Source organism: Pinus tabuliformis, chromosome 3_1 (genome assembly GCF_031772625.1).
Source record: "Pinus tabuliformis cultivar Carrire ecotype Pingquan chromosome 3_1, CPIR1, whole genome shotgun sequence".
Lineage (NCBI taxonomy): Eukaryota > Viridiplantae > Streptophyta > Pinopsida > Pinales > Pinaceae > Pinus > Pinus tabuliformis.
This window is the reverse complement of record NC_142301.1, coordinates 500,148,756-500,220,844: the sequence shown is the minus strand read 5'-3', so window position 1 is coordinate 500,220,844 and position 72,089 is coordinate 500,148,756. Positions and strand designations below refer to the sequence as shown.

Sequence of the window (72,089 nt, the reverse complement as noted above, 5' to 3'; positions counted from 1 at the left end):
GTTCATATATAGGGAGGATTTGTGTATCCTGGTCTTTATGTTCCTTCCCTATGTCTGCTTCTTCATCCTTAAACAAGGATGCTACTGTGATCTTGTTTGTAGCCTCAGTATCTGATGAAGACATGGCTACTTCTTTAGGAAATAATGCAGGAAATCTGTCTATAGATTTCACAGGGTCATGAATTCTTATGCTTCTTCTTTTTACAAGAAAGGAGTTTGGAACTGGTTTCTTAATTTTAGACAGACTTATATTTTCAACTTTGCCAGTTAAACCAGATATGATTTGTTTAGTTGTGTCTAAATGACCAACTAACTTTTCTTCTACTCCTATTTTGTTCAATGACTCTCTGGCATAAGAACAAATCATGCTAGTTTCAAACTGCACATTGTTCAAACATTAATTTACATCATTTAATGATACTTGGAGAGTATCAATTTGTTCCCTGACTCCTATTAATTTTTCAACATTCATTTCCAAGTCTTTTACTGCAGTGTTTTTCCAGTTAAGATGTTCACTAGCTTTCTGAATTCTTCCATCAATGCCCAAGGCATTGTCATCTTTCTGGACTAAAGGGATGGCTTTGGCTACATTTGTGTTTTCTCCTATGAAAAATCCTTTGTAAGGAGGAAAGGTCGTAGCGGTCTCAATTTTTGATCCATCAAGTGCAATCCAAGCATGCTTGCTTGCTGAGGTGCTAGTTGAACAGAAAAAGACATTCAAGGGAGCAATATTATCTTTCCATGAATAAAAAGATATCCAAGTATTACAGATATCCTTCCACTGTAGATACAACTTGTTCCTCTTCATCTTTTTGTAAACATAATTCTTTGTATGAATTAGCCCAGCTTGTAAATTATTTTTTTTTAGAAGTCAAATGCCCAAATTGTCAAGAATTTGTTAATATGCTTAATCTGGTTGAGTCTAACCTCCATTCAAATCATAACCCAAGAACTAGAATTGCTCCTCCTACTACATTTGTAAATTCATGCCCAAATTTTCCCAAATAAACAAACAAGTAAAGTAAGAAGGAAGAAGACCAATTGTGTGTATGAAATGCGGTTCTCATGCTCATAGCACAGAACACTGCACGAATGTCACAATGAGAGAAATTGCTCAGCAACACCAAATAAATGAATCTTCTTACGATTCATTTAGTTCTTCAACTAAGAAGAACTCCATGCTCAGATGGGGCAATATTCAGATTCTATTTCTTCAGATTGTTTGTGTTCTGATTCTAAAGAATGTGCATGTCATGTCCAATATAATTCTGACTCTAAATATTTCAGTGATTCAAGCGAAGAACACATGGAATAGCCTAAGACCCATAAGGAAAAAGTCCTTATGGCCACAACAGAAGAAGAAGAAGAGCTAAAAATCCTGTCACAAATCCGTGCCATGGAGGATGGAGAAATGAAAAACCGCTTGAGAGAAGCTTTTATGGGTCAGCTAAAAGCAAAAGCTTCAAACAGTCCAGGTAAGAAATCTCTCTTTGTTGATGCATCATATGAAAAGAATACAAAATCATTCCAAAGGCATCAGCAGAAGCCTGTAAGAGTAAGATCTTTTACTGTAGGAGAAGTGAGCAGAGAGATTCATAATCTCAAAACCGAAATTTCTGCACTAAAAGCTCAAGTTGTAGAAATTCAGAAAGGAAAACAGATGGCAAAAGAAGACAATGATAATATGTTAGGGTCCCACCCTAACCCCCTTATTTATGTCATGGGATCACGTCATAGTCAAGACTCAATAAAGCCCATATTAATATTTTTAAGTGGTTAACCCGCAATTAATGACGGGACCACAGTTAGTTGCAAATGGGCCGTAGTATTAGATAGATGGTATTAATAAAACCCACGGTATTGGCCCGTGGTATTGAATGAATGAGTCATATATAAAGGATAGAGACTCCCTGCGAGGAGTATCGTGTCTTATTTTGTAATCGAGCTCTTCTCTATTGGAGGTTGCCCCCCGAAGAGGCAAGTGAACATTACTCTCTGAATAATAAAATCATTGCTATTCTGTGTTCTGGGTATCTTTTCTTCACATATTCTGTATTGGGTATCATTTTGCAGGTTAAGTGCATAAAAAGTGGTATCAGAGCACTTTCCAGGGCTGGTGGGATCGCCAATTCTTAGCAAAAAAAAATTGGCTAGAGACGTGTTCCGGCGTCTTTAAACCACGGGATCTGTCGTCGAGCACATAAACCTGTGGATTTGGGGAGGCATGCACGCAGGAAATACAAGAGGTGGTCACGTCTGTTGGACTCCCTTGTAACCCCTGCGGGTACCCCTTCGAGTAGTAGCGCATTAGACAAAACCGCGCATGGACTGTTTTCCACGTACCCTCTGGGTATATCGGAAGCCCCTAGGCTCCCTTGAAACCTCGCCATAGATAAACCATCGGCCATCTTGTGGCTACAGTACACCAAGAACAGCACTCGGAGAGATTACTCGCCCGTACGATAGGGTAGTCGGGTTGTACGGCTAAGGGTACGGTCGATCCTCCTTAGTTAGAGCCCTGAAACATTGGGCCGAGTACTACTACCAGACCCTTATGTATATTGCGATCTGTAGCACCTGACACTCCTCAAGACCATAGTTCCCTTTTCTCTCTGGGGATCGCACATCATCTATTCCATATCCGCTGGTGCAAAGGGGTGCAGAAGCAGCCGACATCAGTCCTACAGTCTTGAGTTCGCAGAGCAGTCATTCTGATATATTAGAGCCAGCCGATCCACAGCAGCAGTCTATTCCGCCGCCCAGAGCTATCCGATCCACCATTCAAATCTCTCAGATCCACCAGATCGGAGTTGTTGTGAAGGGTTCCTATACCGCGGTATAATTTTCGTAGGACGTTTGGCCGCATTGACATTTTGAGGATTTCGCGACTGCAATATTGATCAAGAATGAGTAAAACTCCGTTAGGAGTTTTCAAAATCAGGACGACGAGCTGAGCACGGTGGTACCATTCAATTATTAGTGAAAAATTTTAGGCGGTCCCAATTTTTCATCAGGTTGGTGTATGGTAGAAACTAGAGCTCAAGCAATGGCCAACGAAAGATTGGACAAACTTGACGAATCCATCCAATCCATCAATAAGCATCTTACTGGACTATCTCTCCAGGTCCAGCAATTAATCCTGAAGGGCAAGGAGCCAGCCCACGAGGAGGCGTATAATGACAATGAATACAATGAGGGTGAGTCTAGCCACTCTCCTCACGTCTGGCACACCCACCCACCACCCAGTCAGTGACCTCCCAAGTTGGATATGCATAAATTTGATGGTTCTCACCCGTCCGCATGGATAGCACAAATGGAGCAGTATTTCAAACTGAATCATATCTTAGATGATGCGACTAAGCTTATGTTGGGGAGCATGTACTTGGACAATGAACGGTCGCAATGGTGGGAATGGCATCAACGTTGCAATGGACCTTTTAAGACATGGACCCAATTTAATAAAGCTCTTCGAGACTGCTTTGAACAGGAGGACTCTTTTTTGGGTCGTCTTACTAAGCTCCGACAGACAGGTACTGTGGATGAATATATTACAGCTTTTGAAGCCTTAGCCTTCTGCACTTGGGGTCTCTCAAATGATTTCTACACGGAATGTTTTATCAGTGGTCTTAAAGAAGCCATCAAAGCTCAAGTCTTACTGCACCACCCTCCCACTTGGAAAGAGGCTTGCAAGGTAGCCCGTAACGTGGAACGTGCATTAGCAGCCCAATACAATCGCCCAAATTTCCCCACTAAAGGTCGTCTCCCACAGGCTCACAACACGACTCAAACACTTAAGGTCCAAAAGGTGTCACCTGCGAAAATGGCTGAAAGAAGGAAGCAAGGACTATGTTATTACTATGAAGAAAAATACTCCCCATGTCATAAATGCAAGGAGCCCAAATATTTTCAAATAGATGCCACTGACTACAGCTCAACAGAGGAAGATCCACCACTTGAGGAACATGAGGCGCTAGAAGAAGACAACCCAAAGGAGAATGCCTCTGACGAACCAGTTATTTCGCTGCATGCGTTGGCAGGGATTTCTTCCCCTCAAACTCTCAAAATCAGGAGTTTTCTTAAACATCGCCCAGTAGTAGTCTTGATTGATAGTGGAAGTACCCATAATTTCATCCATCAAAAAATCGCAGAAGCAGTGCATTGTTTTGTACGAGCAGTTTCTAACTTCCAAGTCCAAATTGCGGATGGAGGCACAACGAAATGTGAAGGCCGCTGTGAAAATGTCAAACTTCAAATGGGGGATTATCAGTTGAAAACCCACATGTTTTCCATACACATGGGGGTTGCGCCATTGTCCTCGGCGTTGAATGGCTCTGCACGCTTGGGCCAATCACAATGGATTTTCAGGAGTTATATATGAGTTTTAAGCAGAACAACTACACACATACCCTCCGTGGACTCCAAGCGGGAGCCCCCTCTATCATCAGCTCGCATCGGATGGAAAAATTGTTAAAAAAGGGCAATCATGGAGTGGTAGCTCAATTTAATGCCATCCAGGTCGTCGAAACCAAGTCTCTGCCAATTCATCCTGGGATGCAACAGATTTTAAATAACCATCTGCCGGTCTTTGACAAGCCTCATGAGCTTCCACCCTCGCGAGGGGAACATGATCATAGAATCACCTTGGTTCCAGGGGCCCAACCCCCAAATGTGCGGCCATACAGATATCTGTTCACCCAAAAGAATGAAATAGAAAAAATCATCAAGGAACTTTTGGAAGCAGGTGCCATTCGTCCTAGCATTAGTCCTTATTCATCCCCAGTGGTCATGGTGCTCAAGAAATATGGGGAGTGGCGGATGTGTCCCGACTTCAGGGCCCTCAATAAGTTGACAGTCAAAGATAAATTTCCCATTTCGGTGGTTGACGATTTTCTAGACGAACTCAATGAGGCTCAATTATTCACTAAGCTGGATCTTCGCTCAGGCTACCACCAAATTCGCATGAAGGAAGTCGACATTCCCAAGACTGCTTTCCAAACTCATGAAGGCCATTATGAGTTCCTGGTCATGCCATTTGGTCTTTGTAATGCCCCCTCTACTTTCCAGAGCCTTATCAATCACATTCTCAAACCATATCTCAGGAAATTTGTCCTTGTCTTCTTTGATGACATCCTCATCTATAGTGGCACTTGGGCTGCACATCTTCAGCATGTAGATCTACTCTTACACCTGCTCCGCAAGCATAAATTATTTGTCAAGATTTCCAAGTGTTCGTTTGGCATGGAAGAAGTTGAGTATTTGGGCCACATTGTGGGGCGTGAAGGTGTCAAGGTGGACCCCCAAAATATCCAGGCAATGCAAGAATGGCCTCAACCTAAGACTTTGAAGAGATTGAGAGGATTTTTGGGTCTCACAGGTTATTATCGTAAATTTGTCCGCAACTATGGCCGCATAGCGAAGCCCCTCACTCAACTCCTAAAGAAAAATTCCTTCTTCTGGAATGAGGAAGCACAACAGGCATTTACCGCTCTCAAAAACGCCATGTGTTCCACTCCAGTCTTAGCACTACCTGACTTCACCAAATCCTTTGTCATTGAATGTGATGCTTCGGGGACCGGTATTGGGGCGATCTTAATGCAGGAAGGGCGACCTTTGGCCTTCACAAGCCAACAACTAAGTGGGAGGAATCTGGGCCAATCTACCTATGAAAAAGAAATGATGGCCATCTTACATGCCGTCGAGACCTGGCGACCTTACTTATTGGGGCGACGTTTCCAAATCTGCACAGATCATCACAGTCTTAAATATTTTTTGGAGCAACGCCTATCCTCCCCACAACAAAATAAATGGCTCGCCAAAATGCTGGGATATGATTATGAGATCATTTACAAGAAAGGGAAAGACAATAGTGTAGCAGATGCATTATCTCGCCAATTTGAGGAAGAAAGTACTCTGCTAGCAATTTCCCTCCCCATTCCAGAATGGATTGAAGAGGCTCGCAAGGAATGGTTTTCACACCCGGGTTATCCCAACTCATTTCTCAATTGCAGGTAGATCCAAATTTCACCAAGGGCTACTCGTGGCAGGATGATATTCTTCGCTACAGGGACAGAGTCGTAATATCCCCAACATCCACCCTCAAAGGTCGCATTTTGGCAGAATTGCACTCATCGCCCATTATAAGACATTCGGGCTTTCAGAAGACGTATGCTCGCACCAGAAGATCATTTTTTTGGACAGTTATGAAAAAGGAAATCCTTACTTTTGTAGCAAAATGCGATGTCTGTCAACGCCACAAAGGGGAAATAGTCAACACACCAGGCACATTACAACCATTGCCCATTCCGACATCCATTTGGACGGAAGTTTCTATGGATTTCATTACAGGTCTTCCAAAGTCCGGGAACAAGTCAGTCATCATGGTGGTTGTGGACCGACTATCGAAGTATGCTCATTTCTGCGCACTACCCCACCCATTTACACCAACTTTGGTTGCTCAATGTTTCATGGATCAAATTTTCAAATTGCATGGCATGCCCACTTCTATTGTGTTCGATCGCGACCCGATCTTCACCAGTAATTTTTGGCAGGAACTCTTCAGGATACAAGGCACTCAACTAAAACTCAGTACTTCCTATCATCCGCAAACGGATGGTCAAAATTAAGCCGTCAACAAATGTCTAGAAACCTACCTTAGGTGTTTCACTTCAGAAAAGCAACACCTTTGGGTACAGTGGTTACCTCTAGCTGAATGGTGGTATAACACCAACTATCATGCCACCACCAAAATGACTCCCTATGAAGCAGTATATGGTCAAATTCCACTTTCCCCTACTTATCTCAAGGGGTGCTCCAAAGTACAAGCAGTGGATCAACTCCTACAACACCGCGCAACCATGCTCACCCATCTGAGAGAGAATCTTCATCAAGCTCAAAACCGCATGAAGAAATAGGTAGACCAGCATCGCTCAGAGCGCCAATTTGAAGAAGGGGATTAGGTATTTTTGAGGCTGCAACCATATAAGCAAACATCACTCAAATACAAGGGTTGTCAGAAGCTATCTCCAAAATTGTACGGACCATACCAAATACTTCAGCGTATTGGAGAAGTGGCTTACAAGTTGGCTTTGCCACCTACTGCAAAAATCCATCCAGTTTTCCATGTATCGCGCCTCAAGAAAGTGATCGGGAACAATTGCCGAGTTCAAACCAGTCTACCTGAATTGGACGAAGAAGGGTCAATCTGGCTTCAACCTGAACAGGTTCTAGACACAAGAGACAAAAAACTACGCGACCGCATGATTAAGGAAGTCATCGTCAAATGGAAAGACACCTCTCTGGAAGATGCAACTTGGGAACCAGTCACTATTCTTCAGCAGTTTCCGCAGCTTCAGCCTTGAGGACAAGGCTAGTCTTAAGGGGGAGGGCATGTTAGGGTCCCACCCTAATCCCCTTATTTATGTCATGGGATCACGTCATAGTCAAGAGTCAATAAAGCCCATATTAATATTTGTAAGTGGTTAACCCGCAATTAATGACGGGACCACAGTTAGTTGCAAATGGGTCGTAGTATTAGATAGATGGTATTAATAAAACCCACGGTATTGGCCCGTGGTATTGCATGTATGAGTCATATATAAAGGATAGAGACTCCCTGCGAGGAGTATCGTGTCTTATTTTGTAATCGAGCTCTGCTCTATTGGAGGTTGCCCCCTCGAAGAGGCAAGTGAACATTACTCTCTGAATAATAAAATCATTGCTATTCTGTGTTCTGGGTATCTTTTCTTCGCATATTTTGTATTGGGTATCATTTTGCAGGTTAAGAGCATAACATAATAAGCCATGGTATACTGCTTCTCATAGCAGTAATAAAGAAGTACAAATTGCTGAAGGTATGAAGGATCCAAATTTTGGATTCAGAGACATGAGATTGTTAACCATCTTGTACCAACAACACCATGTTCTGATAAATATCTGCATAAAAGGGCAAATGTTTGAAATGATTTCTCTTATTGATTCTGGAGGAGATATTAACATTTTGAATATGAAAAATATTCCAGCAGAATATTGGGTGACTGCAAAAAGAGAAGTGGTAGGATTGGGTAACAAAAAGCTTAGATACGAAGTACCCAAAGCATCTATTTGTTTTGAAAGCCACTGTATTTATATGAAGTTTGCAATAGCTGATATTCCAGTAGAATGCATTCTTGGTAATATCTTTCTTGCAGAAGTAGAACCTCATGGGTCACTTAGACTCAAAGGAGGTAAAGCTGGATATTTTATTTCTGTCCCCACCTCAAAAGGGACAAGAAAGAAAATTGAACTCCCATATATATCTAATCCTAGAATTTCTACAATGGTACACACTGTACAAGATCTAGATAGAGCCGAAGCTAGACTATCATAATTAAAGGATCTGAAATGTACGCTGAGAATAGAAGAACAACTTACGTTGCCTCGGATCCAGAACAAAATTGGAGATTTAAAGAAAATAATAGAAGAAGAATGTTGCTCTGAAGAACCTAACGCCTTTTGGCATAGGAAGCAGCACACAGTGGAGCTCCCTTACAAGGAAGGATACACTGGCAAGCCTTGTAAAATCAAAACCATCCTGATGAACACAGAGTACCAAGATCTTTGCCAAAAAGAGATTCAACAGCTCCTCAGTAGAAGATTGATCAGAGAATCCAACAGTCCTTGGAACTGTTACAGGTTCTATGTCAACAAAAGAGATGAACAGATTAGAGGCATTCCCAGATTAGTCATAAACTATAAGCCTCTAAATTCAGTCTTGGCTGATGACAGCTATCCAATCCCACACAAAGGAGACTTGATCAGAAGGATAGCAGGTGCCAAGATATTTTCTAAATTCGACCTGAAAGTAGGATTTTGGCAAGTGGCCATTGCTAAGAAAGATAAGTTTAAAATTGCCTTCAGCATACCAGCGGGACATTATGAATGGAATGTCATGCCTTTTGGAATCAAGAATGCTCCATCAAAGTTTAAAAGGTAATGGATGACATTTTCAAGCCATATTTTGATTGGCGGATTGTATATATTGATGATGTATTAATATTTCCTAAGACTATTCAGGAACATTTGAAACATGTAAATATTTTTAAGAATTTGGTTAAGCACAATGGTTTAGTTCTTAGCAAGAAGAAGATAGAGGTATTTCAAACCACTATCAAATTTTTGGGCCATACGATCTGTAATGGGCAGATTTCTCTGCAAAAGCATGCATTGGAGTTTGAAAACAAGTTTCCAGATGTTATCACAGATAAGAACCAACTGCAAAGGTTCTTAGGTTGCCTTAATTACGTCAACAATTTTTATGAAGATTGCGCCAGTGACAGAAAAATCTTAAATAAGAGGCTGACGAAGAATCCTCCTGAATGGATAGAATTCCATACAAAAGAAGTCAAAGACATCAAGGCCAAGGTAAAATCCTTGGCCCATTCTGTATGTCGCTGATGATCTTGCATACAAAATAGTTGAATCTGATGCAAGTAATATTGAATGGGGTGGTATTCTAAAGGAAAAGGTTGTAAAAGAAGAGCAATTTGTTCAATTTGCCTCAGGAGTATGGAATCCAGCCGAACTGAACTACTCCACCATAGAGAAAGAAGTCAAGGCAGCATGGAACTGCATCAATAAAGTTGATTTTTATCTTATTAATAAACCTTTTCTTCTAAGAACTGATGCATCTGTTCTGCAGAAGGTGTTAACAAAAGACATCAAGAAGGCCGGAGAAGAAAAGTTTTCGAGATGGCAGGCTTTATTTGCAAACTTTTACTTTCAAGTAGAGCAAATCAAAGGAAAAGACAATAATTTCCCTCATTTTCTTAGCAGAGAATACATTGAAACAAAAGATCATGTCATGATGATCATCACAGAATGTGACCAGCACCAGAAACAAGAAGTCTTGAGAACCTTGCCTGAGGACCAAGACTGGGAAACCTACAAAAGAAACTGGAAACCCACGTGGCAGCTCTGAAATACGAAGGTGCTAGATGCCAATTTGCAGCGACACACTGACCTCCAACACTTTGTTCCAGAAAGAAAAGTATACCCTAAAGGAGGAAAGTGGATTCATGATATGATATATGATAAAGCAAGACGAGATGGTGACCTTGCAAGATAGGCTTTGGAACAAAATTTTCACGACATTGCCACTATTTGGTGCCATGGTGGATGCAGCACAGGAATGTATGAAAGGTATGTCTGCATATACAGGACAAGAGATCTCTGGAATGAACCAGGCCATGTTAGAACCCAGCCAGCTGCCAGATGGCCAAGAAATGATCCCAAAATCACATTTCTAGATACAGTGTATAACTTTGCAGACTACAAACAAATTTGGTGGGAATTTCTCAACCTCGACGACAAGATCGAAACCTACTACACCAGACTTAGGTTCAGTGCCATCTGTCATTTTCAAGGATATCAACAATATAAATGGTTTAGAGACTGGTGAACTGATTATGGAATAAACAGAACTGCCATGGACCCTATAGAATATGAAAAATATTGCAAAAATCTTTGCAAACCATGTATTGAGCAATGTAATACAGACTGTAATCACCCTGTTTATAACACTGTTAAACAAATGACTAAAGGTAAATGGTCAACTTACAAGTCCTCCCATATAATAATTACCTTGAAGAATATATGAGAGAACACATGGAATGGCTTGTATTAACCAAAGTCCAGTACCAGATTGTGCTTGAGAAGCCCATGATTGTCCGCGGGATTTACACAAAAGCCTGGGACACAATGTAGTATAAAAGGGATAGATTCCCTGATCTTACTTTTTTGATGTAAATAATACGGACCAGTCATAAGGGCTTAATTGTGACCAGATTTCTCGTGGGCTTTGTTGTACCAAAGTATCCACAATGTAAATGAAATATAATTTTCTCGTGGGCTTTTACGAAAAAGCATCCACTTTGTTTTGTCGGCATGAATAATTTTCTCGTGGGCTTTGAAAGAAAGCATCCACTTTGTTATCTTCCATAGGATTTGCTTTTCTAGACATAATCTACTATCAGATTTGCCCTGGCATTACCCGAAAGCAACTATTCCTTTCCTTAGATGGGAATTTTTGTGCGGACGTCGCCTTAGCACTATCCGAAAAGTAATGATTCTATCCACCGTTTACGGATCGCCTAAAATAATGTTTGTCCCCTCTCATTCCTATATAATGAGGGTAAGGCTCATTGATGAGGCATTCGAGTTTAGATTGAGTCTAGAGTTTTGTGTGTTTGAGTCAAGTGCCTCTCCTGCTCTGCATCTGCGGACATTCTGTCTGATCTGCTTGCATCACGAGAAGAACTTAAGTCCTTAGGTGATTTGGGAGCCTGCGCATCAGTGTGCTCGGCACTGGTGAGAACCTAAAGTGATCGAATCATATAGAGAGTCGACCAGTCTGTATATGTGTCGAAGTCTGATTCTGAGGCAGAGTCTATCCTTCGCCAGGTAGCCTCTGGTATTGCTTGTTCCATGTGAACAACGTAAAGCCTGGTAAATGCGAAGATAGTCAATCTCTGTAAGGAAATCTCTCTGTAAGAATTCTTCTATAAACAAAGTCATATCCATTCTGAAATAAAATGAGTACACCATTCTGTATCTGAATACATCGTCTGTGCATTAATATTGTCTGTTGTGGTAGTAGTTGTCTTTGTGCCTTCATCTGAAGTTTGTAGGAAGTTCGCAGGAAGTTCGCCAAAGGAACGAAGGGACGCCAAGGCCGTTGTTAGGGGAGGAAGCCGTTGTTGAGGCCATAAGAGCATGAAAATTCTGAGTAGGTTCACCACTGGTTCACCAGGAGTCGGTTATCAAAGTCATTCGAAGAGATGCAACAAGTAGCAAGCAGGAGCCCCTGCTTAAAATTGGTATTAGAGCCAGTAACATCTGGTTCTTGAGGTTGGTATTCAAAAACTAAAATACTCATTTAAGAATGGAATCTTTCAGAAAGTTTGTTTCTTTCCGAGAACTTGAAGAGAGGGATTCACATGCTGAGGAAAACCCATTAAGGGAAATGTTTGCTAGTAGCTCCAGTAGAGTTTTAAATTCTGCTGAACTTTTTTATGAAGAATCCCAGCCATCAGCCCAATGGGAACTGCCCCAGATAGCTCCCTGAGAAGTATATAGTGACCTTTCTACTTTTCATTTGATTGTAGCCACTAGAATAAGCATTAAAGAGTCTGTAAGCCAGGTCCAGGAGAATTCAGATAATATACAGACTATATCTCTGTTAAAAACCAAAGAACCACAGGCAGAGGCAAAGAGGCTAAAGACAAATTATTTGCATTTAGGATGTATCCGAGTAGGGATCAATGCCTTAACCCATAAAGGCTTAAATACTTTTGTGCTTGCTACTGTAAGAGATATGACGCACAATAAATATAAAGATTCCATAATAGGTGGGATTGTTGCTCCATTATCCGATGGCCCAGTCTACTTTGACTGTTACCCCAATTTCTCTATGTATACCTTTGACGAAACCATAGATCAGATTCTGCAATTACAGATCCAAACAACTAGTTTTGATATGAAGAAAAAGAGAAATAATATAGCCATCCAGACCAAGGGTTGTTTCTGTCACACCAATACCCTTTGGCCAGCCATCTGCTATACACCCAGCAGAGACTCAAAGTCAAGTATAGTTGTCCTCATTGATGCAAAGAATCAGAAAAATGAGCATCAGACCATTCGATGGAAAGACTTGACATTTTTAGAACACTGGATTGTAAATAATCCTAAGCCTCTCATTCCTAAGGCTATTACCTCCGCTAATATTACAGAAAATTTGTCTTCTGCAATTATTTCATTTCCAGAAGATCTACTATTGACCGGAGAAGAATAGATTTACCTGTAAGCAATCCAAGTATTACAGAGATCCTTCCACTGTAGATACAGCTTGTTCCTCTTCATCTTTTTGTAAACATAATTCTTTGTATGAATTAGCCTAGCTCGTAAATTATTCCTCTTTAGAAGTCAAATGCCTAGATTGTTAAGAATTTGTTAACCTGCTTACTCTGGTTGAGTCTAACCTCCATTCAAAATCATAACCCCAGAACTATAATCGCTCCTCCTACTACATTTGTAAATTCATGCCCAAATCCCAAATGCACAGATATTCCTTTCCCACATGAATCAGATCTGGATCATGTGCTCATGATGCATGAACTTACCACTCTCGAAGGAGAAGATATAAAGCTGACAGAGATGATGTGATTAATGAGACCAGCCAAACCCAGATATGGTTTGGGATACCTTGAGCAGGCAAATCGCCTGATTCCAGCTTGCAGATTTCACCCTGTTCTTTCTGACTGTAAAAAGCCCGCAGTAATGGAAATGCATAAGTTCTTTTCACTTATGGATGGATGCTTGAAATCCGAGATTAGTGCCCAATGGATGAAAGTGATGCTAAATTGGGATTTGTAACCTAATCCTGAAGCAGATGAATTCGATCAGAACTATACTCCTGCAGAGAAGAAAGAGTTTGTTGAGCGATTTCTTTGATTGTGACATTCGGGCAGTGTTCTATGCTATGAGCATGAGAACCGCATTTCATACACACAATTGGTCTTCTTCCTTCTAGCTTTACTTGTTTGTTTCTTTGGGAAAAGACTTGGGACTTCTTTCCCCTGTTTAGTTTTGATTCTTCACCCTTTGGACATCGGGAGGAAGTATGTCTAGTTTTCCCACATAGCCAACAAGTAATTTTATTCCATCTGTCTTGTTTATAAGTATGCAGATGGATATCAGAAGGATTGTAATAATGAGTTTTGGAAACATATTTATAATACCCTCTTTTTGTTCCAGAGGCTTGACCACGCCTTGACTTTGAATATCTATCTTTGGGCTTTGGATAATTTCTTTGGTTTTTGTAGAAAGTTTCTTTAAACTCTTTTTTTCCTTTTTTCTTAGCCTTCCTTTTCATTACCAAAGGATCATCCAATGTTAATCCATATTTGCTGCATATGGATTTTCTGTAAGGCAGTGTGGAAAGCTTTTCCAAAGACTTATTTACCTTTGAACTAGTGCATACTCTGACCAATGTCCTTGTAATGAGAGAATAAATCTCTCCCCATGTGTATGACTCAAAAGGTAATTGAAAGACTTCCTCCATTTTAATATAATCAACAAATTTAGATGGCAAAGCTGCAAGATATACCTGTTTCCATAACATGTTCTTTGAGTCCTTGACTTCATATATTCTCTGCATCCAATCTCTATGGAAGTCATCATATTGAGACATTTTGTGGCACTTTAAATTCATCAGAATGACTTCATTTTTATTAGAGATTTCTGTTTCACTACCACACCAATGTTCCAAGATCATTGATGTAAGTGCTCCTATCATGTTGCTGATAATTGTGCCATCAAGATTATGAATCACATCTCCTTTCTCATCTTTTAGCACTTTTGCTTCCATTGTTTCTATGAGTTTTGGAGATGAATCTATCTCCCACCACCTGAGGAGTGTCACTGTAAAACACTGAATAATTGTCCTGCAATCATCAATTTCAGATTTCTCTCGACAACAAGTACACCGTTTCTGAACATGTTCAGCTCCTTCTGCAGATTCTATTCAACACAAAAAGTAAGGTTTTCAAGTTATCGTTTCAGCGTATTTAGCCACAAACTTCTTCTCTGATGTTTAATTTCTGATCCTGTCAAAGGCATGTGTTCTGGTGTAACCTTGGGTTCCATTCCGCTAAAACAGCTGTTTGCTTGTGCAGTTGCCTCTCCATCAGACACAACAGCAGGTCTCGTAGGACAAGGAGGTTGCACCTCCACATCTGGATAGGCAGCTTTGAACCTTGCTGTCAATCCTTCAACAACTAATCTCACCCCATTTAATTGGTTACCAAGTGACATCCACCCTGCATGAATGTTATGCATCCGCGCAAACAGTTCAAGTTTTCGGGTACGAGGACATCTGTGTCAATGTTACGGTTCACTTCTGGGTCACCCTTAATACCAACAAGACAATGCTCTTTACTGTGATTCAACTAGTGGCCTGTTCTCCCTATTCTAATAATTCGCTGAAGCTGATTAGTATTCACTTAGATAAGCTCTTAAATACGTCGATAACACCATAGTTCCAGACATTCTCGTCCAAGTTCCATTGCACGTCCAGTGACCCAAAGGACAATGAGGCCATCAGTCTGCAGAGTCGGCACATTCAAATTCCTCATCTCATCATCAGCCATTGTTCCATATGGCAATTCCATGTGAATATCCCAGGGCGGGTCTGCCATAATAACACCAAACTGACCCAATATATCCATTCCAAAATTGCGTATATCACAATTGATCGATTGTGGCTCCCCAAGCTCAATTTCTGAGCAATATTCTGCACGTAAAGGTTTTGGTGGTGGAAGGCCAACCATCCCTGGCATAGGTAGATCAGGAATTGGATCCAGCTCATAGTGCACATATTTGCATATCTTCATATGCCGGCAATTGTCCAGAAAAGAACAATCACCCAGGCTAATATCAGTATGTAAAGCAATTATTCGCTTGAAGCGAACCTTCTCACATGCAATATAGGAGCATCTTTGACGGCGGCAATCTTCTTTTGTTAAAGCTTTACAGTACTCTTTCAACTAGGTACCTCATTTTGTTTTAAACTTTGCAGCAAGAGCAGTTTCTCTTGCAGTAGGACGGTGAATTAGATCATAAAGTTCTTCACTTGTCTTGGATTTCTGCAACTCGCTAAATGATTTTTTCTTAAGCAATGCTTCAATATCTTTCATGTCATCTTCCTCTGTCCTTGGTTTGGAAGATATGGGAGGTGGAACTAGACTAGGAGATGGTCCTATTGGCGGCCTTTGCATAGCAGGATGACCATTAAATCCCATCCCCTGTCCAGGAACACCACCAGGTCCAGGCATTCCCATAAAACCTATGGGTCTATGGACAGCTCTCGGACCCATCATTTGTGGAGGTTTGCTTCCTGGAAACATTGGAGGTCCTGCCAATGGCATTGTTGGGTATTTTTAAATGGACAAATACCAAAACCAAAATAAAATTCCACACAGAGACAATGCTCTGTTTACTCTGTCCAGAATCTTATGCAGAGAACCTCTTAAAATTTAACTCAGAAGACAGCATTACACAGTCACAAAGCATTTCTATTAATTAAAAAAAAACTGATACATATTTCACCCTCTGTGCAAAGAGGGAATTACAAAAAAAAACTACTCTGCTTCTCTCACAGATTTTCCACTGCTGTGGATATTACATAAAACAGTTTTTCAAAACATTCCTATGTTTTTCATTTGCAGATAAACATTACAGCACTGCTGTGCCTCCAAAAGAAAATGCACCCACTCGTGCGTAGCCTCTCCACTCACAACATAAAAAAACTTTCACACACGGGCACGACACAATGTTTTATATAAAACATACATACAAAAAAAAACTCTAAACTACCACACGTAGTCTATTTACTACATCATAAAAAATATATAATATGCCCATGACTATATTAAAGGCATTTGACGTATGCCCATAACATATTAAAAGCCTTACCAAAAAAAACTACGAACAAACATTAAATTCATTAACTCCACTACGGCGGTCAACGAAAAAGTCATTCACTCCACGTAAAAATTGATTTGACCCAGGCCCGTATGCAGCTTCGGAGATCGACGGCTGAAAACACGCAAGGAGATCGGATGGCTGGAGTGGATATCGGAAGACAGTTTAATGCTGGGCTTTACCTCCCGATATGTCAGAGTCGCTTACGTCAGGCGAGAGCCACGTGCCTGCACCAAAACGCATCGGAGGCCAATATACGGAAACTGCTTTTCGTTTGATAGCGGTGCGATATCCCTTGGCGGTTTTATGGTTTCGTTCGGTGGTTTTGGGCTGCGTACGTAGGCAGCGTTGAAATTACGATTTCAACACTCCCCTTTAATTTCAACAGCTGGGCATTCGGTCATACCGAGACACTTCCTCAAAAATTCAAAGCTTTTCTGATCAAGTGGCTTTGTCAAGATGTCCGCAACCTGTTCTTGAGTCCTGCAATGTTCCAAGACAATTTCTCCATTGTTCACCAATTCTCTGATGTAGTGAAACCTTGTATCAATGTGTTTCGTTCTCTTATGAAACACTGAATTCTTTGACAATGCAATAGCTGAGCTATTGTCACAAAAGATCGCTGTCGCTTTTGCCTGCTCTTGGCCTAAGCTTCTCAACATTCTTCTCATCCACACTGCTTGACACGCTGCTGCTGTAGCTGCCACATATTCAGCCTCTGCTGTAGACAATGCTACAATGGACTGCTTCTTAGAAGCCCATGAGATGGCGCCTGAACCCATATTAAAAACATAACCGGAAGTACTCTTCCGATCATCTACACTTCCAGCCCAATCGCTATCTGTGTATCCAACCAAATCTGAATGTTCTGACGCATGATATAAAATTCCAAACATTTTAGTGCCTTTGACATACCTCAAAATTCTCTTTGCTGCCTGCCAATGTGCCTCCTTTGGCCTCTCCATAAACCTCGAAATCAAACTAACAGCATACATTAAATCAGGCCTAGTTGCTGTTAAATACATAAGGCTGCCCACAATGCTTTTATACAAGCTAGGATCAAAATCCTTGCTGCTGTCCTCTCTGCTGAGTTTTAATCCCATCACTGTGGGAGTGATTGCTGCCTTGCATTCTTCCATCTTAAATCTGCCCAAAACTTGATTTACATATCTTGCTTGAGATATAAAAATTCCTTTTTCATTTTGATCTACTTCTATGCCTAAGAAGTATCTCAACAAACCCATGTCAGTCATTTCAAATTCATCCTTCATGACTGATTTAAAATTCTCAATAAGATAAATATCATTTCCAGTGAAAATAACATCATCTACATACAAGACAACAATTAAAATTTTACCATCCTTTTCCTTGATGTAGACTGTGGGTTCTCCTTCACACTTGTCGAATTCATTATCCAATAGATATGAATATATCCTGCTGTACCATGCTCTTGGCGCTTGCTTCAGCCCATAAAGAGCTTTCTTCAATTTGCACACTTTGTGCTCTTCACCTTTCTTCTCATATTCGAGAGGCTGTTCCACATAGACCTCTTCCATTAACACTCCATTTAGGAATGCTGATTTCACATCCATTTGGTAGACTTTCCATTTGTTTTGTGCTGCTATGGACAGCACTGCTCTCACGGTTTCCATTCTTGCAACCGGTACGAAAGTCTCCTCATAATCTCTCCCATACTGCTGCTTGTAGCCTTTGACAACCAACCTTGCTTTATGCCTTTCTATCTTGCCTTCAGCATTGCTCTTGGTCTTATAGACCCATTTCACACCAATGACTTCTTTGCTTTTGGTAACTCAACCAAATCCCATGTTTTGTTTCTCTCTATGGCATTCATCTCCTCATCCATAGCTTCTATCCATTTCCTATCTTTAATTGCTTCTTCGAAATGAATAGGATCATCAACATGACAATACAAGGCAAATAAGGAATTCATTCCTTCATCATAAATATCACTTAGATTTCTAAATTTCTTACCTCTTTCACTTGGTGTGCAAGTGCTTGAAGATGCACTTGAATTTCCTCCTTGTGGTGTGCTTGGAGAAGCACTCTCATTGATCCTCAATGGTGTACCTTGCTGTCCTTGTGTTGTCCTCAATGGTGTCCCTTGCTGTCCTTGTGTTGGCGCTGCTGTTTGGGGATGTATTTCAGCCACCTCCTCATCATCTTCATCATGAGACAAACAGTTTTTGACATTCACTGTTTTCTCTATGCTTCCATCCCAAGCTTCCTCTTCAATGAATTGAACATCCCTGCTGACAAAGAACTTCTTGGTAGATGGAATGTACAGCCTGTAGGCTTTGGATTCATCACTGTATCCAATGAAGATGCATTTCTCCCCTTTGCTGTCCAACTTCCTCCTTAGCTGATCTGGTATGTGTGCATAGGCCACACACCCAAAAACTCTCATGTGGGTGACTCCTTGCTTTCTCCCACTCCATGCCTCTTCTGGCACCTTGTTCATGACTGCTTTTGTAGGACACTTGTTCAATATATAAACTGCACAATGTACAGCTTCAGCCCAATACTCATTTGGCAAATGCTTTGCCTTCAGCATGCTCCTCGCCATATCCATGATGGTTATGTTCTTCCTTTCAGCAACTCCATTTTGCTGTGGGGTGTACCGAGTTGTAAACTGTTTATGAATTCCATTTTCTCTACAAAATCTTAGGAATTCCTTGGAGATATACTCACCTCCTCTATCAGTTCTCAATACTTTTATGTGCAGCCCACTTTGGTTCTCCACAAGTGCTTTGAAATTTTGGAATTTCTCAAAGACTTCACTTTTGTTCTTGAGGAAATATATCCAAGTCTTTCTTGTAAAATCATCAATGAATGTCAAGAAATATAGGCTGCCTGCTAATGATGGAGCTTGCATTGGTCCACACAAATCTGAGTGGATAATCTCTAAGGGTGTCTTTGCCCTTATGCTTTTCCCTGATGGAAAACTTTCTCTGTGTTGTTTTCCCAAAATGCAGCCTTCACATAGGCTGTCCGGTTTCTCTATCAATGGTAATCCCTTTACCATTCCTTTTCTGCTCAATAAGTTTAGACCTCCAAAATTTAGATGCCCGAATCTCAAGTGCCATAACCAGTTCTCATCCTTTGGCACGCTTTGGAAGGCCTCTTGGGTGACTGCTGCCATTTCCCTTTTGTTCTTCATGTCTGCCCTGATCCGGAGAGGGAACATCCTGTTCCTTGTCATCTTCACTTCAGCAATGCATCTTTTGCTGGGTGGTATGTCCATGATGGTGCACACATCATTTTCAAAGTAAACATTGTAACCCTTTTGGATAAGCTGTCCAACACTCAATAGGTTACATCTCATTCCGGGGACATAGTAGACATCTGCTATGGTTTTCCCTTCTCCTTTCTTTGTAAATATTTTTACCTCCCCTTTTCCCATAACAGACACTTTACTATCAGTTCCTAGTGTGACCTCTGATTTCAAATTCTGATTTAAGGCTGAAAAGAGGGCTATATTCCCTGTCATATGGTTGCTGCAACCTGAGTCTAAAAACCATATGTCCTCACTATGTGTTTCAGCCATGTTACAAGCTAACAGGACATTTTCTTGACTGTTGTTTTCTCTTGTAACATTTGCATTTTGTCTGTTGTTCATATCATGTTGTTTCTTTCTACAATCACTAGCATAATGTCCATACTTTTTGCAATAATAGCATTGAACATTAGATTTATCATACCTTTGTCCTTGAGCCTGATACTGATCTCTTTGTTGGCTGCTGCCTTGACCTTGGTTCTGATTTGGATTGCTGCCTCTTCCTTGTGCATTTGATGGGCTGTTCCTTCCACCTCTGTTCTGGCTTCTGCCTCTTCCTCTTCGGTTTCCTCTTCCTTGACCTCTTCCTCTTCCAAAGGACATCTGGGTCTTGAAGGCTTGCTCAAGAGATGAGTTTTCATTCCTACTCAACCTCTGCTCATGTGTTATCAGTGATGCATGTAGCTCATCAACTGAATAGTTTGAGAGATCCTTTGTCTCTTCAATGGTGGTGACTATGGCATCAAACCTTGAGGGTAAGACCCTCAATATTTTCTCCACTATTCTTCTATCTTCAATTGTTTCTCCATGAGTTCTTATTTGTGTGATTACACCAATCACATGAGTGAAGAATGATTCAATGTTGTCTCACTCTTTCATGTTCAAGTTTTCAAAATCCTTTCGCAGCAATTGTAGCTTTGCTGTCTTCACTCTCTCCATGCCTTGATAGGCTGTCTTCAGGGTTTGCCATGCTTCATTTGATGTTTTAGCTGCTGCTATCCTTGGAAATATACTCTGATCTACTGCTAGATGCAACAATAAAATGGCCTTTGCATCCTTCCTCCTATTGCTCTTCAGCTGATCTCTCTCTCCCTGAGTTAGTGCATTGAACTCATTTTCATCTGCTACTTCTTCAAAACCTTCTTCAACTATTTCCCATAAATCTTGAGAGGCAAACAGGGCTCTCATAGTTATTGACCAGTAGTCATAGTTCTTCCCATTAAACTGTGGGAGCTGGGTGTTAAACAAACCCATACCAGTGCTTGTGCTGGCCATTCCTTGACTGTGTATTTAAAACAAATCACTGCTTCTTCAGCAACACAAAAAAAACCTTGACAAATACCTGAATCCTTTGTTGTCTGAGTCTTTTGTCTGCCTGAGAAGTTTTGCTGCAGCAACAACCTTCTCCCTTCAGCTTCTTTAACTTCTTTAAAGAGCCTGGTCCTGCTTTGATACCACTGTTGGGTATTTTTAAATGGACAAATACCAAAACCAAAATAAAATTCCACACAGAGACAATGCTCTGTTTACTCTATCCAGAATCTTATGCAGAGAACCTCTTAAAATTTAACTCAGAAGACAGCATTACACAGTCACAAAGCATTTCTATTAATTAAAAAAAAACTGATACATATTTCACCCTCTGTGCAAAGAGGGAATTACAAAAAAAAACTACTCTGCTTCTCTCACAGATTTTCCACTGCTGTGGATATTACATAAAACAGTTTTTCAAAACATTCCTATGTTTTTCATTTGCAGATAAACATTACAGCACTGCTGTGCCTCCAAAAGAAAATGCACCCACTCGTGCGTAGCCTCTCCACTCACAACATAAAAAAACTTTCACACACGGACACGACACAATGTTTTATATAAAACATACATACAAAAAAAAACTCTAAACTACCACACGTAGTCTATTTACTACATCATAAAAAATATATAATATGCCCATGACTATATTAAAGGCATTTGACGTACATATTAAAAGCCTTACCAAAAAAACTACGAACAAACATTAAATTCATTAACTCCACTACGGCGGTCAACGAAAAAGTCATTCACTCGGCGTAAAAATTGATTTGACCCAGGCCCGTATGCAGCTTCGGAGATCGACGGCTGACAACACGCAAGGAGATCGGACGACTGAAGTGGATATCGGAAGACAGTTTAATGCTGGGCTTTACCTCCCGATATGTGAGAGTCGCTTAGGTCAGGCGAGAGCCACGTGCCTGCACCAAAACGCATCGGAGGCCAATATACGGAAACTGCTTTTCGTTTGATAGCGGTGCGATATCCCTTAGCGGTTTTATGGTTTCGTTCGGTGGTTTTGGGCTGCGTAAGTAGGCAGCGTTGAAATTACGATTTCAACAGGCATGCGATGAACACCTTGCGGATGAGGTCCACTGGATCCAGCCCACATATCTGGCCTCGGAATGCCGGAGTTCATACCAGCTGGGGCTCTACTTAAATCCTTTCCACCAGCAGTTCCCATTACTGGAACAACAGCCATTCCATTTAAATTATCTGTATTTTAAGTATTTAGTTGCTGTGCTGTTTCAGGAAGCACCTTTGCCAATCGGGTTCTGTCAATATTTAGTACCATTATCCTATTTTTACCACTCACTGCAAATTCTTCCAAGTCTACACCTGCATTTTCATCTGCAAATGCTTTCAACGCCATTTCTACAGCTGCAATAGCCCCCACTTCTCCCCCAAGTTCAACGAGAGTGTTCTTATCTGCAGGTGTGCAGTAACCATTTTCCAATTTCCTAAGAATCGCAGCAGAATCAAAGGGCGGAAAACGCGTGCGATCCGGACAGCGATCGAGCAAAACATGAGCAACCATAACTTTGACAGTACCAAGAGCCTTAGGATGAGATCCATTGGCATCATACTCGTGTTTGTCATCCAACCGAAGCAGACGAGACCTAATATCTGCTTCCTCGCTACCATTTACATTGTCCATTCTTGGAACACCATTTCTGTCTTCGGAATTCAAGACGCCACCTGTTGCACCCACACCACTGCATGAACCACCACCATGATGGCGCTTATGTGGCCTTACCGTTCTATTCGGATATGCCCCATTGAATGCAGAAATTACGCTCATAGAAAAGTCCAGAGAGCTCCCAAGGTAGGTGCAACCTTGTCAAGCGTGTATATAAGCTCATCCTGCACAATACGCGTAGCCTTAATGCGATCCACCAACTTCTGCCTTTTCTCCTTGAAGTAGATCAATTCGTCATCTCCCTCAATGTGCATATCTACTTTCCTTTGAATTAGAGACGGGACAGAAATGTACCAAACCAATTTTCCTCTGAATTAGCGACGGGAAAGAAAGGTACCCTATCAATTTTCTTTGAATCAGTTACAGTATAGATTTATTTTAAATACTCATCGAACGATATTTATTTTAAATATAGAATTAATATGATGAATCTATTTTTTTTATGAATAGATTTTTTTTTTTATGAATAGATTTTTCTTTTTTTCTTTTTTTTTCAGATTGATATGAGCAAAATTTCAATTTTGATGATAGAGTGACTATTTATTTTAAATAAGGATTTAATATGATAAAGCCACATATTTTTTAATGAAATGATACTATTTAATTTATTTATTTTTGGGAGCAGAAGTTCAACTTTAATGATAAACTGACATAGTTACACATCATATTGAACTGTAGAATAAACCTATGGGTTCAAACACATCATATCCCAAAACTGCTTGCCAAACTCAAATCATACCAAAAACCAAAAAACATATTAAACTCCTAAAAAAGATATTACAAATTTTAATATACAACCTTGTAATTCTTTTCAAAAAAAATATATATATATATATATATATATATATATATATAAATAAAACATGGTAATTCTTTAAAAAAAAAATAATGAATTTGTATGTCTTAAATTTTAATAATATTAACTTTCCGTAAATCACCGAGTCTTCAAATTTATTAACAATAAATTTAAAACAAATCAGTTCTTAAATTATCCATTACAAAATTGATATAAACTTGACAATATTTAAATAGATTTCCACTGGGGAGTGTGTATAGCTTAATTGAACTGTTAGATGTGAGGGTGGGATCGTGCGATCCCATTTCACAGTTTAATCATAAACACTTTGAAATGAATGTAAATTCATAGTTGTTAAATGTGATTAGTTCAATTTCATTTTCACGTGTTGAGTTGAACTATTAGATGTGATAGTGTAACCTTACTTATCATGTGTTATTGAATTAAGTTGTTATATATAACATTTGCATTTTAGTTAAATTTTATATTAAAATGTAAATTTTATACATTTTGAAATGAATGCGAAATTATAAAAATGTTTAGTCGTTAGATGTTAAATCTAGAATGAAAATTTTCAATCTTCTGGAGGCTATTGAGTTGAAGTTATCACATAAAACATGTTTTTAAGATGCAAATTGAAATTAGTGAAACTCTAAAAGATGTTGCTTCAACCATATATCTAGTGTTTAATTACATTTCATAAAAAACTTCATTCAATAATATTTATATATGTGTTGTATGCTTAGTGACACTCTATACTTTCATATTCCAAAAGCTTATATATGTGTTGTATGCTTAGTGACACTCTATACTTTCATATTCCAAAAGCTTAAAGGATTATTAAATGTGCATCCACGTAACTTCTTCAAAACAATGTCATATTATATGGGTTACTCAAAACTGCTTGGAAAATTCCATCCGCACTGGACATGCCAATTGCCACTATTTTTGGTAACTGAAACTTCAAATTTCAAAATATTATCTTTGCTGGACATCGTACAATTATTTTTTGCACTCCTATCATAAGCATATCCGTACAATAGTTTTATGCTTGCCTGACAAGTTCAACACCCATAGTATTTAGTAAACCTTTATTTGTCAACACCCATAGTATTTAGTAAACCTTTATTTAAACGTGGGATAGACATATTATGAAACTGCAACATATAACAAAAGAAAATCTCTCTCTTGAATTCAGTATATAGGTTAAATAAAAACGTTTCACGACTCGACCCCTGGTTTTGCCTTTACCTCAATGAAATGTGTCCTTTCCCTTAGTGTTTGGCTTTTTAACACAAGATTTTAGGGCAATTTATTTATTTATTCTCGACAGCAGGTGCAAAAATAGATGGAGACTGTTCATAGTTTCTCGGAGCCTCCGGAAACCACCCAAAAGAAACAACACAAGCAGTTTCCGGATATGACAAGGAAGAGTTCAGGAATTTACTGTGGCCGGAGGAATTTCAGAAACTATAGAATAATCCTGTTGGACATAAAAAGCTGAAAAATAATCTAAAAACGCCATAATCCTTTTGGACATACAAAGCTGAAAAATAGTCTAAAAAATCATTTATATAATACGTACTATATATCGAGTAAGTGTTTAACACAGGTTCGTACTAAATTCCAGAAAGTGATTACTACATAAAAATCTTAAAATACATTTTATCATAACCTTTTGCATTTTGGACCTACAGATTTCACTGACAACAAGTACACCATTTCTGAACATGTTCAGCTGCTTCTGTAGATTCTATTCAATATAATTGCCCAGAGACATATTAAAAAGTTCTTGGTCGGATCAACACAAAAAGTAAGGTTTTCAAGTTATCGTTTCAGCGTCTTTAGCCACAAACTTCTCCTCTGATGCATAATTTTCCGATCCTGTGATAGGCATGTGTTCAGGTGTAACCTTGGGTTCCATTCCGCTAAAACGGCTGTTTGCTTGTGCAGTTGACTCTCCATCAGACACAGGAGCAGGTCTCGTAGGAGGGGGCTGCACCTCCACATCTGGATAGGCAGCTTTGAACCTTGCTCTCAATCCTTCATCAAGTAATCTCACCCCATTTAATTGGTTACCAAGTGACATCCACCCTGCATGAATGTTATGCATCCGTGCAAACAGTTCAAGTTTTCGGGTACGAGGACTTATCCTTTCTAGCATCGCATACATTTCATCTGGTTTTCGGCTTGTCGCTCGAACTTCAGAAACAAGGACATCTGTGTCAATGTTACGGTTCACTTCTGGATCACCCTTAATACCAACAAGACAATGTTCTTTACTGTGATTCAACCAGTGGCCTGTTCTCCCTGTTCTAATAATTCGCTGAAGTTGATTAGTCTTCACCCAGATAAGGTCTTCAATGCGACGATAACCCCATAGTTCCAGACATTCTCGTCCAAGTTCCATTGCACGTCCAGTAACCCAAAGGAAAATGAGACCATCAGTCTGCAGAGTTGGCACATTCAAATTCCTCATCTCATCATCAGCCATTGTTTCATATGGCAATTCCATGTGAATATCCCAGGGTGGGTCTGCCATAATAACACCAAACTGACCCAAAATATCCATTCTGAAATTGCGTATATCACAATTGATCCATTGTGGCTCCCCAAGCTCAATTTCTGAGCAATATTCTGCACGTAAAGGTTTTGGTGGTGCAAGGCCAACCATCCCTGGCATTGGTAGATCAGGAATTGGATCCAGCTCATAGTGCACATATTTGCATGTCTTCAAATACCGACAAGTGTCCAGATAAGTACAATCACCCAGGCTAATATCAGTATGAGAAGCAATTATTCGCCTGAAGTGAACCTTCTCACATGCAATATAGGAGCATCTTTGACGTCGGCAATCTTCTTTTGTTAAAGCTTTACAATACTCTTTCAACTGGGTACCTCCTTTTGTTTTAAACTTTGCAGCACGAGCAGTTTCTCTTGCAGTAGGACGATGAATTAGATTATAAAGTTCTTCACTTGTCGTGGATTTCTGCAACTCCTTAAATGATTTTTTCTTAAGCAATGTTTCAATATCTTTGATGTCATCTTCCTCTGTCCTTGGTTTGGAAGATAGAGGAGGTGGAACTAGACCAGGAGATGGTCCTATTGGCGGCCTTTGCATAGCAGGATGACCATTAAATCCCATCCCCTGTCCAGGACCACCACCAGGTCCAGGCATTCCCATAAAACCCGTGGGTCTATCGACAGCTCTCGGGCCCATCATCTGTGGACGTTTGCTTCCTGGAAACTTTGGAGGTCTTGCCATTGGCATGCGATGAACACCTTTCGGATGAGGTCCACTGGATCCAGCCCACATATCTGGCCTCGGAATGCCGGAGTTCATACCAGCTGGGGCTCTACTTAAATCCATTCCACCAGCAGTTCCCATTACTGGAACAGCACCCATTCCATTTAAATTATCTGTATTTTTAGTATTTAGTTGCTGTGCTGTTTCAGGAAGCACCTTTGCCAATCGGGTTCGGTCAATATTCAGTACCATTATCCTATTTTTACCACTCACTGCATATTCTTCCAAGTCTACACCTGCATTTTCATCTGCAAATGCTTTCAACGCCATTTCTACAGCTGCAATAGCTCCGACTTCTCCCCCAAGTTCAACGAGAGTGTTCTTATGTGCAGGTGTGCAGTAACCATTTTCCAATTTCCTAAGAATCGCAGCAGAATCAATGGGCGGAAAACATGTGCGATCCGCACAGCGATCGAGCAAAACATCAGCAACCATAACTTTCACAGTACTAAGAGCGTTGAGATGAGATCCAGTGGCATCATACTCGTGTTTGTCATCCAACCGAAGCAGACGAGACCTAATGTCTGCTTCTTCGCTACCATTTACATAGTCCATTCTTGAAACATCGTTTCTGTCTTCGGAATTCAAGACGCCACCTGTTGCACCCACACCACTGCCTGAACCACCACCATGATGGCGCTTATGTGGCCTTACCGTTGTATTCGGATCTGCTTCATTGAATGCAGAAATTACGCTGATAGAAAGGTCCAGAGAGCTCCCAAAGTTAGGTACAACCTTTTCAACCGTGTATATAAGCTCATCCTGGGCAATACGCGTAGCCTTAATGCGATCCACCAACTTCTGCCTTTTCTCCTTGATGTAGACCAATTCGTCGTCTCCCTCAGTGTGCATATCTACTTTCCTTTGAATTAGCGACGGGAAAGAAAGGTACCAAATCAATTTTCTTTGAATGAGTTACAGTATAGATCTTATCATGTTATATGAGCAGAGATATTATCATGTTATATGAGCTGAGATATCTATTTTAAATAGGCATTTAACGTGATGAACCTACATATTTTTTAAGAATCGATATTATTTAATTTTTTTTTTGATAGATTTGAATAAAATTTCAACTTTGATAATAGACTAATTATTTATTTTAAATATAGATTTAATATGATAAGGTTATATATATTTTTTACAAATTGATATTATTTAATTTATTTATTTTTACACTAATATAAACAATATTTCAATTTTAATGATACTCTGACATAATTACACATCATATTGAGTTATAAAATAAATCTATTGATTCAAACACAACATCATTTGCAATTGCTGGCAGAAGGCAAATCATACCAAAAACCAAAAAAACAAGTTAAACTCCCAAACCCTAGAAAGCATATTAAACATCTCAGCTAAATATATATGATATACAACATTGTAATTCTTTTTAAAAATTACCCAAAAAAATAGAATCTTTATATCTTAAATTTTAATAATATTAAAATTCCGTAAATCACTCACTCTTCAAATTTATTAACAATAAATCTAAAACAAATAAGTTTTTAAATTATCCATTACAAAATTTATATAAACCTGACAATATTTAAATAGATTTCCACTACGGAGTGTGTATAGCTTAATTGAACTGTTAGATATGAGGGTGGCATCGTGCGAACCTATTTTTTAAAAAAAAAAAGTTTCATGATTTATATTAAAAGTATATAAAAATCCAGATATAAGTGAAGGCATAAGGTTTTTAATGCAAATTATACAGAAATTTGATACTATTTGGAATCAGCATTGCATGGATCTCTGAGATAAACAAAAAAAATGAGTGCATGGCACTACAGAATCTTCAAAAGGAAGGAACCATCAAAATCAAGATATTAACAGTCTGAATTTAACCAAAAATGTCTCCAAGGATAAAGACATAAAATGCCAAGACAGAAATTAATCCAAGGAAGGCAGATATCCCAAGATTTTAATCAAAATGAAGTCAAGAGACAGACTGGAATTCTAGAAAATATGATCGTTCCTCCACTTCCAAAAGAACCAGCAAGTGATGATAAAAAGAGAACCTCAAGAGAGAAGTTGCACACTCCACCAGAAAAAGGCATCCTTTGATGGCCATGAATCTGGTAATGACCGACTACCAGCTTGGAAACTTAAACCAGGTGAATAAGATCTACCAGGGGAGCTAGGCTCAAATCTTCTCTTACTGCCTGGATCTGGTCCCGAAGATGAAGACAAAAATGACCCTGAGATGCCAATTTCACGATGTATAAAACTGCGCACCCTTGAAGTTACCTGAACCAGAGCTGCCCGCGCTGCCCTTATGTCGCCCCCATTTCATAGTTTAATCTTAACCACTTTGAAATGAATGTAAATTTATAGTTGTTAAATGTGACTAGTTCAATCTCATTTTGAGGTGTTGAGTTGAATTATTAGATGGGAGAGTGTAACCTTGATTATGCGTTATTGAATTAAGTGGTTATATATAATATTTGTACTTTAGTTACAATTCTATTTTAGAGTGTAAACTTTACATACTTTGAAATAAATGTGAAATTATAAAAATGCTTAGTTGTTAGATGTGAAATCTCATTTTTGAAAGTGAAAATCTTCAATTTTTTTTGGAGGTGATTTAGTTGAAGTTATTACGTAAAACATGTTTCTAAGATACCACTTGAAATTAGTGAAAAATCTAAAGGATGTTGCTTCAACCATATATCTAGGGTTTTATTACTTTCCATAAAAAAACATCGTTCAATAATATTTAGATCTATTAAAAAGTCAAACACTAAGTCATTTTGAGGTGTTGAGTTGAATTATTAGATGTGAGACTGTAACTTTATTTATATTCTTTGGGTGGGACTATTAGCATTCCATCAGGCATTGACCGGGTATTAGTTCTTTGGTTGACCATAAATTTCGAGTGTTTAAACAATTTTAACCAAAGTTTATCGCTGGCCATTTGGCTTCAAAAAAGTTTTAACCAAACTTTAGATTTCACCCTCCTAAGTTTTTTCTTCCCCGTACTTAGACTCTTAAGCTAGATGTTCTAGTTTATAGGTAGGCTGGATGTTCTGGTTTATAGGTATGCTCGGGCATGTTATCCATCTGTCACTATGCACACTGGATGCATGAACACTTGGCTCAGAGTATTTTACCTTCGGTACGGGTGATTACAAACTGTAAGTTCCATTGTGGGTTTGCTCTACACGTATTATTTCCTCATCATTTCTATATTGGTGGGCTGGTCTACTTTATAGTTTCCACATAATGGCTACCTTTGAGAGCGCACGGCGTTGGTCCAAATAACTTCGAAGGCTTAGGTAATATAATAACCTCTGACAGAATTTTCTTGTAAAAATTCCGAGTTTGGCAGGAGTTAACCTTTTCTAAATGTCTCGCTTCCTATTTCTGTATTTCTGTTCAGAACTCCAAGAGGTTTCTGTGTAGCTCCTCAAATTTTCAAGTATAGAAGTACCTTTTTTTTTCTGCTCTCGTATCTCATTTAATAGCTTCAGTTTCTTAAAAACCCTAGGTAATAGTTTGGTAATTCCTTAAATTGAAGGTAAGATAGCTATTCCGTCGTCACAACCGTGTTGGTTAACAGTTTTTCGATTGCTATTATTCTAGGTGCTTCGATTATTAATTTTTTTTTCGCCTATGTTGTCTTTCAGAGTCTTCGCTTGAACAAACTGATGGTGGGAATCGAGGTATGGATTCTTAACCCTACACGCACACAAAAAAATCGCCAAAAAGGAATTTCTATGGTCACTCAACCCTTATTACCCTTATTTCCTATAATCTTACAACTTATTTTTTATTTTATTAAATTTTAATTTAATTTTGTTTACAAACTGTCAAAAACTTGCAACGAGAGTTTTCTTCCTATCTAGAACATAACTGAAAGTCTTATTTCCGCCTCATATGCATAGGGTATAATTTTGTCTCTCCTCTCCCTTGTTGTGCTCAAGTTCATTTGAGGGATTTTCTCTTAAATTTGATTTTAATGTCTCCCTTCCTGTGCATGACAGGATTTTCCCCTGTAATTCCATCAAGGATATCACAGGTAATTTATAACTATATTAAAATCTTTTCTTTTATCCTTGTCTCATCAGATTTATACAATTATCTCGTCTTTTAATTCTTTTCTTTCAATTGTTCTCTCAGGTACTCACTATATACCATATCAAGAGTGAATGATATCAATTTGGCAAGCTATACCGAGGTTCTCTTAACTTAGACGTCTCTTTTTACTCCTCCTTGTAGGGAAACTCAAAGTCAATTTAAGTTTTCTCTCTAAGAGATGCAAATAAGGTTTTGTACGCTAATAAAATTGTTTGGCTCGGTCGTTGACCTCATTCCATGTATGCAGAATTAATAGCTCTATATTTTCAACCTTTTGGTATTACTTGGTTTAGGTTTTCAAGGTTACATATAGCCCTTTCAATCTTGCTCAATCCATTTGTTGTTAGGTAATTTGCAGGTGCAATGTACCTGCAGACCCCGGGAGGGACTACCGCCACCGGCAGTGGCTCCTTGTTAATTAAGTTGTTATATATAATATTTGCATTTTAGTTGCTAAGTCATTTTGAGGTGTTGAGTTGAATTATTAGATGTGAGACTCCAACTTTATTTGATTGTGTTATTAATTAAGTTGTTATGTATAATATTTTCACTTTAGTTACAATTTCATTTCAGAATGTAAACTTTACACACTTTGAAATGAATGTGAAATTATAAAAATGTTTAGTTGTTAGATGTCAAATCTCAACTTTATTTGAAAGTGAAAATCTTCAATTTTTTGGAGGCAATTAGTTGAAGTTATTATATAAAACATGTTTTTAAGATACAACTTGAAATTAGTGAAAAATGTTGCTTCAACCATATATCTAGGGTTTTATTACTTTCCATAAAATACTTCATTCAATAATTAATTATATATATATATATATATATATATATATATATATGGTGTATGCTTAGTGACACTATGATGTACTTATTGTTGTAGGCTATGCTCTCATATTCCAAAAGTCTAAGGGATTATTAAATGTGCATGCACGTAACTTCTTCAAAACGTATATATATATATATATATATATATATATATATATATATATATATATATATATATATATATATATATATATATATATATATATGGTGTATGCTTAGTGACACTATGATGTACTTATTGTTGTAGGCTATGCTCTCATATTCCAAAAGTCTAAGGGATTATTAAATGTGCATGCACGTAACTTCTTCAAAACGATGTCATATTATATGGGTTACTCAAAACTGCGTGGAAAATTCCATCTGTGTTGGACATGCCAATTTCCATTATTTTTGGTAACTGAAACTTCAAATTTCAAAATATTATCCTTGCTCGACATCGTACAATTAATTTTTACACTCCTGTCATAACCATATCCGTACAATAATTTTATGCTTGCCTGACAAGTTCAACACCCATAGTATTTAGTCAACCCTTATTCAAAGGATATGTTTGGATCAATGATAACACTTTACCCTAATCGTTAAATGAAGTTATTGGAAGCCAAAATCAAATAGAGATTCATAACTTCTTGGGCTTTGCTAACTTCTACTAAACATTCGTGTTGGGGTTCTCTTATATTGCCTGGCCCTTATGTTGAGTGACCAAGGGAGTAGCAAAAACAATTTTTTTGTCTGAGTCACAATAGAAGGCATTCAATGATTTGAAACACCGCCTTTGCTCTACACTAGTCCTCCTGCAACAGCGATACGATATTGAGATAGATTCCTTTGACTATGTTATTGGTGTATAAAGCTCGCATAGGAGGTTATTCTCCTCATTGTACATGAACAGTGTTAGGCACTACAATATGTAATGAGTTGATTAGAAGCTAACAGTTATAGATTGCATTAAAATTCAAATTCAAAAATAAAGATTAAGTTAAGAAAACATGAAACAAAAATCTATTTAATCACATTGGCTTGAAATGGAAAGCACACCTACTTGAATTATGAACACTTTGGACTAGCCGTTTACTAAGACTTATCACACAAGCCAAAGTCCTCTACGCAATCATGTTCAAAAATATCGAGTACACACTTGCTTGGAAATGACATTGATCAAGAGGGTTTTAATCCAAGGGATTGATTAATTCACTAGGCCTTCCTTTCTACTGAAGGTAAGTGGACACTCTGGTAGTCTTTTATTCAATATCATATATTTGATATAGTACTAATTGAAAAGATGAGAATATGCTATGACCTTTTCCATATGTGAGAGTGAAAATGGGTGGTCACTCATAATATTCTACTCATCCTCTTAATTAGTATGTTCCCAAACCATTGATCTAATCTAAGGAAAGAAAGGAATGAATACAAGGAACTACGTTGCTTGTTAGCCCAGAGCTAAGTAAAAATGTTGTCTAGATGGTTGTAGCCTTCTTCACCAAGAAAAGTGGTGAATGGCACTTCCAGTACCTTGCTCAACTTTTCCAAATAGATTGCTCTTAAAAAAACCAATTATCTTATGATAAATAAGACTCATAACCACACATAAGTCTATAAAACATAACCAACAATATATTCTAATGATGCAATGTTTGAATGAAATAGTAATATATTAGTGAAAGTGGTTGCTATGATATGCTCGTGACATATAACTATTATATCTAGTGAAATGTAGCTATGATATCCAATGAGCTCACACTTAGAAAAACTGATATAAATAAACCAATTAAAACAACATTAAAATTACTAAAAGGTAAATGATATAACCATTTTTTTTTTTAAACAATGAGTTAAGAACTAGTTTATAAACATGAATATACAACAAACTAGGAAGCTAGTTTATAGATAACTTGGCACATGAGTTTGCAAAATATAATCTAAGCATATGAACAAGAGAAATATGACAATAAACTAAATTAAAAGAAAATATATACCTAAATTATCCATAGCAATGAAATATAATGCACTAGCTTGAGTGATGGTGGCCCCTCTATAACTCAACAAACACACTTAACTTCTACCAGTGATTGAAACTCAAAGGCACTCCATGAATTTATTAAAATAGACTAAAAACATGTCTAAAAACAAATTTTAAGCTGTCAAGTCAAAATTCGAAGTATCAACAATATAAACATGTTTTGGCAAGCAATGTTTGCTTTCCTTTATAGGCAAAAAGATAACCCACTGCCCAAAAATCTTCCTTGCTACTAATTACAACCTATTTTGAAGATAAAATATGATCAATTTGACATTCTTGAGTGCTCAAATCATGGATTGGATCTCAAAAAATTAGATTTGTTATGATTTGCAAACTTGTGTCACATTTTTCCTGTTGGAGTGTCCATATTAACTTGATACTTTGGGGATATTTTGAGTCAAGCGAATGAGAATATCACCATCTTAGGACATCAATAAACAAAACCCATGTTTTAGAATTTACCCAATCCTATTGTGAGTACCATAACGAAGGATGATTTATGAATTCTACTCAAATATGAAAAAATATGTTGTAATGTAATTATTTACATAAAAATTCAAAAATTAAAATTACCATTAAAATACTTTTGGAAATTGATTACATTGGGAAAAAATGAGAAAATGTCCTCATAAATGACTGAGAGAGGTGTTCCTAAGGCCAAACAAGACATAAAATCATAACAAATTTATATCAAAATGGAGGACTGACACATAACATACCTCCAAAAAAGTGGTTGGGATCGTTATTTTAAATGGCTTACTAGTCATTATGGTTTTTCTTTGAAACATTATGATATTTCTTACAAAAACACGTTGTAATGTGGAGAATGGGCTTTGAAACTAAGAGATGATTCTACTAACAAGCCAAAGTTATATTACTATTTGCTCTATTTCAAATTTGTTGCTTTGTCTCTTTTCTAAAAAAACTTTTTCTTTTATTCTCTTTCTTCCTTCCATATATTTGTGTAGGTTTCACAAAATTTGGTCCACTTTCTCTCATTTATTTGATAATTTGGTGATGCTCCTTATTGGGCATCATTCCTTGCTGATGTGAGGCCAAAATTTGGTTTCATATATCTTATTTTTCCTTTACCCACTCATCAAATTTATCCACTTTTGTGTCCTTATCTTCCACTTTTTTCCACTTAGTATGAGTGGTCACATATTACAAGCAATGTGTGTAGACAATATATTTGTATTTGTATATATGTATTGATATGTAAATAGTTGATAGAATGAATGTTGACTTTTTTACAATGAAGGCCTAGGCTTAAATATAGTTTTGGGTGCATTTTCACGAGGTGCCATGATCTTTAATCATGCCCATCTACATAACTAATATTTAATTATAGTTATTTTATTTTTTTATACATAACATTGTCTTCTCTTCAAAATAAATTCTTTGTACCCAAAGCATAGGTAACGAGGAATGTCGTTGACGAAAATATTCTATCTCCTAAGAAACAACTTCTTTCGATAGGCTCTTCCACTTATAATGTACTCTTTAATGACTCGGGATTGTAATTGATTTTCTCTAGTGAAAATGATATCTTTTGGTTATAATACAACCTCTCCCTCATAATCCAATGTATGAATTGTTGTTTGTGCTATTTGATGTTTCGGCTACACCATTTTTAGACAAGAAACATGAAAATTGTTATGGATGCAACTTTTTCAGGTAATTAGCCTAACCTACTTGATTAATTTTCTTGAAAACTTGATATGACCCATAGAATTTAAGGGATAGCTTATTTTTTCCCTATTATTTCAATGATCACTCTTTGTAAGGTCGAAGCTTCGCATATACCCAATCTCCTTCAATTAATTTTATTTTTGACCTACATTGGTCAACTTGCTCATTCTTGTGGTTTTTTGTGATATTTAGGTTTTCCTTTAGTGTTTGAACAAATTTTTGGTTCTCCTCCAATTGATCCTTTACTTTAGGATTTTTATATCATTTCTAGCTAACACCTTCCATTTACGGGGTGCATAACTATAGAGATCTTGAAATGACATCATTTTTGCTGAAGTGAGATAAGTAGAATTGTACCACCATTTTGGTAGATTAACCATTTGAACCATTTTATTTACTTATTTATTACAAAACAATGAAGATGCACTTCCAAACATTTATTGACAATTTCAATTTGGCCATTTGTTTTGGAGGTGGCATGTTAAGCACCAGCTGAGTGATGCCCCAATTTGTTTGAAGAACTCCTTCCATAATTTCCCTTTAAATTTGTAAATATTTTTGCAAAATATTTCTACAATTTATTTTTCTTATTCTTATTCTGATCTCTTTACACCCCTGAAGTGTGCCTATTTAGTGAATCAGTGTTTCACCCAACTATTTTATCCTTAGTGAATCAGTGTATCACCCAACTATTTTATCCTTCCCATTCAAAATGGGTAGCCCATATGAAGTCCATCGATATTTCAACCCATTTATGGTTTGGAATATGTAAGGTATAGAGAAATCTTGACATCATAATAATTTCATTTTTTGTTTTTCTAGAATTGATCACAATCTGATTCCTGTATTCAACACTTCCTCTTTTTTTCGAGCGATTATGGTAAAGATTCTTTCTCAAACTAACACAAACATCTATATATTTGGCTCTGTGCATACATGTGTGCATTAATTATCCACGAACTCATGTACAATGAAAGCATGCTGGATTTACGTAAGTTTTAGCTAGGACAGTGGGGAATGCCATGAAAATTTATCATATTTCATCTCTATTAGTGTTACGTAGGGAAAAGACCAATTTGCAAGACGTGTTCAGCTTGAGATCTCTATTTAAAAATTGTTCCCAATGATCAAAACCATACAGAAATAATAATAAACCCATGTAAATTTTCTGACTGACCAACGCTTTAGAAGAAAAGAAATGGCAATGCCTTTGCCCAGAAGTTTTTTTTTTATAGTTATATGCCTTATCCGTATGCCCTAATTTTTGCGCAAATATATGCCTCCATATACATATGTGAAAAATACACAGGTATGGAAATTACCGGTTCCCTTTCATTCTGCGCAGGTTTGGGACTTTGAAATGCAACCTATTTCTCATATTCCACGGTTAAGACCTGTTCATCTTTTGAATCGATCCTTTTTCACTGATATGTTACTTCGTGACGGTTCGTCAAAATCTATCTCTCAAAGCCCACCCGTCATGGAAAAAAACCCAGTTAAAAACTGTCAGGCCAGGTAACTCTAGAATAGGCAGAAGAAAAACTGATCGATTATTTCATTAGATAACTATCATTTATATATATAAAATGAGACGAATCAGTTCATCTTCTTGATGACTATTCAGATTCCAATTTACCCAACCATTGAAGATTATGTGTGAACATTACCAATAGCACTCAGGATGGGATCATAATAAAAAACTGCATTTTCAATTGGGTTAAAAACACAACATCATATCGCAGGCCTGCTCGCCAAAACCCAAATCATACCAAAAACCACAAAGCATATTAAACTCCCAAACCCCAAACCCCAGAAGGCATATTAAACATCCAAGCAAAATATGTATAAGATATACAACATTGCAATTCTTTTCAAAAAATTATAAAAAAAAGAATTTTTATATCTTAAATTAATATTGACTTTTCTTAAATCACAAATCCAAAACAAATAATTTTTTAGATTATCCATTACAGAATTTATATAAACTTGACAAAATTTATTTTAAATAGGTGAGTATACTTATTCAGAGGTAGCTTAATTGAACGGTTACATGTGAGGGTGCGACCCCATTTCATAGTATAATCTTAAAAAAGTTTCACTGAATGTAAATTCATAGTTGTTAAAAAAATTTCCCCTAATGTAAATTCATAGTTGTTAAATGTGACTGGTTCAATCTCATTTCAATGAGGTGTTGAGTTGAATTATTAGGTCATCTCATTTCAATGAGGTATTGAGTTGAATTGAATTGAGTTGTTATATATAATATTTTCACTTTAGTTGTAATTTCATTTTAGAGTGCAAACTTTAAACACCTTGAAATGAATGCAAAATTATAAAAGTGTATGCAAAAATATAAAAGTGTTTAGTTGTCAGATGTCAAAGCTCAATTTTATTTGAGTGAAAATTTTCGATCTTTTCAAGGTGATTTAGTTGAAGTTATTAAATAAAACATGTTTTTAAGATACAACTTGAAATTAGTGAAAAAAAGGATGTTGCTTCAACCATATATCTAGGGTTTTATTACTTTCCATAAAAAACCTCATTCAATAGTTGATCTAGATTCAAATAGGAATGCAACAAATTACAGAGATAACCATAAACACAGAGATGCAATGGAAATAATACTTCATTTCATTAATGTAAAATACTGAAATATGTTTACAAACAACAATGGAAATAAACCAGCTAGGGCAATGGTATCTTATCTCTTAGAAGAAATGTGGCGGCTACATGCCTATGAACTGTGTTACAATAAAGCTTGAAGGCCTATTTATTGTTGAGAAACAATGAAAACCCCTAAACATCTAAAAACCTAACCCTAGAAGATGAAACGCCAAATTGTGGGCTCTGTTTGGGTAAATTGGTACATCAACTTCCTGAGGTTGTAACTTTGACATATGATCTCTGTTTGATGCGCACAATATCTCGTTAGAAAGATCTATCCAAGAACTACGAATTTGGGAAGAGCAACATTGGTTCATATTGCTCATAGTTTTCCAAAAAAACATCATTTAGGGCCTCAAAACAACTCCGGAAGTTCAGGACCCGAAAAACTGCTAAAAATAGTAAACTGTGCTACAATTAAGGAAACTGAAAAGCTAAAAGTAAGAATGGTGGGGGTCCAAGTGGACTTGGTAGGTGGCCACCAATATCCACCTAGATCATTCCTCCCCCCTTAGGAAGCAATGGTCCCCATTGCGTTGAGTTCCTCCATGAGATGTGGAAACTTATGCCGAATTTGGTCCCTAGTGGGCCACTTTCCCTCGTGAAGGAGTTGGTCTGCTTTGACAACTTGATACAGTTGGATATTCTACTGGCAAGTATGCTTGATCTATGTGTCCATGATCTGATCAGTTGTAGCTTGTTCCATGCAATCTGGATTTACTCTGTGGGTGTGAGTTGTTCTACAATGTCGGATGTGTCTAGTAATGGTGGAAACTATGGTCGAAGGTGGACCACATTGAACACTGGGTGCAGGACAAGGAATGGGAGAATGTTGAGCTCAAATGCATTGTCTCCCACAGCCTTGGTAATGGTGTAAGGACCATATCAGAGTGGCCTGAGTTTTTGATAGGCTCCAGTAAGGCATTCATTTTTCAAATGCAACCAGACTTTGTCCCCACCTGAAACTTGTGTGGCACCCGATGTTGATCATGTCGCTGCTTGTACTTGGCATTTGATTTCTCCATAATGTCATGGACCTGCTGGCGAATATGTTGGATGTGCTCAATAAAGATGTTTGCCTTATCTGTTTTGGACTGAACATGAGCTGAATCTGCATGAGTAGCTACAAATGGCATGGCCACATCAATGAGACATAGTGGTTGGAATCCCAAGCCCACTTGAAAAGGGACGTGGCCAGTTGAGCTGTGGATAGCTCGGTTGTAGCTGTTTTGAACATAGGGGAGGCTGTCGTCCCATGTGCGTGGATGCTTTGAGTTGTACATGCGTAGAATGTGTACGATCATCCTGTTGATAACCTATGTCTGGCCATCAGTTTGAGGATGGAAGGCTGTGGACTTAGTGAGTTTGGTGTCCAACATCGACCAGAGACTAGACCAAAATGTACTAAGGAACCTGCTGTCCTAATCTGAGATGATAGATTGTGGGATCCCAAAGTGTACCCACACTCATTCAAAGAAGAGTTTAACAGTGGCTTCTGCTATGATATTCTTCTTGCAAGTCGCCATAATGGCCATCTTTGAGAACCCTTCGATGACCACAAAAACACAGTCGTTTCCATGCTTAGTGGAAGGAAGGCTTGACATGTAATCCATGGAGATGGATTCCCAAGGTTGACTAGGGGTAGGTAGCAAGGTATAGAGGCTTTGCTTCTTTATGGTCAGTTTGGAAATGGCGCAGGCAGTGCATTATTTGATGTACTTCTCGACATCCTATCGAAGATTCAGCCAATAGAAATACTTCTACAGTAATACCACCGTTTTCTCGACCCTGAAATGCCCAACAACCCCACTGTAGTGTGCTTCCCAAATCATCTTGGCACGCTCGCTTGAAGGAACACAAAGGTGACCCAAGTGGCATAACAAGGCATCCTGAAGGTGAAAATCTGGAACATGCTGACCCTCCAAGAGTGTCTGGTATGTGTGGCTGAATTTTGGGTCCCTGGAATATGTCATCCATTAGCCTCATGAAGGTTGTAGGAGCATTCGTCAATCCGAAAGGTATAACCAACCATTCGAAAAGGCCCTCCTTGGATTTGAAGGCAGTCTTCCACACATTGGAGGGTTCGATTGGTACCTGGCGATATACTGACTTCAAATCGTTCTTGTTGAAATATTTTGTCCCCTTCAGTTGGTCTAGGAGGTCATCAATCCGTGGGATCGGGTACCTATTACAGATAGTGATCTTGTTCAGCGCCCAATAGTCAATACATAGTCTCCAAGTCCCATCCTTCTTCTGTACCAACACGATCGGGCTCCCACAGGGTGATGAAATCGAACAGATGTGACCTTTCTACAACATATCTTGAATCTGCCTCTTGATTTCATCGTTCTCCAAAATGGAGCACCGATAGATTGGTCCATTAGGTAGCGGTGCACCTGGGGTTAGATCGATGGAGTGCTTGACCTGACAGTGTAGAGTAACCCCTACGGGGGAGGTGAATATGTTCTCGTACTCCTCCACGACCTTGTCCATCTGTAGCTGTCATGCGAAGGGGCCCTGTCTAGAGGTCATGGCCACTGTCTTCTTCTTTCCTTGAGGGCGTATTATTAGGAAAACAAACTTCTCGGTTTTGGAAATGAGCTTACTGCATTTTTTTACAGTAACCAAAGAGATGGTGGTAGGCGGTGCTACCTCCGGTATCCTGTACAACTTATTTCCCAAAGTAACAATAACAACACGGGCCCTTGATTCATATACAACATGTCGCTTCCACAAGTATGGTTGTCCTAATAATACATCACAAACTTCAATGAGAGCAATGTCACACAATACCTCATCCGTGAAGGGTTTGATGTTGTATGGAAGGCAACACTGCTGGCTCACGCGAAGATCCCGTCCTTGGTGAAGCCACCTGATGGTGTATGGTTGTAGATGTGTTGTGGTCAGTAAGCCTAACCGCTTCGTGACCTCTGCCGAAATGAGGTTCTTTTGGCTCCCGCTATTGACAATGAACTGTAGTGGGGAGCCCTTTACCCACATCTGGGAGTGGAAGAGACGCTCCTCCTCCTCTGGATCTTTGTGGTGGAAATGGTGGCGTTGGGCTCCGCATCGATAATCGGCTTCCCTTTCTCATTCCCCTTGTTAGGTTCTGACTCAGAATCAGAACATGCATCTGATTCTGAAACCTTTATCCCGTCCAGTAGTGACTGCTTAGCCCGACACTCACTTGTGTTGTGAGTGGAGCTCTTATGGAACTCACACCACTTTCCCGTGTCCTTTTTCGGCTTCACGGCGTTGTTATTTGCTTGCACCTTTGGTGGGTTGTCTTTGGCTACCCTGCCTTGGCTTTGTCCTTTGTTCTACAGTTTGGGGGCACTTTTCCCTTGCTCTGGATTCACAGATCCAAAGTCTCGCTTCTTTTGTTTAAAATTTTGCTTAACCTTGACGGAATATCGGTATGCCATGCCGAGTGAGGGATGTTCAGGAATTCTATTTCTCCCTGGATGTACTTGTGCAAACAGCCGCGGTATTTTAGCAGCAAATGCTGCTCTGAATCCTTGATACCCAAATTTGTGCGAAGGGTATGGAAAATATTGGTAAAATCTGGCACACCTTGGTCCCATCCTTGCTGCAACATCGTCCACTTTATGTATTGATCCTCATAGCTTCCGACAGGGTAGTACTGCTCCTTGATGGCATCTTGGAATGAATCCCAAGTGGGTGCGGCTGAAAATAGTGAGCTTTTACTTTCATCCTTATACTCGCAGTAGGTTTCCCACTAGTCCTTGACGTGGGGGGCTAGTTTGAGAAGAGTGAAAATAATATTTTCTCGACTGGAAAAATAATGAATAGAAAAATAACCCTCTAACAGATTTAACCGTTTATCGACAGCATTTGCATCTATCAAACCCTTGAATATGGGGATTTCAAAATTAACTTGTACCTTAAACGGTGTGGCATTTTTAGAGTAGCTGTTGGAAGCCGATGCGTCGCCCCTGGGTATTCGCTGAAGGATCTAGGAAAATCTGTCCATCATCATGTTATTTTGTGGCTTGAGGGCTTCTTCGAGTAAGATTTTGATAGGATCTCCTGCCCCCTCGTCTTTCTTTTCATCCGCCATGGGAGGCCATTCGGATTTACGAGGATGGTCTTGCAAAGGTTCAACCAGTTCAAGCCCTAACTCCTTATATCCCGACCTCGTTGGGGACATGCAAAGAAAAACAGAGAAAAAGCAGACCGCTCTGATACCACTAATCTAGATTTAAACAGGAATGCAACAAATTACAGAGATAAGCTTAAACACAGAGATGTAGCGTAAATAACACTTCATTTCATTAATATAAAATACTAAAATATGCTTACAAATAGCAATGGAAATAAACCAGCTAGGGCGATGGTAGCTTATCTCTGAGAAGAGATGTGGCGGCTACATGCCTCTGAAGTGTGTTACAATAAGGCTCAAAGGCCTATTTATTGTTGAGAAACAATGGAAAACCCTAAACATCCAAAAACATAACCCTAGAAGATGAAACACCAAACTGTGGACCCCGTTTGGTTAAATTGGTACATCAAATTCCCGGGGTTGTAACTTTGGCATACGCTTTTCGTTTGACGAGCATAATATCTCATTAGAAATATCTATCCGAGAACTATAACTTTAGGAAGAGCAACATCGGTCCATGGACCCATGTTGCTCCCAATTTTCCCAAAAAACGTCGTTTAGGGCCTCAAAATGGCTCCGGAAATTTAGGACCCAAAAAACTACCAAAAATAGTAAAGTGTGCTACGATTAAGGAAACTGAAAAGCTGAAAGAAACAATGGTGGGGGTCCAAGTGGACTTGGCAGGTGGCCACCAATATCCACCTGGATTAATAGTATATATATGCAAGTGTATGCTCAGTGATACTATGATGTGCTTATTGTTGTTGGATATACTCTCATATTCCAAAAGTGTAAGTGATTATTAAATGTGCATGTGTGTAACTTCTTCGAAACGATGTCATATTATATGGGTTACTCAAAACCGCTTGGAAAATTGCATTGCCATATGAACTCGTTTAAATAAAAAATTTACCACTTACAAAATTTCATTATCATTTGAATTCATTTAAATAAAAATATTGCAAAGATATTGGATAGACTTTCAACATGAGGAATCCCACTCTTGACTTTTTAAACTTTGAAATTATATTGCACATTATGGTAGGAATTTCAAAATTTAACGGTTGTCCATTTTTTATGATTTTAACCAACTATTTAGAATGGCATGGAAAATTTTAATTGTATTTGATGGAAAATCACCCTTGTGAGCGACAATTCTCCAATCAAATTTCATACTGGACATGCCAATTTCCATTACTTTGGTAACTGAAACTTCAAATTTCAAAATATTATCCCTAGTGGATATCGTACAATTTTGTTTTGCACCCTTGTCATAGCCATCTTCGTATAGTAATTTTATGCTTGCCTGAAAAGTTTAACATCCATAGTATTTAGTAAACCCTTATTCAAAGCATAAGTTCAGATCAAAGATAACACTTTACCCTAATCGTTAAATGAAGTTATTAGAAGCCAAACTCAATTAGAGATTCATAACTTCTTGGGATTTGCTAACTTCTACTAAAGATTCATGGTGGGGTTCTCTTATATTGCTCAACCCTTGTGTTGAGTGACCAAGGGAGGAGCAAAATATTTTTTCTTTTGGTCTAAGTTACAATAGAAGGCATTCAATGATTTGAAACATCACCTTTGCTCTACACTAGTCCTCTTGCAATAACCATCTGATATTGAGATAGATTCCTTTGATTATGTTATTGGTGTAGTACTCAATCAACAAGGAATTTTGGTGCCTTATTGAAACACTCTAATATTATCCAAAAACATCCCACCTATGATAAGGAGATGTACTCCATTGTGTAGGATTGCCAATAATGGAAGAATTGTATTCTAGGGAAGGATATTATCATCCACACTAAGCATTTGCATCTACAATTTATGCACACACAAGGCAAGTTACAGAATGACAACAATCATAAATGGTCCACATACATACAACAATTCCATTTGAACATCAAATATAAGAAGGGTAGCATCAATCACGTCACATACTACCTCAGGAGGCTCCCAATTATGGTGCTTACCACAATTCTTAACTCTTGTGGGCATGATACCTATTTGTGGCCACAATTATACAATAGTGATTTGGATTTCAATGCCACATGCCTGATGTTGATGTTGGGAAAGCAAGTTATAGACTTCCACCTTAAGGCTACATTGTTGTGCTACCTAGGCCACCTTTGTGTTCCTTCAAGTGAGCATGCCAAGTTAAATTAGGAGGCATATTACATTTAGATGGAAAGGTACTTTGTTGTGGAGAAGACAATAGTAGTACTTCAACAATATTTTTACTAGACAAAGCTTCGACAAGATGTCTAACAATATATTAGATCATGCACCGCTTATGCTATTTCTAAATTAACCATAAAAGATAGGCATTGTACACTCCTCTACCTCCCCCAGACAAGCCCTCAGAGTCAGTATCCATGGATTACATGTCAAGTTTTCCATCCACCAAGCATGGAAATTATTATTTGTTTATGGTGGTTGACCAGTTCTCTAAGATGCCCATTATGGCATCGTGCAAGAAGAGTGTCACAACTGAAGCCACTCCTAAACTCTTCTTTGAGCATGTTTGGATTCAATTTGGGCTACCTCAAATCATTATTAATATAGGTATAATAGGTTTCTAAGCACCTTTTGGTTCAACCTATGGTGACAATGTTTTTGAATTGGGCGTTCCCCCATTACTTGGCTTGCACCTAATGTTTAATGTGGATCTATTTTGAAAATATTATCCACCTTTGTTGGACACCTCAGAGGCAGCCAAGCAATTGGACCCCACATATATCAGTCTTGATTGCATTTAACATGCTACAAAGTATCATATCATTGACACCAAGACAGAGGATACTTGCTAAGAACACATCCAACTACACCGGGTCATGAAAGTTGGGCAACTTCTTCACCAAAGAAAGTGGCTCACTAGGAGCAAAATTCAACAAAAGTTTCCCCATCTAATGGGGGGAATCAACATAATGGATACCATTTCCTTTTAATTTTGGAGGATTGATCTAGGTGGATACCATTGGCCATCCACCTACTTCACTAGCTCAAAGCACATTTCTCCATCTTGGTAATTTTCCTATAGTTTTTTGGGTCTTAAACTTCGAGGGTTGTTTTGAGGCCCCAAATGATGTTTTTTTAACGTGGTAAAGGACATTTACACTGGGCTACTGAGTACACCAAAAATATGTTCTATGCAAATGTTATGACCCTCGGAAATTGATTTACCAACTGACCCTAGTGGGGCCTACAATCCTTTTGGTGTTTCATCTCCTAGGGTTAGGTTTTTGGATGTTTAGAGTTTCCTCATTTCTTCTAATGTTAAAAATGGTTTTCGGCCTCATTGTAACTTCGGTGAAGGCGCGTAACTATCACATCTCTTCTCAGATATAAGATACCACCATTCGAGCTGTTTTGTTTTGACCTGCATTTTTACAGTTTCAACACCTTCCATTTATTAACATAAGTCAAGTTTCACTGTATCTCTATGTTTTGGAAAAATATATATTTTCATTTTTTTCCCTTCATAAATTTTGATCACTTGGTTTCTCCATTATCTCAATCTATGCCCTACAAGGTGTTATGGTTATCTTCCTATTCTTGGTTATGAATTATGCATCATAGGTAAAGTAAGTCCATTGCTTACGAGTGTTAAGAACTTGTAAGGGCATGTGCTACTCTCCCCTCACCCAAAAATTACTAGAAAATTGATTTTATGCAACTTTATGGGTCAATGCTCAATCGACATGGTTACTGAGGTAGGACACAAATGTTCTCAATTGTACATCCCCCACAAAATGATTGGGGTTCTAAAAGGGGTCATGAAATAACATAAGATTATGTTGATAAAGATCGCATAGGAGGTTATTCTCCTCATTTTACATGCATAGTGTTAGGTTAATTTAGAGACCTAAATTAGGAAACTATATTCATATCAATATGGGTGCTCATAAAGTTAGAATCACACTACAATATGTATTGATTTGATTAGAAGTTATCAATTATAGGTTGGATTAAAATTCAAATTCAAAAACTAAAGATTAAGTTAAGAAAACATGAAACAGAACTCTATCTAATCACATTGACTTTAAATGTAAATCACACCTACTTGAATTATGAACACTATGGACTAGTCATTTACTAAGACTTTTCACACAAGCTAGAGTCCTCTACACAATCATGTTCAAAAATATCAAGTTCACACTCAAATGCTTAGAATTGACATTGATCATGAGGGTTTTAATACAAGGGATTGATTAATTCACTAGGGCCTTCCTTCCTACTGAAGGGAAGTGGAAACTCTGGTAGTCTTTTATTTAATCTCATAGATTTTGATCTAATACTAATTGAAAAGTGAAGAATATGCTATGACCTTTTCCATATGTGAGAGTGAAAATGGGTGGTCACTCATAATCTTCTACTCATCCTCTTAATTAGTATGTTCCCAAAACATTGATTTAATATAAGGAAAGAAAGGAATAAATAGAGGGAACTATGATGCTTGTGATCCCAAAACTAAGTAAAAATGTGTCAAGATGGCTGGAGCCTTCTTCACCAAGAAAAGTGGTGAATGGCACTTCCAATTCCTTGCTCAACTTTTCCAAATATATTGTTCTTAAAAAAACCAATTATCTTATGATCAATAAGACTCATAAGCACAACTAAGTCTATAAAACATAACCAACAATATATTGTAATGATGTTTGAATGAAACAACAATATATTAGTGAATGTGGTTGCTATGATATGCTTGTGACATATAACTATGATATCTAGTGAAATGTAGCTATGATATCCAATGAGCTCACACTTAAAACAACTGATATAAATAAACCAACTAAAACAACATTAAAAGTACTAAATGGTAAATGATATAAACAAAAACAAATTATTAAAAACAATTAATTAATAACTAGTTTATAAACATGACCATACAACAAACTAGGAAGCTAGTTCATAGACAACTTTGCACATGAGTTTGCTAAATATAATAGGAGCACATGAACAAGAGAAATATGGCAATAAGCTAAAATTAAAAGCAAATATATAGCTGACTTATGCATAGTAATGAAATATAATGCACTAGCTTGAGTGGTGGTGCCCCCTCTATAGCTCAACAAACATACTTAACTTATACCAGTGATTGAAACTCAAAGGCACTCCATGAATTTATTAAAATAGACTAAAAACATGTCTATAAACAAATTTTAAGCTCTCAAGTCAAAATTCAAAGTCTCGACAATATAAACATGTTTGGGAAAGCAAGGTTTGCTTGCCTTTATAGGTAAAAAAAGTAACCAAATACCCAAAAATATTACTTACCATTAATTACAACCTATTTTGAAGATAAAATATGATAAATTTGAATTTCTCGGGTGCTCAAATCATGGATTAGATCTCAAAAAATTAGATCTGTTATGATTTGCCCACTTGTGTTAGATTTTTCCTATTGGAATGTCCACATTAACTGCATACTTTGGGGCTATTTCGAGTCAAGCGAATGAGAATCTCACCATCTTAGGACATCAATAAAAAAACCCATGTTTTAAAATTTACCCAAACCTCTTGTGAGTACCATAATGAAGGATAATTTATGAATTGTACTAAAATATGAGAAATTATGTTGTAATTCAATTATTTAAATAAAAATTAAAAAATTAAAAATACAAATAAAATACTTTTGGAAATTGATTACGTGGGAAAAATATGAGAAAATGTCCTCATAAATGACTTAGAGAGGTGTTCCTAACGCCATACAACACATAAAACCATAACAAATTTATATCAAAATGGAGGAATGACACATATCATACCTCCAAGAATGTGGTTGGGATCATGATTTTAAAGGCTTACTAGTCATTATGGTTTTTCTTTGAAACATTATGATATTTCTTACAGAAATATGTTGTAATGTGGAGAAGGGGCTTTGAAACTAAGAGGTGATTCTACTAACAAGTTGAAGTTGTATTACTATTTTCTCTATTTCCAATTTGTTGACTTGTCTCTTTTCTAAAAAAACTTCTTCTTTTATTCCCTTTCTTTATCCCATATATTTGTGTAGGTTTCACAAAATTTGGCCCACTTTCTCTCATTTCTTTTATAATTTGGTGATGCTCCTTATTTGGCATCATTCCCTGCTGATGTGAGGCCAACAATTGGTTTCATATATCTTCTTTTTCCTTTACCCACTCATCAAAGTTATCTACTTGTGTATCCTTATCTTCCACTTTTTTCCCCTCAAGATGAGTGGTCACATATTACAAGAAATGTGTGTAGACGATATATTTGTATAAATGTATTGATATGTAAATAATTGGTAGAATGAATGTTGATTCTTTTATAGTGAAGGTATTGCCTTAAATATAGTTTTGGGTGCACTTTCATGACGTCTCATGATCTTTGATCACACCTCTCTACATAATTAATATATAATATAGTTATTTTATTTTTTTATACATAACATTGTCCTCCCCTCAAAATAAATTCTTTGTACCCAAAGCATAGGTAACGAGGGATGTTGTTGATGAAAATATTTATCTCCCAAGAAACATATTCTTTCGATAGGCTCTTCCACTTGATGAGGTACTCTTTAATTACTCAGGAATGTAATTGCTTTTCTTTGGTGGAAATGCTAACTTTTGGTTATAATACAACTTCTCCCTCGTAATCCAACGTGAGAATTGTTGTTTGTGCCATTTGATGTTTCCCCAACACCATTTTTAGACAAGGAACATGGAAAATGTTATGGATGCAACTTTTTTCATGTAATTTTAGCACACGCTACTTGATTTATTTTCTTTAAAACTTGATATGACCCATAGAATTTAAGGGATAGCTTATTTTTTCCCTATTATTTTAATGATAACTATTTGTAAGGTCGACGCTTCACATATACCCAATATCCTTCGATTAATTTTGTTTCTGACTTACATTGATCAACTTGCTACTTCTTGTGGTTTCTTGTGATATTTAGGTTTTACTTTAGCGTTTGAAAAAAAAATTGGTTCTCCTCCAATTGGTCCTTTACTCTAGAATATGTATATCATGTCTGACTAACTCCTTCCATTTAGGGGGTGCATAACTATAGAGAGCTTGAAATGGCGTCATTTTTGATGAAGTGTGATACGTAGAATTGTTCCACCATTTTCGTAGATGTAACCATTCAAACCATTTTCTTTACTTATCTATTACAAAAAAATGAAGATACACTTCCAAACATTTATTGACAATTTCAATTTGGCCATTTGTTTTGGAGGTTCTAGGCTAAGCTCGTGTTGAGTGATGTCCCATTTTGTTTGAAGAAATCCTTCCATTATTTCCCTTTAAATTTGGCATCCCTTCCACTAATAATGATCTTTGGAAACCCATGCAATTTGTAAATATTCTTGAAAAATATTTCAATAATTTGTTTTTCTTATTCCAATCTCTTTACACCCATGAAGTGTGCATAACACATAAAACACATATACATAGAGATTTTCCCTTGGATCCCAAAACCGGGACTACCAGCTTGATTTTTCATTATGTTCCTTTCAATGTTACAATACATATTTATACATTCTGAAGCATCCAATACCATGGACCGAAAACCATCGCGTCCAAAACCATGGACCGAAAAGCATCGCGTTGAAAACCATGTGTGAAAACCATACACAAAACCATAGGTAGGTCCGCCCAACCTATATAGTGTCCAAAAAAAAAATCCTGGGGCTACCCGCCCCCATCAGACCCCCCTATGATCCCCCTGCTAGGCAATCAAAGGAACGAAGGGGGGGCTTCGCCGCCCCTCTAACCCCCCGGTTAACTACGTAGGCTAGTCGTGGAAAGAATATAACACAACCCAACATTCTCCCACTTGTTGTTTTCTTTCCACAGGGTGCCACAAGAGAGCTTAGTCATTTATCTAACCCTGCAACGCCCATTGTTTCTCTACACCAAGAGAAATTCTCAGAGCTCACAAATTTTGTCAATGCATCTACAGTATTCCTCAAAATGTCCACCTTTATCAGTAACACCTTTTTGTATTCTTTCATATCCCTCACAATGTGATACTGAACATTAGTGTGTTTTGTCTTTGAATGATAAGTAGGGTTCTTTCCCAAGAAAATTGCACTTTGGCTATCCAAGTATATCCTTATAGCTCCCTGTACTAACCCCATACTTGCACACAATATCTGCAACCAAACTGCTTCCTTGCTTACATGAGTGGTTGCCATGTATTTTTCCTCTGTAGTTGATAGTGCCACTACAAATTGTTTCTTACTCATCCAATTGGCTTCACCTCCAAACAGGTTAAACACATGCCCACTTGTAGATATTCTTTGATCCAGATCTCCAACCCAGTTTGCATAAAAAAAGACATGAATATCCAACACTCTATCCAATCTTGGTCTTCCTTGGTGGTGGGCCCCAGTATTGCAACAATAATGTTGCAACTCCTAGGACTCCCTTCTTTACTTTTATCAACCCGGTAGTTCGTAACAAACTTGGAAGCGACGGTGTTATATGCACAAGTACTAGTTCTTGCTGCGACTGTCACTTGATCAGTTGGCACAAGTTCGCTAGGAGCTTAAGCCAATTTCTATGAGCTCTTAGAAGAAGCTTTTAACTGATGGATGAAAGCTAACTCAAAGGAGGCTAATCTACTTGCAGAAAGAAACTAAAGCTGAAAGGAAATGCAAACCCTAGTTTTACCAACTAACCATATTGATGCAAGAAAAAGGATGAAAGCTACAGAAAGGGATTCCATTGACTTCTAAAAAGGTAAAATGCATGTGACTAAGCTACTTTTGAAGCGAAATATGAAGAAAACATCTTTTTGCATTTTTGAGCAATTTGTCATAATTATTTTTCATGTGCTTTAACTGTTGTTGATTATGTAGAGGTTGATTGGCGAAAGGAAATGGAGTAGGCACTTGCAGGAGGTTGGGAAGGTTAGAAGAGTGCTTAAGGGGTCCCTGGCACCCTGCCAAAGAGTTTCACAGTGCTCGAATCTCAAGAAACCACTTTCGTGAGCTTTTACAGGAAGTCTGCAGGGGTCCTACAGGATGTTATGTGGCTTCTACAGGATGTTTCTACAAGATGTTCTGAAAGGGAGTTTTGAAGGGCTGATGGTGGAAAAGAGGTGAAGAAGTGGGTATGGAGGTGAGATAAGGGTGTGAGGAGGTCTAGGACTTGGCGAACGAAGCAGGTGAGTGATAAGGATGGCTGGATTTGTTCAAGGAGGGGTAGAGCAATGTTGCACAAAAATATGGAAATTAGGTCAAAGTGAGGGAACGTGGCAAATGCGAGGCAAGAATCAGAGTTGGAGGACGGAGCAGGCGGTATTGATGGAGTAGGGGTAGGCAAAGAGGTATCACAGGTGCTCTGCAAGTTATTTTCCAAACTATTCAAACAAAGACTCGGAAAACCAAAGACCTAGCTACTTTAACCTAATCTGACCTAAATATCAGCAAAGAAAATGAACAGAAGTTTATTGCAACAAAATCATGTTAAATAACTATGCAAACTAAGCAATCATGAACTTGAAAATGTAACCACAACTGGTATCAACTTCTACAAATGAGAATTTAACACTAATAATTGTATGATGAAGCAAAGATAGTGTTTTTAGTGGCAGCAAGGACACCTTGGTCTCAGCTCATGGTCCCACAGAGGGAGAGGTGAGATCAGGGGTGCTTGATGGCCTTTTTCTGAAGATATTCTCTATTATTAACCTATCAAATCAATCTAAACATGAAAATCCTTTTTAATCATCAACAATGACCTAGGTAACCAAGCAAGACTGTAATCTACTTAACAGAAATTATTTTGCAAAGACATTAAAAACATATAACAATACACGAAGGAGGCCTTGGCACTTGGGTTGGGCCCAACCCCAAGAGCTACAGGCTCCTAGGAAAAAGCTCAGAATTGATGCCAAATTAAACTGCTTTCCATTATTAAAAAATAACCATGTCACAAAGAAAGTTGTACAGCAGAAGCTACAAAATGAGCTGAGAAACTAACAACACTATAGTGCAGAAGACAACTATTCAAAAATTAACCTACGAAGGTTGGAAAAATTCCTATTTATGCACTACGAGGGTCTCCAATAGCCCTTCGTAACTCAAGGGGCTCGGCTACTAGAACTCCCAGTGATCAGTCACTTTACACAAAACTGCTTCGCTGCCTTTGGGAATCCTTTTCGATGGCCCGCTGAACTCCGAGCTGAGGTTGGAGAATTCGAGGAAGGGGCCATTTAGTGCAGGAGACACCCTTCCTACGAATCCTCACCCTTGTTCCTTCATACTTGGCTGTCATCTGGCTCATAAATGCTTGGCCTTGGTCCAAAATTTGTCCAAAAATATGCAATAACCACGTGCTAGCCTTCTTGGTCAAGTGACTATTCTCATTCGTTCAACTAACATAAATATACTCAAAAAACATGCATAAATTTTATGGAACTAGCTCACAAAAAGATAGAAAAGAGAGATCAATGCCTTAGAATTCAGCCTCTTCGAGGGGGAAACCTCCTTTACATTACACAAATGAACAATTCTTAGATGATACAAATGAAAATACCTCCTTTCTATATATAGGAGTCTAAGGGGTCATAACATAATCAGAGCCGACATAACAATAATAATGTAAGGGCACAATAATAACAATAGTGGGCTTCTATGTGGCACAATAGTAACAATATGGGCACTACATGGGTACATCAATATAATAAGTGGGTTGTACTAATAACAATAAGGGGTTACACTAGTAGTATAGGGGCCTAACATCCCCCTCTCCTTCAAAAAGCATTGTCCTCAATGCTTGAGTAGTTCTTGATGTTTATGTATAAAATTCTTGTCCTCCCATGTGGAATCTTCAGCTGGTAAGTTCTTCCACTTAATGAGATACTCTGAAATTGATCGATTTCGTAGCTGTCGGGTTCTTGTTTCTGTGACTGATCCAGGTTCCAATATGATTTTTCCTTCCTCTTCAATTTCTGGCAATATTGTTTGAATTGGGATCTTTTGCAACTTTTGAATAAGTGGCCATACTTCTTCGTCCTTCTTCCATTCATCCCTTGCTTCATTTATCCAATTTGGTTGGATAATAGAAATAGCACAAAACAATTCTTCCACATCCTCATCCTTGAAGAGTCTTCCCATTCGATAAGGTTGCCATTTTTTAAGTGCATGTAGTATTGCCAACATTTCCTTCTCATAAATAGCTTGCTTGAGATGTAGCTGTAAAAATACCTAATCACCTACATCAAAACATTTTTCACTACGATGTTGATTTACCTGTTGTTTCGTTTGATTTTGCGCCGAAGTGGCATTATCCTTTAAAAGTTGGAGAACTTATTGTTGATGCTCGATGTGATCTTTCTCTGCTTGAACCTTTTTCTTCTTGATATTTCCTTCTATCTCTAGAGTTTGAGGAGTGGTAATTTCTTCCAATCCTTTACAAGATATGGTCAGATTCATTTCTTGATGCTCGATGTGATCTTTCATTTCTTGAACATTTTTCTTCTTGATATGTCCTTCTATCTTGATAGTTTGAGGAGTGGTAATTTTGACCAATGAATTACAAGATATGGTTGGATTCATTTCTTCTTTCTCGATGTGATCTTTCACTTCTTGCACCTTTTTCTTCTTGATATGTCCTTCTATCTTGAGAGTTTGAGGAGTGGTAATTCTTGCCAATGCTTTACAAGATATTGTCTGATTCATTTCTTCTTTCTCTGGGGTGGGGTCCTGGCGTATATCCTCTTCTTTTGATGTTTCTTGATCTTTTCTTCCTCCTCTTCATTTTCTATGTAAAATAATTTCTTCTCAGCGCACTTATGACCTTTAGTGCATTTGCTATCACAATTGTAACAAAGCCCTTTTTCTCTTTTTTGTTCCAATTGTTGTGGTGTAACCCTTGTAGGTTGTGGAAGGTTGGGAGAAACAACACGTCCATATTTATAGTTGTGAGGGGTATGCTTCCTGGTTTCCATAATTTTTCTTTCACTATCTCACAAAGCCCTTTTACTCTTTCCAATTGTTGTGGTGTTGCTCTAAAGAAGGTGTTGCTCTTTGTATCCTCATAATGTGCTATCATTTCCTCCGTGAAAATTGACCACGTAACAAGTTGTTTACGAGAACAAAGCCCTTCATACCATAAAAATTGATCCAGTTCTAAATATGAAGATGCAATGCATACGTTTTGTAACAGTGGTACACCATGTAGATCAAAATATTGCTCCATCTGAAGTATCCAATTTACCGGATCCTTGCCATCAAACTTCCTCATATTGCTTTTTATTGATTTTAGGAGCTCGATATTAAAACGACTGTAACTCTGTACTTTCAAATCCTTAAGTTCTGAAATTGCAACCTGTAGTAGCCCTCTACGTCCTCTTTCCAATTCCACCAGTCTGATCCAAATTGGATTCTCCAAGGACAGGTTATGCAAAATCTCCCACATTGACCTGATTATAGACTAGTTCAGTAGAGCGAACTTGTACGACATGCCACGTGTCCCTGTTTCAACCTTTGGCTCTGAAAAATATATAAAAGAAACTACAGTCCGTCCTCTTTCTGTACCTTCTTATGAAATTTCAATCTGATGCTCAGAGAGAAAGTTATGACGATTTTCCCCAGGTCACCTGTTTGAAATGTAATTCAGGAGTCTGCAAAAAGACCAACTTCCTCAGGTCATATCTCCACAAATATAGCATAAAAAGCTCTGAAATTCGGACCCGAGATTTACCGTGATGTATCCTCAAATGGGTTTTTCTTTGTGCTTCTGAAACATCGCAGAAAAAAACTTATAGCGAAAATGTCACGATGACCTATTTGGAGTAGCGAAACCATAGAATCCAAAGCTCTAATACCAAATGTTATGGAATCAGCTCACAAAAAGATAGATGAGAGAGATCAATGCTTTATAATTCAGCCTCCTCGAGGGGGCAACCTCCTTTACATTAAACAAATGAACAATTCTTAGATGATACAAATGAAAAGACCTCCTTTCTATATATAGGAGTCTAAGGGGTCATAACATAATCAGAGCCGACATAGCAATAATAATGTAAGGGCACAATAATAACAATAGTGGGCTTCTATGTGGCACAATAGTAACAATATGGGCACTACATGGGTACATCAATATAATAAGTGGGTTTTACTAATAACAATAAGGGGTTACACTAGTAGTATAGGGGCCTAACAGTAAACTATGAAAAATGGCGGGTTGATGAAGAAAAATATGCGAAATAAGCCCAATAAGTTACCCATTTCTGGGGCTCATCACTTGGTAGCACAAACCATAATCACTAGTGCTACACAAATACCTAAAAACCCGCTTCACTATTGTCCAATGCTTCTTTCCTAGTTTTGACATAAACCTGCTCAATACTCCCACTGCATGTGCAATGTCTGGTCTAGTACAGACCATTGCATACATCAGGCTATCGATTGCACTTGCATATGGAACAGGGGACATGTCCTCTTCCTCTTCTTGTGTCTTGGGACACTGTTCAGCAGATAACTTCACACCTACAAGAATATGAATCTTCACCGGTTTATTATCTTGCATATTAAACCTTTGTAGCATTGTCTCGACATAATTCCTCTGGTTTAACCAGAGCTTCCTCTTTGCCTGATCTATTTTAATTTCCATGCCCAAAATATAGTTTGTAACAACAAGATCTTTCATGTCGAATTTGGAGGACAATTCGGTCTTCAAATCTTGGATAATTTCTTTGTCATTTCCAACCAGCAACATATCATCCACATACAAGACCAGATAAATAACACAGTCACCAATTAATTTAAAATACACACATTGATCTTCTTTGCTTCTGGTGAAGCCAAGTCCCCGCATAAATGTATCAAATTTATGATACCACTTCCTTGGTGACTGTTTTAACCCATACAAAGACTTCTTTAACTTGCATACCACTTCTTTCTTACCCTTCATTGCAAAACCTTAAGATTGCTTCATGTAGATCTCCTCTTCGAGATCCTCATGAAGAAATGTTGTCTTCACATCCATCTGTTCTACCTCAAAATCAAAGAAACAACAACAGATAGAAGTAATCTAATAGAAGCTATCTTGGCAACATGAGAAAAAATATCACCAAAATCAATTCCTGGAACTTGGGAATAACCTTTTGCTACCAACCGAGCTTTGTATTTCTCCACTTTTGCTTCTACATTTGTCTTCTTCTTGAACACCCATTTGCTGCCAATGGGTTTCCTTCGAGTAGGCAACTCCACCAGATCCCAAGCCTCATTTTTGTGCAAAGATGCCATTTCATCAACCATGGCCTCTTTCTAGTTTTCCATCCTTTGGATCTACTGCTTCCTTCACAGTTCTGGGATCACCATCAATAATGGAAAAAGAAAAATTTGAACAAAAAGTAGATGGACTATACCTTTCTGGCTGACTTATTTCTCGAACTGATCTTCTCACACCTGGAGTTTGTGGCTCTTCATCTTCTGATTCCTCATCTTCTATAGAGTCTGATTCTTCCTCCTTTAGCTCAAACTCTATCTTCTTAGGTTCCTTTGATGGGACTTCATGTTTAATAACATCTTTCACCTCTATGAACACCACATCTCAGTCGTACACAACCTTCCTTGTTATTGGTTTCCAAAGCTTATAACCCTTTAAACCATCCTTATACCCAATAAAGATGCACTTTTCAGATTTACTATCCAACTTGGTTCTTTTCTCCTTTGTAACATGTACATATGCATCACATTCAAATATCCTTAGATGTGAAAGAGAGGGTTTCTTAGCAGTGCATACCTTGTGTGGAGTCTTATCCTCCAACGTTGATGAAGGTGATCTGTTGACCAGGTAGCATGCTATCTCCATTTCCTTTGCTCTGAATTCTTGTCCTAACCCGACACCACTGAGCATGCTTCTTGCCCTTTCCATCAACGTTTTGTTCATTCTTTATGTAACTCCATTTTGCTAAGGTGTATATGGAGTATTCTTACGTCGTGCTATACCACACTTCTTATAGAATTCTTCAAATTCCTTATTGCAAAACTCTCCACCGTTATCTGTCCTCAGCACCTTTATCTTCTTCTCTATTTGGTTTTCCACCAGAGCCTTAAATTCTTTAAACCTGTCAAAGACTTCATATTTCTTGTTAAGGAAATATATCCATGTATTCCTTGATAAGTCATCTATAAATGATACATAGTACACAGACTTACCCAGTGATGGAGCCTTCACAGGTCCAAACACATCACCATGCACAAGCTCTAATATCTTTTTGGCCCTCTTACAACTAGAGGGGAAACTTACCTGATTCTGCTTCCCATATACACAATTTTCACAGAAATCAAAATCCAAAGAGATATTACTCATATCTTCTACCATACCTTTACCATGAAGTATTCGAAGGCCCTTCTCTCCAATATGTCCAAGCCTTTGATGCCACAACATGGTCTTCTCTCTAGAGACCACTAGATTTTCTGCTCCACTTTCAGGAACCACAGAACTGTTGCAAGCATAAAAAATAGTGCTACCTTGTATCTTGTACAGAGTTCCAATCTGAACTCCTCGCATCAATACCAATGCTCCCCTAACCATCTTGCAGGTATCCTTCTCGAACACTGTTTTTACACCTGCATCATCCATCTTGCTTACAAAAATCAAATTTCTGGCTAATGCAGGAATATGCAGAACACCCGGAAGTGTTCTAACCCTTCCACCTTGTAAATTCAACTTTAATTTTCCACGACCAATGATTCTAGCCTTCCTATCATCCCCTAAGAAGACACCACCACCATTGTATTTCTCATACCCGCAATACGACTCTCTATGGGGAGTGAAGTGAAAGGATGCACCTGAGTCAATCAACCATGCCTCATGATCTACATATGTACTTGAAGAAGCCAAGTACACATACCCACCTTCATCTGAGGTGGTTTTCGCCTTTGCATAAGGAGCATTATCAGATCCCTTTCCTTTGTCAAGAGCTTTAGGTTTATAGTCCCTTTTGTAGTGCCCTTCCTTTCCGCATTTCCAACAAACTACCTTTAGAGGCTTTCCTGGAGATTTAGATCTCCCACTCGATGACTTATTTTTGTTTCTGTTCTGGGACCATCCTCGTACAGACAAGGCATCACCATTCTGGCTCTCCATATTTTTCCGTCTCATCTCCTCTATTAGCAAGGATGAGACTATTTCATCAAACTACAATGCAGTTGCATTGCTACCTATTGCAATAACTAGACTATCCCACGAATCTGGTAGAGAACACAACAAACTGATGCACTTATCTTCATCTGAAATCTTAATATCAACAGATAATAACTGAATTACCATAGTATTAAATGCGTTTAGATGTTTTATCACCAAGTCTCTATATTTCATCCTCAAGTTATATAGCTTTTTCCGTAGGATCAATTTATTCACCAGAGACTTAGATTGGTACAAAGTCTCTAACTTGTCCCAAAAAACCTTTGTCGTAGCTTCCCCTCATACATTCAACAATACTGAATTTGAGACACAGAATCGTATTGTCCTCTTAACCTTCCAATCCAACTTCTTCCATTCTTCATCAGACACTCCCATTGGTTTAGTACTTGGATCTACCGTGATCCACTGATCTTTATCCACCAACAAATCCTCCATCTTGAGTTTCCATAACTCAAAAATCTGACCATTAAGTTTCTTGATCTCTATCTTTCCACTGCTCGCCAACTTCTTTCACCACTAGAATTGGTCCTGTAGATCTCCCACTGAATAGGGTCTACCATAGGCCTGAGCGAAACCCCTTAGCAACAAAGGTGTCCCCTTGAAACTGAAACAACTCTGATAACAAATGTAGGTTTTAACCCCGTACAGAAATTACCTTGCATACGAATTCTAAAACACATAAAATAAACAATGCAAGAGCATAACACATAAAGCATGTATACATAGAGATTTCCCCTGGATCCCAAAATTGGGACTACCAGCTTGATTTTTCATTATGTTCCTTTCAATGTTACAATACATATTTATACATGCCGAAGCATCCAATACCATTGACTGAAAACCATCGCGTACAAAAACATCGCATCCAAAACCATATGTGAAAACCATACACAAAACCATAGGTAGGTCTACCCAACCTAATATAGGGTCCAAAAAAAATTTCCCCGGGGTGCTACTGCGAACCCTGTAGAGGGGGGCTACCCGCCCCCCTCAAACCCCCCAGACAGGGGGGACTCCCCCCCCTGTGACTCCCCGCTACGCAATCGGTGCAATGAAGGGGAGGCTTTGCCCCCTCTATAACCCCCTGGTTAACTACATGGGCTAGTCATGGAAAGAATATAACACAACCCAACAGATGTAACCATTCAAACCATTTTCTTTACTTATCTATTACAAAAAAATAAAGATACACTTCTAAAAATTTACTGACAATTTCAGTTTTCCCATCTGTTTTGGAGTTTCTAGGCTAAGCTCATGTTGAGGGATGTCCCATTTTGTTTGAAGAAATCCTTCCATGATTTCCCTTTAAATTTGGCATCCCTTCCACTAATAATGATCTTTGGAAACCCATGCAATTTGTAAATATTATTGCAAAATATTTCAACAATTTATTTTTCTTATTCCAATCTCTTTACACCAATGGAGTGTGCGTATTCATTGAATCTATCTAGCACCCCAAGGATTTTATCCCTCCCATTCAACATGGGTAGCTCATATGATGTCCATTGTTATTTCTACCCATTTATGGTTTGGTATATGTAGAGGTTGGAGCAATCCTGACATCATAATATTTTCATTTTTATTTATGTGGAATTTATCACATTCTCCCACATAGTTTTGGATGTCCTTGTACATCCCTTTCCAAAAAAATGATTGGCATGCATTATAGTAGGTTTTGAAAAATCCCACATGTCCAACTTCTGATGAGTCATGAAACTTAAGAACCTTGGATTTGAATTTGGAAATTGGGTTTAGATAGATTCCTCCTTTATACCACAGGGTGCCATTCTTCCATTCTAATTCTGAGTTATGCATATGATTGTTGATTAGGTTACATGTTTACGGATTCTTCATGTACTTAATTCAAATTTCATCTAACTATTCTAAACCTATAGTTGAGATTGCAAATAATAAATGAATCTCCATCTTTTTGAGGGAGAATACAAACAATGTGTGTAGACAATATAATTGTATTTGTATAAATTTATTGATATATAAATAATTGATTGAATGAAGGATGTTTTTTTTAAAATGAAGGCCTTGGCTTAAATATAGCGTTGGGTGGATTTTCACAAGGGGTCATGATATTTTATTGTGACCTTATACATAATTAATATATAATTATAGTTATTTTATTTTTCTTATACATAGCATCACATCAATCAAGTCAGGCATGAGGTTTGTTATTTAGACAACTATATATTGTGTTTCTTCCTTGATGCTCCAAGTTATCCCTTTGGTCTTAGTGTGAGATTCCCTTGCAACAAGGGAACTTGATGCCTGAGTGTGGTGCATGTAAATTCTCAGTGCAGACACAAACAATTCCTCTAGCCCAAGAGAGTGGGTCTAGCCACAAACAAACAATATATGGAAAATCTCCTTAAGCTAGAATAAATTAAGAGGGCGTACCTCTTAGAATGCTATTCCGCTTGGTGATGATCCTACTTCCTTACTCCAGCTATCTTCCGTTTCCTTCCTTCGAGTACCTGAAACAAGCAAACAACAACAACAACAACACACGTGATAGAATACAATATTGTATTCAACCTACTTTATGGGTCAAGGAACATTAATCCATAAATATGTAAAATGACACCATGTAGGAAATCAATCAATAGTTGCATTTATATAAATCAGAAAGAGATTACAACTGGTGCCTTGATGTTGCTGGTCTCCTCTGACGTATTTGGGTTCCCACCCTTCTGCTAGCACTTCACGGATAGCCCCAACAATAGAATTTTTAAGGCCTCTTTCCCTCTGGTCTCAAACCAAACCAAAATCACACTATTCTCCCTCAAACTTACACTAGAAAGCGACAAGCTATAGATGACTTGCTGATTATTCAAACTTGCTCCAAAACTCCAACTAGCTTTTGCTTGGGAAAAAGAGAGGTTTATATATCTTAGATGGATGGGAGATGGTTCCTTTCATCATGGGAGAAGGTCTTAGCTCTTGAGGTTGTTCCATCCTAATAGGGGAAAGGATCCCAAACTATCTTCCTTGGCTCTATCCGGCCCAACCATCTACCAGACTTCCATTACGAAGCTTCCAGAAATGGAAGCTTCGACTCCTTATTTAAAAAACCTTCCATAAGATGATAGGCATGACTGGAAAAGGTCTCAGTCAATCCAATCGATGCAGGGGCTAGTTTTAACCTCTACAAATTGGCACAAGGAGAAAACTGGTCAGTAACGTTGGTCTTGTAAACTAGGATAGAAGGAATATTATTTTTGGGAAATGATGCAAAGGGGAATTATTCGGCTCATAAAGAGGGAAACACTGGGAGTTTCTTCGTGATGGGAAATCATGTCAGGTACACTATAGAGGTCCTCTAGGATCCTAGATGGGGAGTACAGGGACATCGACAAAATGTTGTGTAACAGATGCCCCCTAAAGCATGAAGACCGAACTAGAGTGAGGGGTGAAATGTTTTACAAGTGGAAGCGGGGAACCAAAGTTCATCACTGGAAAACCTGCAAGCAAGCATAGATACATATACATCACTGAAAACTCTGAATAATGATACATGAATCGTGGTATGGACGTAGCCATCTAGAGAATGATCATGTAAATGGATCCAAGAAATGGGCGCAACCATCCAGTAGAAAGGATCATAAAAATACCAAGGTATGGTCGCAACCATCCAATAATGAGAAGGATCACATATAACAACTCATGTTATGGTCACAACCATCCATATGAAAGAGACATGTATATAAACCTGACCATGTCACATTGCCTCACAACCTGGACTTGTGTAATCTTAGCCTGGGGTCTTGTGCTCCAAACAACCCAATCAAAGTACAAATCCTAACATGTGAATGCATGTGTTGAAGTTGAACATTCTAGGAAGTCCCTTGATTACCAGTCAATGATGTGAACCATTAATAAGCGCAAGGGAAACCACCAATAATGACAATGGCTCTCAAGGTACTGGAAGCACAGTTCACAGAGTGTCAATAAAGGAACTGATGTCGAACACCCGTGAAATCACCTGATCGAAAGCCAATGATGTGAACTTTTCATTGAGTGTGAAGAACTTGCCATTAGGGCATGCAAGATCTAAGGTATTGGAAGGGAGTCTCTCAATCAACTTCCTGGATAATGAGCTGAAGTCAATAGGAAGCGACTGTGTCGACAGAGGGCTGTGATATATCCCACATCATTGACATGAGAGAAAGGGATGCAAATTATTTCAGATGATACAAAGAATCAGGAGTAAGTGTAACTGTAGAAGGACTGACTCTTGAACATATCAGCGATACAATTTTGGAGTTTGGAAACTGTTGGATCCATAGGAATGATGGTCATGATGATGTGGCAAAGATCAAATGGAAAGAAAAAATGAGCAGCCCAACCCAGGAAGGTCAAATGAAAAGGAGGATATCCCAACCCAACACGAAGAAAAAAGTGTCATGTTCAAGAGTGAGTTGCTGACACGACCGATAGAATTCCAAAATTTTCCCCCACCATTTCTGGTAGGTACCCCAATTTTTTTTTATTGCAAGCTTGAAGGGGATAACATATGCTTGCCTGTAAGTTCATCCTTCGGATGAACCCGACCTAGTAGGTTTAATGAGCCCTAGGAAGGAGAAGCTCACATTCGTCATGGCAACGAATCCAATGTCGTTTAATGTTTTAATGAGTCTGACAAAGGGGTAGCTCAATATCTTTTTCATGTTTAGAGAGTTTGAAAACAACACAGAAAAGAAAACTCCACATGGTCACTTTTCGTACATTTGTGTCTCTCAAGCCTGAAAAGGTAGAAAATGATACTTGAGAGAACTGCTTGACCATTTCAGTGAAGGAGTACCCTTTTCATAAATAGTGCATCCCAGCCCGAAAAAGGGGTAAACATATACTGGGTGAATGACGTTTCATAGCCTTTAACAAGTTCAAAACAACAAGAGCTCGGCAATCTTTTCGTGTTTAAAGAGTCGGAGAAGAGCTTGAAAGTGGACCCACCATTTTTATTCTCTTTTACGAATAAAAAAGAGAAAAATACTCGGTGATCTTTTCATTTTTTCTATGAGTCAAAAAATAGCTTAAAGGTGACTCATCCTAGAGGAATGAGTGGTATAAAGGGTAGCAACAAGTTTCGGTTAAGTGGGAACTTCTGAAAACACTGAAAGGTCAAGAGGATAGCTATCAAAACCACTCATTGTTGTGGTTCCTCAAGAAAGGAAAAACAACCAAGTGAAAGAATATGATCGACCAAAGAGATGATGGCAATAGAATGAAACAACCAAGGCTCATATAACATAAATTAGCTGATAAAAATGACAATCACGAGATGTAAATTGGGCATGGATTCATTTTTACGCAAACATGAAACACATGGAACTCTAATTGAATTCGGTTTCATGTTTACACAAGCTTGAAATGAAAATTTGTGCTTGAGTTAAGTTTGCATGCTCCCAACATAACGACTCAATTCGAGGTACATGCCCCCCAAGCTTCATTTCATTCAGCTAGGTGGATGGAATGAAGGTTCACTTTCGAGATCCAGGAAAGACTCGACTGGGATTTTACGAGATCTTAATCAAAGGCTCGATTTGTAAAAGGGAGTTGTTTCATTTTTGAATGAGGTTGACACAGTAAAATATCTATCCTTGGACTCCATGATTCATTTTTTAACAAGCTTGACACAAGACAAGGAACTATAATCCAGACACTTTATTTCATTTTTTAATGAGGTTGACACAAGGCCAGGAACTATCCTCATGACTCCTTGTTTCATTTTTTAACGAGGTTTCGACAAGACTAGGAACTATCCTCACGACGTATTTTCATGACCCATAAGAGAACATGGTTCCCATGAGGTCTTCACCAGATGGAAGAACCATGATCTAGGAGGAATACATGTCATTTGGTACCAAAGACAGATCGGGTTCCAATGCCTCGGTACATAATGTACAATACCAACTGTGCGATCATTAAAAGATGAAAAGACGGAATAGGTAGCCACATAATTGACCTGTGGTGGGGAGGGAACTGCTTGCAAACAAGAACCAATAGGGGATGATGGTTGCATAGGAGGCACCTGGTGACCAATGAACGACAATTGATCAATGGTCACTATTCACCCTTCATGTGGAAAAAAAAACCACACGAAAAAGAGAAGAAACAAGAACTCCAATGACATAAACATAGTCGTATCCAAGGAGAAGATTGAAATCTAAAGGACCTTGGACTACCATCATGTCTATATAGACGGTATTTCCTCCCAAAGTAATAGGGAACTTTGGAAGGATCCCTAAGGGGTGACTGGTTCCTCTGTTGCAAACCAATAGATTCTTGGTGACAGGCATAAGTTGTGGGGAACCCAAAGCTTGCCATGTAGTAGAAGACATGATGCTAATAGATGTGCCTTCATCTAATATAGTTCCATGTACTACCATATTATAAGCTTTTACTGTGATCTGGAAAGGCACATAAGATGGAAGGCGGAATGTAGTCAATTTACTCCAATCAAAAGAAACGACATAACTACTTGGTGGGGGTACCATATGATTCCCCCCATTCTCTACAAGAATAGGAGAAGAACTATCCTGAACAACTGGGATGGGAGGTTCACTCTTCAATTCATGAGAATTTGAGGAGACAAGAAGAACATGAGCAATATGATGACCAATCTCTTCGGGAACAAAGTGAACAAATGAAGGCAGAGCCAATTCGACACTCTTTTTGACCAATGGTTGGTCAAGAAAAAACACAAGAGAGTCATGCTCAAGAAGAGTAGGATGGGCAAGAGATGAATCCATTTCAATTTCTTTACCAACTGGGAGAGGGTTAGAAGAAAGCCTCTGGTAACCAACATGAAGTTGGGGTTGAGGAGCTGTAAGGTTTTCCAAAACTTTGGAAGCTTTATCCATAAGAGGACAAAGGTGAAGAAGTTGCTCTCCTTCACATAACCTACAGGGGAATCTAATCTTTCCCTTCTTCTTACCATCATTAGTTGAGGGTGTAGCATCGACATGATCTCCAGAGGTCGATGGTGATGGTCGATCTAGATTTTGAGACCATACCTATAAGACTCTGGGAATTCTAGGACAGTCTCAGAGGAGATGGTCACCCTTACATATCTTGGATGGGAATCTAACCTTCCATGGAGGATCAGAAGGTTTGTCTACGGGAGGTGCATTTGGAGTAACAATTGCATTGTTGGCCTCTTGCTTATCTGACTTCTTCTTCTTAGCCTCTTGGTTACTGGATTTCAAACTTTCATCAGGTGAAGTAGAAGAGGAGGATGAATAAATAGGGGAGGAAGGTGAGAGTTCAACCTTAGAATCAACATAATGTGGTTCAAATGAAGTAGATGGCTGGGCAAGGTTCGGGACACTCGGGACCACCGAGGTTGAAAATAACTAGATAGGTAAACCAATGGTTAACCCAGGGAGGGACAATGTTTCCATATAAGGAGCACTAGCATTTCCAAAAGAAGGAAAAGGACCAGGATTCCCATCCGAGGGGAATCCTTGATTGGTAGACTCTGGGAATGTTTCCATTGGAATCGAGCCTAAAGAATCACTAAGGAAGATAACTTTGACCAGGAATATTTCATGGGTAGTTAATTTTAAAACATTGAAACAAAACGTTTCCCTTTCATGTTTTAAGAGTCGAGAAAAGGGAAAAAGGTGACTCTAGTATATTTCGGTTTGAACGAGCTCGAAAGGACACCCGGTGATATTTTAAATTTAAAGAGTCAAAAATACCAAAACGACTACTCAAGATAATCTAGGCAAAAGGGATTACTAGGTAACCGTGAACTACAGAATACCTCTCGGTGAACCGAAAATTACGAGCAGAAAATCTCTCCGAATGTTGTGTTCAGTGTATAAGGTATACAAGGCAACAGGCTCGACTTCCTACAGATAAAGGATTACAAAACTAGTGGGGTCTCTCTTTATATATGCGACAGTATAGGGAGCACAAGTCCGTACTAGCACTGCCTAATTTTGAAGCAAACAAAAACTGCTAGGTTTAAATACGCTGGAACATGTCTCTAGCTTAGACCTATAAATATAAGCGTTAATTTTCAATGCTTCCTTAGGTTAATTCAATAGATTTTAAGATTTGATCTTGAATTAGGTTTCAATTACAAGACCCTATCGCTGTCAACTGAAAAAATCTCCTACATGTAGCTATATGAGAAAAGAGATCTTTGTCTTCGATGAAAGTTAACACTAATTGAGATATAGAGAACACAAAATCAATGCAACAATCAAAGAATGAAATATTTCTCTAATGGATCTCCAAAATACATTAAATCTTCCTATCGAATGCACTTCAACTAGTCCTTTTAGCAGTAAATAGAATGCATTTCTTTTCCAATGAAAATGACGATGCAACTCTAGTCTTCAATGATGCTAACTAATGTAACATATTGATTCAACAAACTAGAATTATGTATTTTTCAATGAAATGAGAAAACGAATCTTTCGCAAACATTTCAATGAAATTTTTTCAAAACAATCGACCTCAAGCAAATGCAAAGAACAAAAGAGAATTCCTTCCAAACTAATGATGCAAAGACTCCACCAAAAACAAGATGAGAAATGTGATCTATGCCCGAAAAGAGATGCTTAATTAACAAACGAAGCCTTTCAAACTTGTTAAATGGAAATCAAAGAAACAAAAGGACTAATCAAATGAAATATAAGGAGAAAATTTGACTATCGACTTGAATTTCTGAGCATGCTAACAAGTGAACAGGTGATGACCTAGACTCGCTAGGGTTATACACCATCCAAGAACTCAAGAAACCAAGTGAAGAAAATGAAAATCAACCAATCACACAAACCAAGCTAAAAGAGCTTTCCAGCTAGGGAGAACAAAATCACAACAAGTTGAGAGACAGAAATCAGAAGGGCAAGACACATTGGCTATGATCTAGGGTAAACCCTCACCTTCACTTGCAGGAATTGGCGCGGCTGCCTAATGGAAAAAACGCGCCAAAATGGGGTCGACGCGACTTTTTTTGAGAAAATCAAATTGATCGGCATGACTGTCAGAAAAATAAACACGCTGACAATGGATTCAAGGAAAAAAACAAAATTTCCAAAGGCTAAGGCCAGACTTACCACTGTAAATTTTAGGCTTAGAGAAGTAAACCAGGAAAATTAGAGATGCTAAAGGGAAATGGCGATACTATAAAATTTCACACAAAACCATAAAATGAAAATCAATTAAACAGAAGGATTGGCTGCCCATTGAAGTCGCCAATTTGTGGTGTAGGTAAATTCTCAGTGCGGACACAAACAATTCCTCTAGCTCGAGAGATTGGGTCTAGCCACAAACAAACAATCTATGGAAAATCTCCTTAAGTTATAATCAATTAAGAGGGCCTACCTCTTAGAACACTATTCCGCTTGGTGATGATCATGCTTCTTCACTCCATCTATCTTCTGTTTCCTTCCTTCGAGTACCTGAAACAAGAAAACAACAACAACAAGAAACGTGATAACATACAATATTTTATCCAGCCTACTTAATAGGTCAAATAAAATTAAGCCATAAAGATGTAAAATGACACTTCATGTAGGAAATCAATCAATAGTTGCATTTATATAAATCAGAAAGAGATTACAAGTAGTGCCTTGACGTTGCTGATCTCCTCCGACGTATCCAGATTCCAAACCTTCTACTAGAACTTCATGGACAGACCCAACAATAGAAGTTTTAAGGCCTCTTTCCCTCTAGTCTCAAACCAAACCAAAATCACACTATTCTCCCTCAAACTTACACTAGAAAGCTACAAGATATAGATGACTTGTTTATTATTCAAACTTTCTCCAAAACTCCAACTAGATTTTGCTTGGGAAAAAGATAGGTTTATATAGCTCAGATTTATGTGATGTGGTTCCTTTCATCATGGTAGAAGTCTTATCTCTTGAAGTTGTTCCATCCTAATAGGGGAAATGAGCCCAAACTGACTTCCTCGGTTCTATCCGGCCCAACCATTTACCAGACTTTCATTACGAAGCTTCTAGACATGGAAGCTTCAACTCATTATTTAAAAAACCTTCCAAAAGAGGATCGATGTGACTATAAAAGGGCTTAGTCACTCTGATTGGTGCGGGGGCTAGTTTTAACCTCTGAAAATTGGCGCGAGGAGAAAAATGGTCAGTAGCGCCAGTCTTGTAAACTAGGATAGAAGGAAGATTTTTTGGAAATGATGCAAAGGGGAATTATTCTACTCATGAAGAGGGACATACTAGGAGTTTCTTCATGATGGGAAAGCATGTCAGATACACTGTAGAGGTCCTCTAGGATCGTAGACAAGGAGTATAGGGACAATGACAAAATGTTTTATAACACTGAGAGACGCAATCAAGCTTCTTAAAGGAACTTGTTTCTTTAAGTTCATCCTTTAATGTATTAACAACAACATGAAGCTTCTTATTTTCCATCGCGAATATCTTATTCCTTCTTAAAAAAGATGCATATAATGGCAAAGGACAAAAGGTACTTACTTTCTTAAGATTCTTGAATTTAGGTGTTGTAGCAATGGTTTATTTAGGAGAAATAATTTCTTTCTCGTCTTCCCCCTCTAAATAAACTTCAAAGGTAGCAACAAGGCCTTCCCCCAAATCTTTTGTTGCTAGTTCTTGTGTTGCAACAAGATTTTATGTTCTCAACTCGTCATCAGTTGTATGACCAATAACTTTTTGGTCATCTCCAATATCATGTGATAGTTTCTGTGTGTCGGTAAGTGCTTTTTCTTTAGACTCTTTCATGGTTCTTATGAAATACTATAGGTCTATCCCTATGTTACAACTCCTTCATCTTCCTCCTTGTTGGTTCTTATGTTATAGTAAGGTTTTCTTGCTATATTTGTTGAGTTTCAGCCATAAGGGTATACTTGATTCTATTTTTCTTAAGATGGGCATGTAAGTTGGCCACTTCATCATTCTCCTTAGTCACTTGGTAGGGGGTTTACTGCCTATGATTTTGACAACATTGTCATGATTGTCCTCATTATTCTGTGGAGTCATAACACTGCCTTTTAGGATTTCTTCTTCAATAATTCAAGCTAAGGGAGTTGCAATAACATACTCCAGTTACAACTCCTGTAATGGAAGTACTATCATCATTCAGTGGATTTGTAGCTTCTGATTCTCATACTAGCATAGTTGCAACTCCTATGATTTCAGTAGGGGATCTCATAATCTCTTTTAATGCTTTGCCTTCTTGGTTCAATGCTCATGCTATCAATACTTTCATAAGGCTTTGGTTAGAAAGGGCATCCTTGAACCATCCCAATTTCTACACTAATGATGTCATTGTTTGTAGAGTTTTGAGGAGAAAGAATGACATGTTGATAATTTTTCCATGCCTTAGATGGTCCAACAATTGAAGTTGTAGATACACCACTTCATGGTGGCCCTCATAGATAATATACATCTACAAGACCATGACTAAATCCTCCCATGGTTTTGATTGTGGCCTCTTATTAAACCTTGTTACTTTCTTTATCAAGGCTTACCTGAGCTCAAGAAAATGTTTTATGATTTATGATTTTGATCTTCTCTTGCAATACCATCTTTCTACTGTTTGTGGTAGCCTTGTTACCTTAGCTTAAATATATTTTGTAGCCTCCACAACTATGCATGCTACCACTTTCCTATTTTCCATGAAATTTGGAGCAAACTCTAGGGATACTTCATCGTTGTATCATTGTAATCTCTTGATATATTCAATATATCCCCCCTATTGAATTATTGCCCAAATGTTATCATAAGCCTGCAACAATAGGTATTATGTTCGTTATCTATGGATAAGGGAATCTCCCATCATTTCCTTTCTTCTTAAGATTAAAATTACTATTGTTATAAACAAATTGAGTGGTTCAACAGTGGGGATTTCCAATTGTGGAAGGAGGGATTTCATAATGAAGGATTATGTCATTGGTGGAGGTTGTAGTAATGAATGTAAGTGATTTTAAATCAAATGGAAAAGCTGAATTATGCCAAACAATGCTATCCATTATGAAAATTGTTGGGAAATGTGGTTGTCCTAACTTATCATAAGTGTATATACCCTATATCTCTGTTGCGCTAGCATATCCACCCCATAAATAACTATGATTTATTTTTTTGTCGGAGCTGCAGCAACATGCCAAAGTTACAATAACAACGTTGGGTGGAGTTGCAGTAACAATCTTGATTGTAATTTTAGTAGTGACATTAGTTGACCATGGTGTCACAATAGGAATTTTCATTACCCATTCTAACCATTGGAATTGCGGCAGTGCAGTTGCAGCAACAATGTTGAATGAAGTTGCAACAATGAGATTCTGGAAATGAGATTGTAGCCATAATAGTTTAACAAGGGATTTGTAGCAATGAGGTTCCAAGTTGTGCAATTGGACCATGTAATGGATTTGCAACAACAATAATGTCCTCTCCTAAATATCTTGGAAGTCACTTTATTAGTATAAAGAAAGAAAATCATTGGTGTATAAGGAGAAGGATCCTAACATAACCATCACAAAATTGTGAAGTGCCCTTCTAATTTTCATTCCTTTTGTTATTTTATTCTTTTAATTTTACATTTTTATTCTTTTAATATGTCATGTGCCAACCTATATTGGTATTCACATGACATGAACTTCAGCATGCCCTAAAGGGTTTTCATTCAAGAGTTCTCTCTCTCTCTCTCTCTCTCTCTCTCTCTCTCTCTCTCTCTCTCTCTCTCTCTCTCTCTCTCTCTCTCTCTTCAAGGTGGAAGAATGAGTCACCCTATAGGGCTTTCTCCTTTTTGAACAATTTCTAGATCACTATCAGGCTATCCATAAATAATTTTCCTCAAGAAGTCCTATTTTTATAAGGGTTGGTGATATAGGTGAAACATTTGTCCATTGGCCATTAGAGGAGTTCTTTATTCATCAATAGTACACAACTTAATGTATTTGTTATCATATACTATATTAATTTCATACAATGCAAGCCATATAATGTAGAGCTTCCCTTTGAAGTCTTTGCACTTGGTGTCAGTTAGTAGTGCCTAGTCTCCAACTTTAAATTTCTTCTTTTTGATGAATTTACTGTGCCACTTGGCCCTCTAATGTTGTATCATCATGGTCTGATGCATGACAACCTAATGTCTTTCAGATAACTCATTGATTTGGAGGATCCTTTGCTTATGAGCTTCTGATAAGTCCAATCCAAGTTCTACCCTTTTCCTTAGTGTTTGGACTTTGTTTCAATAGAAAAAAAAAAAAACTCTCTTTCCATACACTAGTTCATGGGCAGTAGTATTAATGCCTAGTCCTTGAGGTGTAGCTTGACAATCTTGGTGATGATGGTGATAAGGATCTCGTTACTCCTCTCCACTTGTCCATTAGCCTGTGGATGATATGTACATTGTGTTTGATTTTCTAAGTGTCCATTTATTCCTCAAAGAGACTTGAAGTAAATTGAGTTCCTCCATTAGTCATTATCTCTTGTGGTATATCGAACCTTGTGAAAACAAATTCATGGAGAAATTCCACTACTACCTATTTGATTGACGTTAGGAGTGATTTAACTTCCATGCATTTTGCAACATAATCTGTGTAGGTCGGGATGTAGGAGTTTCAATGGGAAAGAGGATTT

The 72,089-nt window shown here is 38.0% G+C and overlaps 1 long non-coding RNA gene and 2 pseudogenes across 1 annotated transcript; 1 reads left to right on the top strand and 2 right to left on the bottom strand.

Moving 5' to 3' along the window:
• Window positions 1-14,578: 14,578 nt before the first annotated feature.
• LOC149187992 (N(6)-adenosine-methyltransferase MT-A70-like pseudogene) lies at window positions 14,579-23,077 on the bottom strand (annotated as a pseudogene).
• Window positions 23,078-25,438: 2,361 nt separating this feature from the next.
• On the bottom strand, window positions 25,439-27,778 carry LOC149187991 (N(6)-adenosine-methyltransferase MT-A70-like pseudogene; annotated as a pseudogene).
• Window positions 27,779-30,739: 2,961 nt separating this feature from the next.
• On the top strand, window positions 30,740-31,349 carry LOC149187990 (uncharacterized). The gene is made up of 3 exons (XR_016256223.1): window positions 30,740-30,820; window positions 30,919-30,953; window positions 31,055-31,349. It is a non-coding gene; the product is annotated as an uncharacterized LOC149187990 (long non-coding RNA).
• The last annotated feature ends 40,740 nt before the right edge of the window (window positions 31,350-72,089 follow it).